Raw genomic sequence first — 72,089 nt, forward strand, 5'->3', positions numbered from 1 at the left:
TACCCTCCTCTTTTATTAGCGTGAGCTGCCTACGCCCGCCATCTTGAATTAGTCCGACAGATTACCCAACCCCCCCTCCCCTTCCCGCTTTCCCCGCGGACAGTTTTTCAAAAGCGCTGATTTTGTAAGTGTGGTCATGAACGAAGCGCGCACACACCGTAGATATTGCTCGCTTCATTTCTTCACAACACACACAAACAATTTTTTTCTGTACTTTTACTAAAGATTCCTTTCGAAACCAGTTTGCCAAATACCAATTTGTAATAAACTTACTACAATAAAGATATTGTAGCTTTTTGCTACACAACGCTATGGTTATTTTTTGCATATATGAAATAACGTTTTTCAAGATAACAGCATATACTACGAAAAGTGATCGAACCAAGCCATTCAGTGTGGAAGCGAGCGCTGAACTAACTGTGTTCTTCTGTTTAAGGTTATCTGTTTAGTTTGATCGCTGGGCTTGTCTGTGCGTCGCTGCGTTGTCCAAGGTTGTTATTTGTTTGTATTAATTGGTTCTTGTTGCAACTTTTTCCTTTTTTATTTTTTATTTTTCTGGCCCGGCTAAATAATGCAATTGGCCTCTCGTGCAGAAGGCCGCCACTTGTAAGGAAGAAACAGCTGGTGATGGCATACCTTACTGCAGTTCAAATTTTTTTACGAAAAATGTGTGCCCCTAGTTATACGTAAATTGTAGGGGCCGGAAAAATTCGCGGATTCGATGGTCTTCAGGATAGGCTGCACATTCCCCTGTACACTTGGGCAAATAACGCAAGTTCATTGGCTGCCGACTTGTGAGTCGTCTCAGATAGTTTGTCTGTGATTCGATCCTTCTTTGGTTGAGGTTTTATAATTGGTTGAGATTCGTCCTGTTGAACAGTAAGCCAATAGCAAAATCATTATAAAGGTATATGTATTTGAATTCTAGCCTATCGCCGAATGAATCCGCGAATTTTTCCGGTCCCTAGTAATTTACTAATATAGGATGTGCTTCAAACACAAAGACAGTCTGCATCGACTTCCGTCATTACGTTACATTCTTTCTGGTCGGCTTTCTTCGTCTTAATTTTAGCACTGGTTTTCCTAATTATTTTTTCCTGGTTCGTGTGCAAAACAATTTCATTCTTGCATCATATTCTTTGGCCTTTTGTTTCTGTTTGTTTACTTTTTTCCTTTCTTCTTTGGCCTTCTGTTTCTCATTCCTTTCGTTCAGAGAATTTTCCAATTCCCTTTTGTAGGACGATTCTGTCAATAGTGCAGTTTTACCTTTTTCTCCTATTTTTCCTCTTCTCGCCTTGCTTAACTGCAGGAAGTGGCATGACAGCCATAGGGGAGGCAGTTTGAAATTATGACGTAGGCCTAGTTTTATCAATCACAGAACTATCTGGCATCCAGGAACACCCAGGTTGTGCTAGGTCGTCATTTGGTTTGACTTTTTTGTTAGGCTGTTCATTTTCATTGGAAATGGATTGAGCAGTTTCAAAAACATTAATCCCAGTGTTGGGAATTAATTGTGTAATTTTAGTAGCATGCAGCTCACTGCGTTTGTTGGACACCCACTTTCGTTCAAACTGATTTCAGTGGTAGCTGCAGGAAGGTAATCTTCCTCCGAAAATACATTAGGATCAGGAGGCCAAATCCCTGTTTTTTAAATGTGTTGATTGCAGTTTTCATGGGGGCTGATTGTATAAAAGCTGCACCAAAGATCGATGGAACCTGCCGAAGGGTAACAACTTTTTCAGGATTGCAGCGAAGCCATTTTCGCAGTTCTTCCCCATAGTGAAGACTTAGTGGTTTCATAAATGCGACATCCATAGGCTGCAGTCTGTGGGACGTGTGAGGCGGTAAACAAAGCAAAATTACTCCTTTGTCCCTGGCCATGTCTATCAGCTTTAAGTTTTTGGTGTGGGTAGAATGTCCATCGAATATCAGAAGGTAAGGAGACTATTGTGATGCTTGAGAAAAGCCTACAAATCTTCCAAACCACAATATAAATAATTCTGCTGTCATCCAGCCGGTTTCATGAACTTCAGACCACACTCCTGGTGGTAAAACAAGCTTAAATCCCTGTTTATTCTTTTTCCTAGGAAATATTACCGTGGGAGGCATATATGATCCTGCAGCAAACATACACAACGCTGCAGTTACGGTTTCACCACGCTCTGATGATGTCAAAGACCCTATTTTGTCGCTTTCCCTTAAGGGCTATTATTTTAGACTGGTTTTTGGGATTAAATGAGATGCCAGTTTCATCACAATTAAAGATCTTATCACACATTAGTTTGTATTTGTCAATGTTTTGTGTAAGGAAAGTAAAAATCTGCGACACTGCTACTTGATTGAACCCCATAGCTCTTGCACCTGATGTAGCTTCCGGTTTTCGGATGCTTAATGTAGGATGTCGTGAAAGAAAGCCTCTCGCCCAATCCTCACCTGCCAAACCTGTACTGTTATTGAAGCTGTGGCTCAGGCCGTTTCGCTCAGCTAACTGAAATGCTAAGAACCGTACGTCTTTCATTGTTAAACCAAAGAGTCTACTTTCCATAGATTTTAAATAGGCAATTCAATCTCTTGTTCTAGGGTGAATACATTATGATATTTTCCCTCAAATTTGTCTATTTCATAGCTTACATTGTTTTTCTTTTTTGCAACATATCTTTCCAAAGTGGTTTTTGGCACATTGAACTGTTGTGATGCCTTCAAATATCCCATTTTCCCGGAAATAACAGCTACCACTGCAAATTCCATCGATTGTATACTCCATTTTTGCCTGCCTGTTTTTCTTCCGTAATTCCTCACCATCTGCAATCAATAAACATAATTAAATGAAGCGTAACATTTTTAAGGGGCAGAACAGGATAGTGTCCCGTTCTGCCCCATCCCATTCTGACCCAAGTGCCGTGTTTAGGTTCAGGATTTTTTTCAGGTTCAACACATGGCCAGATTAAACAAACCACTAAACTACAGCAATCCTTGAAACACGTGCTTTACGAATATATTAGGTTTAATAATTTATAAGCTTCTAAATTTGAGCTTACCTTTGATGTAAAGTCATTAAAAGTTCCAATTAATTGCTCAAAAACCTTCAGAACACAGCGCCACTAACGAACACGTTGTAAATAGCAACGTAATGGCTGCAACGGCCGCGCGCTGCTTTCTCCTTGTAGTTACATGCCGTTCCGCTAGGTTACAGCACTCTGCAGGGGACAAATCAGGGTGATCCCGTTCTGCCCCACTATCCCATTCTGCCCCGGCTTCCCCTACGTTCCTTCTCGCTTTCAGTTTGAGTTTTCGTGTCGTCAATGGGAAGACAGTCAGAGATTGAGAAAGGTCTATCTTAATTATTTCTACGGACGTATGTCATTTATGATTGACTCTTGTCGTCATAAGAAAATCTCAAGAATGGACAACAGAGAAAAGTACACGAACAAACGGAAAATAAGCCCAAATAGGCTGATATTATTTGCCTAAATGCATAGAGACCTGTAAATTTCTCGGATTCATTTCGCGATAGGATAGAGTCCAAAAACTTTTGACATTATTTTGCTTCAGTGATTGGACCACAGTTTATCTGAAACTCTGGGCCAATGAAAAATCTTTAACAGAAGAATTAGCGAATCACGATCATTCCAGTCATCAGGTGTTACGAGTCGGTAACCAATCAGCAGATGTAATTTGCACGAGTACATAGAGGATCATGGAGTCTATCCTTTTTGGGATTTGAAATCGCGAATTTTACAGGTCTCTATGCAAAGGGGATTCTCAAGAAGGAATTAACTCAGAAATAATTTACAGCATAGATGAACACATTGGAGCTGAAAAAGACGAGACATTTGCAACAAAAACTGTAAATAAAAAAATACCTCGGACAAAACAGTAGCAGACTGACGAACCCAACGATAACATTAAACTGATAATTAAGGGCAGTAATTTTAATCTTTTCGCTTACTACTCTGCAATAGGGTATTTCTGCGTCAGTAATTTCTGCTGTGGGATTGGCGGCCGTTTGCAATAGAAACTTTTCCATTTTTGTCCAGGCCACAGATCTGCTATGAATAGGGCCATGAAAATTTCGCGAAAAGATCCCGATAGTAGCTGGAAGCTAAAACATTGTAGCATCGTCTGTGTTTCGTGATTGGGTGAGTTACTTTGAGGTGCATGTCGATTGTTACAACAACCAATCACACTAATTCAGTGTGGAAGCAAACTCGTCCTTAGTGGCTCGTGTAAACAAGGCAACGACTTCTCTCGCAGACGGCCGCCAACCACAAGGAAGAAACCGCTGGTGTGGGTATACCTTGTTACAGTCTAGTAGGCGTTCAGATTTTTTTTCGCGAAAATTTCCTGCCCCTAGCTATGAATTGTACAGAAAACACGACAAACAAATTGTGAGCAAATCTTTTAGTACCCGCCAGAGATATGTAACATCTAACATCGGCGAAGAGAAAATTCGTTTGTTCTCACATCGCAAATACACTTATAAAACGAAACTTGGACGTGGAATTTAACGAAGAATTATTTCAAATAATGCCGAGCGTGATAAATAGATACGCTAATGGTGTTTTCAACAACATTTATTCACGCGAATTACCTGTAGTTTCCGCACCCGCCGCTAGAATACGTTGTCGGAGCAGCTAAGTCAACTATCGAATCATTTGATTTGCAGAGCGAAATTTCAAACTATATTTTTAACCACCCTACCCCCCCCCAGATATAAGTGAAAAAGATTTGAAAATTTTCAAAACCCCATCTTTGGACCTGAATTACAACAAGGAATTTTACTAAAATACTGCCCATCTTGTTAAAAATTCATTAAACATTTAATACTATAGTTTCTCTTTGGCAGTGTATGTTTGGATCGCACCATCCGCCACACATGGCAGCTCCGTGGTTACACATTTCCGTTCCTTGTAACTGCCGTTCCATTCACGAAATTACTCCTATAAAATACCGCATACTGAGAGATACGGCTGAGGTCAGCCAACAATGTTAAACATAAAAAAGAGAGATTTTACACTGAGAGAAAGGATTGTTTGTCTCAACAAAATATTTGTTCGTATATGGCGAAATAAACATAATTTATTAATACAAATAAATATTTTGTAGTAGGTAAGATTCCTTTGACCCAACAAAATGGTTTTTCAACTCAACTGTTTATTTGGTTAGGTGTAACAAATATTTTTTGTTACTTACCGAGTTTGGTTAAGCTAACAAAATATTTTGTTACAGCAAGTAAATATTTGTTTCGCCATATATAAACAAATATTTGTTTGATTCAAGCAAACCTTTTTCTCTGTGTATAAAAACAGCTGTATGGAAGTGAGTAAGTTCCTATAAAACAGATTGTGCGCGCAGTCTTATTTGCCTCAACGTTTTCATTGCAGCCAACCAAGGAAGTCGACAATTAGTCACTCCTGCTTTTATTTTAGATGCCGTCCATATTAAGGCCCGTCTACAACATTCCGAACCCGTGGGCTGTCCGTGTCCTTATCCCGGCGTGAATGATCTAGCATTGTCGCGCGGAAAACAGCCCCGTCTACAATTGCGATGCCCGAATACACGTATTTCTAAAGTAGTCACCATAACGCAGTAAATGTGGAGTGCCAAAGTAAGTGTTTTTCGATTGTTTTTGTTTACAATCTCATGCATTGTTCGTGCACCATTCGATTGTTGTTCATAATATGCCTAAAGCACGTATTGAAATGTGATGAATCAACAAACACTTTAATTTAATAACTACGTAAGGCGTGTCCCACTTATGTAGCTGTATTTCAAATGGTACTCTATTGTGTCTCTTCGATTCTATATTTTATACACATCTCTATGGAGTAGGCTTATATTTTTGCTTCAAGGTACGCCTGTATCCAAGGTATCTCTTTGGCGTTACAGAGTCAGTGAGTCAGTGATAAACGTAACTACATATAGGATTTGCAACATGAGACCACATGAATTTTCTCGTTACCGAGGTTGGATATTAACACATCACTGGCAAGTACTGAAATATTAGCTTACATTTTTTTTAACTAATTTCATTGTAGATCTAAAGTTTGTGAAAAATCCACGCGAAAGGAAGCAAGGGAATTTCCTGACATTCTGCACAAGTAAGTCCCACATGGGCGGAACTTTGTGTGGGAGAGAAATACCGTGGGATAAACCCACGTGAGGGTGAGTTTTCAACAAAAAAAACAGGGGGGAGTGAGGTAGGAGGGGGTTAAAAAAAATCACTCCGCAGGAAGATATTACCCGTGGGACTCGCTGCAAAGTGTGCTTCGAACCCGCGACCCTTCAAGCGCATAGATGCCACGTGACTCGCCAATGGAACCCCTAAATGCACCACTTTCGATCATACCCCCTACACTTCACCCCTCTACTTGTACAACTCTTTATTGTTATTATTTTTTTTATTGTTACGAGTGTACGAGTCCGTACAAAAGGGGCCGGGTAACAACAAAACAAAATAAAAACCGAAATCTGCACTCGCATACACTCTTTCCTGCCGTTGTCGAGAGCCGGATACTTGTTTCAACTGCTCTCGGAGTAGCACCGTCCACCCCTGCTACTACCCCCGGGGTAGCGGGCAAAAACTAATATTATATTACACGGAGAATGAGGACTCTTGTCGGGAGGGCATGATCGCGCATTGTGGACTCCCCGGGTATAATGGAGCGGCAACCTTTCCCTCGTCGACTGCCGTGTTCTTGAGATGTATATAAAAATGGCGGAGGGGTAATTGGAGGGGGGAGGGTGCGGACTTTGTTCGACGCCTCAGGGAGTCGCTAGGGTTCGTGGGGGGGGGGGGGGGACTTGCAGGCCGTCATAACAATGTTCGCGCGCCGCCGAGCGCCGTCATCGCTGTCTGAGAGCGATATTCGCTGGGAATCTGAAAACCTGCGCATGCTCCACAAAGAAAATTTCCTCTTTTGGGGTGCGGGGTTGGCTGGGGAGAGGGGGGGGGGGAGGGGTATCGAGTAAACGTTTCGGGTGTTGTTCTCGAGTATCTCTATACCTTGTTCCCTCCTTACCCGTCCTTTTGTTCCACTTCTTCGTCGTTGGTGGGCCGACGTGTCTCGGAAGGCACTTCTTAAGATTCACCGCCGATGTCCGGGTGCGGAGGTCTTCCGCCCCTTGAGATGGGTACAGACCGGAAAAATTTCGCAGATTCAATCGGCGATAAGCAAGAGTTCAAATACATATACCTCTTAGATGATTTTGCTATTGGTAGGGACCGGAAAAATTCGCGGGTTCAATTACCTCTAGGATGAACTCCATAGTTCTACAAACACTCGGTCAAATGCCACCCACTCATTGGCTGCCGTTTTGTGAGACGTTCCAGCGTAGCAGCCTGTGATTCGATAAAGCTTTGGTTGGGTGTTTCTAATTGGTCCAGAGTCACCCAGGTGAGTTGTGAGCCAATAGCAGACCAGCACTAAGGTATAACGATTTGTATTTTAGCCTATCGCGAAATGAATTCGCGAATTTTTCCTGACTCTAGCTATTGGATTACTGTTCATCTGGACGAATCTCAACCAATGAACAACTCTCGACCAAAGAAGGATCGAATCACAGACAGACCAGATGAGACGACTTACAAGTCAGCAGCCAATGAACTTGCGTTATTTGCCCGAGTGTACAGGGGAATGTGCAGTCTATCCTGAAGGCCATCGAAACCGCGAATTTTTCCGGTCCCTAGTTTTTACTTGCGCTGTTAATGATTATAAGCTGGACTCTATTCTGTTGAAAATATTCGAGACGTATGACGCCTTTCCATTAGGCGCTAGCTGCGTGAGAAGTGTTGACTGGTTGGCACGTGATTGGATACTACCTTATTGGCAGGTGTGCCATTGGCCCGGGTATCTATAGAGTGTCGCGTCAACTGTTGCTCAACTGCAGTTGTAGCGCACAAGGAGAAACATTTCAGTATTCACAAAAGTATATTTTCTTGTAACATTCGGCAATTGTACACGCCTTACGTTAATTTTCATTTACTGTTTTTTTTAAGAAAAACTCAAAAATTTTGCATTATCTGATACGTAATACCCTATCTCATGTCGATACTAAAATGTTTTGATAAAATCACTTTGTATATCAGCTGTTATCTTATCTTTAACTCATAGCTGATTCTTATGGGACAGCAAATGTAAGTAGCATTATTAAGTGATTGTGACAATTCCAGATCAATACCTAAAGTTGGACATTACTAAGAGGTAGGTTTCGTTCACTAAGCACAAATTTTACAGGCCTACGCAGAAATCTGCATAATTTACGTTATTTTCAGGCACCACAAACTTGAATAATATCAAGTTCATATAGTATCCGTTCTTGATTGGCTGCCGCCACGTTTTTACTTTTGGGAGATTGCATGCAATTGAATATACATTATATTTTTGTCCTTCAAGACGTGTCTAACTTTGAAATTCACCTAATCACGAAACAAAGACGATAAGTGTTTTAACATACAACTAGTCGCGATATCTTTTCGCAAAATTATATGCTCCTATCGAATAGTAGTGACAATTGTATTTTGCGGAATTATTTATAGAAACTGAAAAAATTCAAGTTTTCAATTACCTCCAGGATAGACTCCATGATACTCTATATGTACTCGGGGAAATTACGCCTGCTCATTGGTTACTGACTCGTAAAACCTGTTAACTGGGATTGTCGTGATTTATTTTTATTACTTCTTTTGTTGAGGGTTTTTTCATTGCCTTGGAGTCCTTCAGATAAACGGCGGTCCAATCTCTGAAGAAGCATGAAGGTAAACCTGTTTGGAGTCTAGCCTGTCGCGAAATTAACCCGAAATTTTTTTCGGTATCTAATAATTTACTCTTGGTAATATTTGACACACCGTGTTAATGTTTTGTACAATTTATTTTACTTTTGTCTGAAGTTTGGCGAATTCCTGTTAATATAATAATTATTATCCATTATTTGCCATTACTAGAGACATGCAAAATTCGCGGATTCTTTTCGCGATAGGCTAGCATCAAAACAACTATACCTATGTACCGCTTCTGCGATTGGCCCACATTTTATCCGGGGAACTGTGAGCCAATGGGAAACACTAAACCAAGAAAGTGCCGAATTACGGACAGCCTAGTTGAGACGTCTCACGCGTCAGTAGCCAATGAACAGGTGTCATTTCCGCGAGTATTTGAAGGACTGTGGAGTCTATCCTAGAGGTCAATGAATCCGCGAATTTTGCAGGTCTCTACTAATAAGTGTTCAGATCTTTTCGCGAAAAGTGCCTGCCCCTAATCATAGCGTGAAACGTTTTCGCGAAATACGAGGTGTAATAAAAAAAAGGTGGATGAATTTTTATTGAAACAACTGCTGAAGCTACATCTATTTGAAGTAATAAACCTGATAGCCTGATCCATTGAGACAGGCAGTGACAAGTTTGAACAAGTTGTGACTCGTCGGTCGGCTTCCAGAGCCGGTAGAGAGAGATAGTGTTTACCGTCCTTGTTGAATGGCACTACCTGATTCGCTTACTTCTCTCCTAGCGGGGCATGGTTGGCTCACGGTCGTAGAGGGGCGTGTCCAAGCAACTGCAGCCCATTCACGATCACAGTGCGAGAATTCGAAAATTTTTATTATAAAATTTCGACTAAACGAACGCGAGAAACTTCCGTATTACTAATCAAATCATGGATTTCGGACAACGCGTTAACATTAAGTATTTTTTTCGTAAACGGAGACCATAAAAATGGGTCTTGCTGAAAGGAAGACTTTTTGACACCACACCCGACATTGATAGAGACCGGAAAAATTCGCGGTTTCATTTCGCGATAGGCTTGAATCCAAGTTCGTGTAACTTATTGCCGCTTCAGTGATTGGAACACAGTTTGCCTGAAAGGACTGTGAGCCAATGAACGACCCTCAACGTAAGAAGTATCGAATCACAAGCATCCCAGTTAGCAGCTGTCACGAGTCAGTAGCCAATGAGCAGGTGTAATTTTCTCGCGTACATAGAGGATCGTGGGGTCTATCCTATATGTAGAGACTGGAAAAATTCGCACTTTGGATGACCTCCAGGATAGACTCCACCATCCCCTACACACTCGGGGCAAATGCCACCTGCTCATTGGCTACCGACTCGCGTCACCTGTCGACTGGGACGCTTGCGATTCGATACTTTTTTGGTTGAAGGTTTTTCATTGGCCCACAGTCCTTCAGATGAACTGTGAGCCAATCAGAGAAGCAACATAAAGGAACAGTTGTTTTTGGATTCTATCATGTCGTGAAATGAATACGCGAATTTTTCCGGTCTCTACGGATCAATGACCTGCCTCCATCTTGGATAATTTTTTTTTTTTTGTTATCGTGCCTGGTCCACGACGGCTGCCGTTGTCCGCAGAGTCATGAGGCGAGTCCTGGCGCTGCTGCTGCTGCTCGTGGTTGGGTGTCCTGCCACGGAGGACATGTCCTCTCCGCACAGCGGCGCCGCGCACCGCCCCGACTGCGAGGGCGAGTCCTGCGACCCTGACCCTGACCTCCAGTCGGGCTGGCCCGAGGACTCCGACACCGCGGGCAGCACGTGTGAGCGACACCGCCACGCTTCTTTCCCTTCTGGCTGGACACCGGGAAAGATTCGCGGTTTCGATTTGCCTTCAGGATAGACTGCACATTCCCCTGTACACTCGGGCTAATAACGCAAGTTCATTGGCTGCCGACTTGTGAGTCGTCTCATCTGTAGAGACCCCGGAAATTTCGCGGGTTAATTTCGTGTCATGCTAAAATTCGAATAATCATACCTTAGTGCTGCTTCTGTCCATTGGTTCTCTGTTAATCTGGAGGACTGAGGGCCAATTAGAGACCCCCACTCATTGAAGTGTCGAATCACAAGGCCCACCCAGTCGAGACGACTCACATGTCAGCAGCCAATGAACAGTTGGCATTTGCCCGGCTGTGTAGAGTGTAGTAGAGTCTATCCTGGAGATCATTGAACCCGCGAATTTTTCCGGGTCGCTACTCATCTGGTTAGTCTGTGATTCGATCCTTCTTTGGTCGAGAGTTTTTAATTGGTAGAGATTCGTCCAGATGAACAGTAAGCCAAAAGCAAAATCATCTAAAATGTATATGTATTTGAATTTTAACCTATCGCCGAATGAATCCGCGAATTTTCCCGGTCTATAACGATAGGTTCACAACTGTCCCTCCAACTCCCCTTTACGACTTATGGCTAGGGACTGGAAAAATTCGCGGTTTCAATGACCACTAGGATAGACTCCACGATTCTCTATGTACTCGGGCAACTATCTCCTGGTCATTGGCTACCGACTCGGGACACCTGTTTACTGCGATTCTTATGATTCGATACTTCTTTTGTTGAGTGTTTGCCATTGGCTCAAGAGTACTTCAGGTAAATTGCTGTCCAATCACTGACGCAGCATTAAGCTAAACGAGTTTGGATTCCAGCCTGTCTCGAAAGGAATCCGCAAATTTTTCCGGTCTCTACTTATGGCTAGAGACGGGAAAAATTCGTGGATTCATTTCACGATATGATATAATCCAAACAACTGTACCTTTTATATTGCTTCTCTGATTGGCTCACAGTTTATCTGAAGTACTTTGAGCCAATGAAAAAAAAACCTTCAACCAAAAATATATCGAATCGCAAGCGTCCCAGTTGACAGGTGACACGAGTCAGTAGCCAATGAGCAGGTGGCATTTATCCCGAGTGTGTAGGGGATGGTGGAGTCTATCCTGGAGGTCATCCAAAGCGCGAATTTTTCCAGTCTCTACTTCTGGGCTGATTTCTCACTCCGGGACCTCTCCTTCTTTGGAGTGGGGGGAATGTGATTTGTTCTCTCTGCTGCCAACTGGGGCCCGTATCACACCAGTACAAACCTCATAAGTAACAATTGTGAAAAATAAAAAGGCAGAACTTTCAATCGCAAGTTCTTACGACCAGGCCACTTCACTTAGATTGCTATAAAATTATCTTTAACGAGCCGTCCCGCCTAGTCCCAAACACTCACTGCTAGCTCCAACTCTTTTTTACAACACAAGGTAAACACTAGCCTGCCCAGATGGGGGCCTAACATGCATATTAAAATCAAATCACCCGATCTGTGACTCGTGATTGTGACACAAAGTTTTCTACCACAAGTAACAAGTAAGGTTAGTAACTATATTTCACATCCTTTAGTGTTTTCTTTCGTGTGTATACATTGAAACATTACGTATCGTGACCTTAAACACAGTCACAATGTGTGTGACAAGTGTAGAAGTTGGTACACTTATAACCAACTAGATTTGGTTACACAACTTATCTAGTTAATGTACTGGTAACAGTTATTATTGTTTATTTGCGGCATAATATTTTATTATTTAAATTCATCTGTGTTTTCCATTTGAATCGATAGAGGAAAATCTCTTGTACAACTATTTTGCAGGAGAATTATTAGTAGACATGCAATTTAAAACAATTTTTTGAGGTAGGTAGAAAATTAGTAGTTTACAACAAGTGTCAACTACAATTTTTTAAGTTACAACTGTCAATAACAGTTTTTAGGTAACCTACAAGTAAATTATTCGTCAACTTGTAAAAATTTACTTTTAATTACAAGTTGAAAATAATTCTTTTGTGAAACACTTGTAAATGTTAAGTATAATTTTACTTGTTAGTTACAAACTTGCACTAATTTGAAATGTACCCCAGGTAAATTTATTGGCTCACAGTCGTAAAGGGGAGTGGCAGAATAATTGTGACTCTATAATCAAAGCAATCCTTAGGTATAGATGTTTGCAAACTCACTGGTGACCAAAATAAAACGTGGAATTTCGTGAACTCTGGTTATTTTGATATCCTGGTATTACTGTCAACTAAGGGATCTTCCTGCAAATTTATTCCCACAGTTCCCTGGCATTTGTTGTTGTATCACCTGTTTTCTAAACTGTTTTCTTTACTAAAAGTTTCATGATTTAAAATATATATATATATATGTTTCTGCCCCAGAATATATATTTAAATTATTCATGGTTCTTTATTTCAAATTGTTTTAAAATATTATTGTAAAGTTTTGAGTAATTAAATAGCAGGGATTAAAATTATATTTGCGAGCGGGTAATTTTTTCTTTGTTTTGAATTTAAGTCGTATTTACTGGGAGAAAATGTATATATATTTTATATATATAAGCATTTGAGGAATGGTTACAATGAAATTTATATTATGCAAATGGTATGATTTAAAATGTAAAAAAATAGTATAGACTTAAAGGGTTAGCTTTACAAGTGTAATTTATTTTTTGTTTGTGAACATTGTGATTTTAAATGTTCAAAGGACTTACAGACTTGTGAGACAGGCTTTAAAAGTGTAGTTTATATTCTATTTGAGTGGTTTTTTTTTTTTGTTCTTTCATTTTATTCAGCTGGATATCGTGATTTAACATCATGCCTAAAAATAATTTTAAAAAGGCATTTTGGGAATGAACCGCCAAAAGAGTCGCCAATAAGTGCCAGTGAATGTATCCGAGTGTGCAGGATGCGATCATCCTTACTACTTTCAGTTATTATCTCTTGTTCGATAAAAAAAATCTAATAATTCTGTGCTTGTTGCGTAAAAGGGGTTAAGTCCAAAATCATAGCTGTGATAAAATCGCGATTGAAAATTATCAGGTTTCTTGCAGTCAGTTTTTTTTTTTTTTTTTTTTTTTTAGCTTTGTTAACTGGTTTAGAACTTTGGAAACTCATTAATTGTTTCAAAATAATGTCTCTAATCTCCCTTATAAATTTCTAAAAACTTGATAATAACACATTTTTAACAATATTTTACTTAAACCCCTTTACGCAACAAGCACAGAATTCATCTCTTGTCTGTTCCTAACTAGCGACCCGCCCCCGCTTCGCACGGGTGCAATGCAATACACCCGAAATACCTCAAACTATATATTTTACTTACAATTCGTTCGACTTAAAACAAAAGATAATCAACAATAATCAACAACATGGCCTATGTATCTCGTAGGGTTCAGCCAGCGTTTGCAATGTAAGCGCAAAAGAAAAATGTGTTTATTTACGACATCACATTAGAAACTTCTAAAATTATCAGTGTTACTCTACTATATTACGCATGTATCTTACATACAAACCTTCCTCTCGAATCACTCTATCTATTAAAAAAAATACCGCATCAAAATCCGTTGCGTAGTTTTAAAGATCTAAGCATACATAGGGACAGACAGACAGCGGGAAGCTACTTTTTTAATACTATGTTCTATGTAGTGATAAGTAGGGACACCTGTATTTCGCGATTTCATTTCATGTCAAGGTATTTCACAAAACATTGTAGCTTTTTCTAAGAGTCATGGCAAATTTTTGAGGGTGCAGCAGTACGGTGACCACATTCTCATTGGCCCCGTCAAGAGCGGGACGACACCTCTCACCGACCTCAGCCAATAACCACAGGAGAAAAGCTACAGTATTTTGTGAAATACCTTGACGCGAAATGTATTCGCGAAATGCAGGTGTCCCTGGTGATAAGCAGGGATGTTCAGCAAGGTGGTGCGTGTGTCTCGACGTGACTGGCGGGTCGTGTTGGCAGACGGCCTGGACCTCATCAGCAGGCAGGTCACGTGCGGCGGACAGAAGCTGCAGCCTCGTGATTGGTGCAACGAGTGCAGCTGCGAGTCCCACCACTGGCTGTGCACCAGGATGCTGTGCGAGTAGCCGCGCATCCTGTATGCCGTGCGGAGTATCCGCGCACCCTGTACACGGGGCGTGCGCGCGGTGGCCCACGAGAGGAGACGACAATAAAACCATTACAATTGCATTTGTCTTTTGGTTTTTTTCCTTTCCCGCGTTGTGTTCCTTTTTTTTTTTTTTTGATCGCTCGGTTCAACCTGACTCTGGGTCCCACCAAAGTTTAACATCATCAGTAGATTATGAATCAGATTGTTTATAATGTTTTGCTTATAGACTTCTGGTATAAATATAAATATTTATTACTTTTAAAAAGTTCCATTTTCACTTCATTAACTAACCAATAAAAATATTTTTTTATTTAGTAACATTTTGTTGAACAATGCGAAAGAGTTTTAGAACATCTTTAATACAAAAAATATTTTAGAGCTTTTTTTGAAATAACTAATTTGTATTATTTGAACAAAAAATAAATATCCCTCTTGCAAGAATAATTTTTTTTTTCAAAACATATAGTAGTAAAGAAATTTACTTACACGAATAGCAGCACAGAGGAAATTTTCTTGTCACCTGTGTTTAGTTTTTTCATAAAAATTGGTTTACTAGGTGTCAAGGACAATAAATAGTGATTGTTTAAATTTTTATTTTGGTTGAATTTTCCTTCAGAACTTCCAGTATTTAAAAGCACAAACATAATTTTCATTTTATGTATCCTTTTTTCAACCAGTAAATTTTTGTTGTTTGCTGCGCGCGCATCGTAATAATTAACTTTCATCATTTTTTTTCATAATGTGCCTAATGAAGTATGAGGTGTATGTAAGTATGAGGTGTTGGTGTGCAAGTCACAACTGTAATAAATAAATAAATAAATAATATATTTGGGGGGGGGAGGGGGGGTGGGCCGACAATTCCAAACGCTGAATGGGTGATAGCGCCTTGTATTAAGTCCTCCCGTAGGCCGTAGCTGCAAGCGAAGTGGCGTAGCTAAGCGGCTAGTGTTGATGAAAATAATAAAAAATTAGCAGTTACTCGGATTGTTTTATTGCAACGTATATTCTACATCTGTATATTACTTTTTCTGCCAATCGAAAGCTATTTTTGTTTCACTCACGAAAATATGTGTGCTCTATGTTGATATCTTGGGTTGTGTGTTTATTTTTATTTATCTCAAAACTTAATTACCTGAATATATTACCTGACGAATAGAGACATGCAAAATTCGCGGATTCATTTCGCGATAGGTTATCATTAAAACAACTATACCTTCGTACCGCTTCTGCGATTGGCCCACATTTTATCCGGGGAACTGTGAGCCAATGGGAAACACTAAACCAAGAAAGTGCCGAATTACGGACAGCCTAGTTGAGACGTCTCACGCGTCAGTAGCCAATGAACAGGTGTCATTTCCGCGAGTATTTAAAGGACTGTGGTGTCTATCCCAGAGGTCAATAAATCCGCGAATTTTGCAGGTCTCTACTGATGAAATATTTTGTTTAAATAATTAACTGCCTGTCATTAAAAAAAGCGCTAATGGGCTCTTTAATTCAGTTCGCAATTATTTATTTTTATCTCTTTTAACTAGATCAATAAGTAGGTACCTATTATTTAACCCTGTGATACATACGCTAAAATATTATACTTACCTATTACATAGGCCGCATTTCTGCCTGAGTATATTGGGTCCGCATTCGATATAATCACTTGCATATAATTTTTTAAAAGATTATTTGCTTTACTTTAATACTATGTTACTGAACATAACCATAAACCAACTTTATTTTTATGGTAGAAATTCACAAAAATCTAGTTTGAAAATACCGAAATTCGCACAAATCCAAGATACAACAAAATAAACACACATTCATCAATATAATATTAGTATTGTACTTCAATGAAAAAAAAAGATATCATTTGTAATTGTTGTAGTAGAAAGTTGGACATTGCAAAATATGAAAAATTATCATTCTGGGCATTCAAGAGTCATACTACGTAATAGTGAGTTAATTTTTTTTTGACATAATTAAAAACTACGTTAATTTGGTGTGCAAGTACGTGATAATTAATTACAAGGTTTGATGAGAGAACACATAAATTTACAACGAAATTAGATCATAATTGTAACTAATATAACTGCATTAAAAATCTCACGGGCCTACGAGACCCAGATTACTCATCCCAGGGTCCTGGAGTGTTTTCATGTTCTGTTTGATACATGATGCAGCAACAATGGCTGGATCCACCTCAAAATTTATATAACATTTTCATTAATACACATAACAAGTAAGAGATCATCGTATAGCATTTTCTTTTGTTCTTGATGACGATAGATCACGACGTTGTTGATATCCACTTGTCCCTTGATGAAAGGAATCTCTAATAAATTACGTGAAGGGTGTGGTAGCAACCCTTATTTCTATTACCCATTATTAATTAGGAATGCATGTCAAATTAAAAGGGTGTTAGGTCTCGTCACCTTCCAATTAAAAATATTTTTATACTGCTTGAAATAAATTTCCCGAGCTAAATGTTTTGATTTGATATGGCACAGGACTCAGCTCTGGCTACTTGTTGCAGTCAACACTCGTGGATTGGTGTGGTTAACATGACATTTCTAGTCATCCGCGTGAAATAATAACCTCGCGACGTTTACAGAAAAGAGCCTGTGGTTGCAAAAAGGTATAGAAGTTCTAAGAGATATGATCCATGTTTGGGCATGCCAAAAAAATGGGATACATAGGCGAAAACCACAGTAAAAGCAAAAAAAAAAGAGCTGAAAATACGTACACGCCAAAAAAACATCCTACGTTACAAAGGAAGATCCGTCAACTGGAATATTAAGTAAAACCAAGACGCACTATAATCGGAAAGTGTTTGATCTGATTTAGGGTCGTTAAGGCAAGGGGGAAGGAAGGAGACACGTAGAAGCGGCAACCCCTTTGAGATTGAGGTCGTTAAGTTAGGATGGAAGGGAGTAGATACTTAGAAGCGGCAACCCCTTCGAGACTAGGATCGTTAAGGTGAGGTGGAAGGAATGAGATACTTAGAAGTGGCAACCCCTTAGAGACTGGGATCGTTAAGGTGAGGTGGAAGGTAGTAGGTACTTAGAAGCGGCAACCCCTTAGAGACTAGGATCGTTAAGGTGAGGTGGAAGGAATGAGATACTTAGAAGTGGCAACCCCTTAGAGACTGGGATCGTTAAGGTGAGGTGGAAGGTAGTAGGTACTTAGAAGCGGCAACCCCTTAGAGACTAGGATCGTTAAGGTGAGGTGGAAGGAATGAGATACTTAGAAGTGGCAACCCCTTAGAGACTGGGATCGTTAAGGTGAGGTGGAAGGTAGTAGGTACTTAGAAGCGGCAACCCCTTAGAGACTAGGATCGTTAAGGTGAGGTGGAAGGGAAGAGATACTTAGAAGTGGCAACCCCTTCGAGACTGTGTGAAGTTCGCAGCGAGCCGAAGACAGAATGCCCCTCCCCGGGCGACGAGCCTCGCTCCCTCGCCGAGAGGGGAGGTGGGGGTTGGTCGAGGCAGAGGGGTTGAATTAATCTTCGCCAGTGGCTTTGCGATGTCTGCCCCCCCCCCCCTGAAGGGCCGGGAACAATGCGCCCTTGTATCACTCTTCCCCCGCCCCGCGGAGGTCTGGCAGACAAGGACGGCGGTTCGGACAGAACGGAAAGTTGTCGGGGTTCATCTGGTGTGTAGTGTCGGCCGGGGGAAGTGGTTGGTCGCTCGCGGGGAGGAGGGGGGGTGGGAGCGTCTAATGGCGGCGCAGGGGTTGCGGAGGGCGAGGTGGTGAGAAGGGGGGGGGGGATAACGGATAAGGGAAGGAGGGACCTTTTAGCAACCCGAGTGGAAACCAATTTCTTGGGCCAGTGAACCGACTGGCTGGTGCTTTTCCCTCCTCTCTAACCCCCCCCCCCCCCCCAACTGCTATATCCCCTGCGCCACCTTTCACCCTGGGCTCATTTTCTTGTTACCGGAGATCACATAGCCTTTCCGCATTGTGTCCTCTCTCCCCCCTTCCTTCCTTTTCTTTCGCCCACACTATCCCTCTGTCTCTCGCTCTATCGGCGGGGCGCGCGGAGCAGGGTGCGGTTCGTTTTACGCCAGCGCGGTTTGCTCTCGGCTAATTGGTCCCCTTTCAGCCGTCCCCTCCCCCTGACACCCGCTCCCTTGACCGCCACCTCTCGCTAGGACTGTCTGCGCGCGCTCCGAGCACCACACACACACACACACACACACACACGTCCTCTGGAGCCACTGCAGTTGGCACACACCTCCGACTAGACCCGTCTGTACACTAGGGGTCATCAGTAGAGACTGGAAAAATTCGCGCTTTGGATGACCTCCAGGATAAACTCCACCATCCCCTACACACTCGGGCAAATCCCACCTGCTCATTGGCTAACGACTCGTGACACGTGTCAACTGGGACGCTTGCGATTCGATACTTTTTTTTGGTTAAAGGATTTTCCATTGGCTCGAAGTCCTTCAGATAAACTGTGAGCCAATCAGAGAAGCAATATAAAGGTACAGTTGTTTGGATTCTATCATATCGTGAAATGAATCCGCGAATTTTTCCGGTCTCTAGTTATCAGTAGAGTCCCGGAAATTTCGCGGATTCCTCTGGCCTCAGGATATAATTCAAAGTTATAGGTGTGCTCGACCCTTGTTTACTTTCCCTTTCTTAGCGAGAACATTTTTATCCTTGTTATTTGGCACTACCTGATTCGCTTTTTTCTCTCCTAGCTGGACATCGTTGGCTCACGGTCGTAGAGGGGCGTGTCCAGATAACTGCGGTCCCATCATGAACACAGTGTGACAGTGTAGAGATTTGCATTCCAGCTTGAGACTAAATGAATGCGCGAAAATTCCGTGGTTCTAGTTATCAGGTCTTCCCTTTCCGTCTTCTTTAATTCATTTCCTTTTCACGCTTTACAGTTTTTTTGCATGTCGACGCAAATTGTCAATTCGAGTAAACCATTCATGACACTCATCACATCGAAACTTCATGCGAGAAGGATTCTTCGTACATCTACTCCTCTCATGTCTCCGTACATCATGAGAAAATGCGAACGTCATATCGCAGTAGCTGCAAGGATACCGTGGTGATGAAGACGAGCCTTTCAGACCTGAGCCAGATGTCGCTGTTACTGCAATTGTACCATTTCCAGGCATTCTCTAGTGCACATCAATAATTCGCTGTTGTATAGAAACCGTTACTTAAACTATGTACCTCGTATTAAAACACCCCAATCGTGTACGGGTTGATAGATGGGTCGTCATCATATTTATCGATCTTTTTCCTATTTATTACGTCACTTGTCCACCTTCATCTGTGTGTCCGCAGAGTATGTGTAGATATAGACTAAGCGTGACGTAGATTGGACGCGAACTATACTAAAGCAGTATAATAATACTTTCGAGTTGGACATCGACCATACATTTTTTGGTCAATTTTTCTGATGGTATGACCGGCTGGAGGCTATATAGTATCCCGTATATCGCCCGAGATGAGTCTGGAATGGTTTCTCACTGCCTTCTGCTGTGTACAGGTGAAGGGGTTATTCAACAACTTTAGGGACGGGAATGCTTCAAAAAAAGAATTAAAATTGAGAGGAAAATGAATAAGATTACAGAAAATGGAAGATAAGTGTATATAAGGCCGAAATAGATGAGGAAATAAGGACATACAAAGAATGAAGAGTACGTAAAAAAAAAATCTTAAATAACTTTGTATGGAATAAAGAAACAATATAGGAGAATGATACGCATAAAGTAAGAGTAGAATAAATTTCAGATTCAGAAGGATGAATATAATATGTACTAGTTGGAGTACAAAATACTGTCTGATGAGAATAAATGGGACATACGATGACGACACTGCTATGGACATGATCAGGAACGTTTATTTCATTTTAATCTAGACGTCATGGAAAGTAAGTATGAACGAAATTGGACGAGATTCCGATGTCAGAACTATGATCTAGTAACAATAACAAGGATGATAGCAGTGATAAGAAGAAGACCCCACAAAGAATACCAGCACAAGATAATCAAATAATTAAACACTCGAACACATAAATATATTCAAATACGGATTAGGTCTGGGTGGTGTACCGGGATGTCCCATTTATTTGGAATAAAGTATACTCAGTTTCCGGTCTTGCAACCGGGAAGGGAATTTTCCACAGGCGGCGGGAAAACATCTCTAAACTCGGCTTGTAATCGAACCCGGAACCGAAGCTCAAAGCTCTGTTGCAATGTTATCTCAGTTCGCGAGCGTGGATGGGCGTGAATGCAGCTACCGAGCTCAACACTACAGCTTCTTCCTCAGATCAACACTTACCGATGGTTAGGGACTGGAAAAATTCGTGGTTTCGTTGACCTCTATGATAGACTCCACGATCCACTATGTACGCGGGAAAATTACACCTGCTCATTGGCTACTGACTCGTGACACCTGCTAACTGGGATGTTTGTGATTCGATACTTCTTACGTTGAGGGTCATTCATTGGCTCACAGTCCTTCAGGCAAACTGTGTTCCAATCACTGAAGCGGCAGTAAGTTACACGCACTTGGATTCTAGCCTATCGCGAAATGAAACCGCGAATTTTTCCGGTCTCTGCAGATGGTTTTGGCGGAAGTCACGTTCTTGTCGCAGCCCTATTCGTGAGAACTAAGAAAACCGGAAGGAGTATAACCCAAAGACGCCATGTTGTATTCAACTGTTTTAGCGGCCTACAAATTTCGCATTTATTTCACCAATAATGACTTGATGTAAGTTTTTGGACATACGCCATTGCTATGGCGTATGTCCAAAAACTTACATCAAGTCATGCACTCCCATTGCACAAATCTTTTAAAGATAACTTCACCAATAATACCGTTTAAGTATGAAGGCCAAGATGAATATAGAAATATTGCATTATGATCCCAAAGTGAATGAGACGTCAACAATGCAATAACCGTGCCCATGGATATAATATTGGGAAAACTTGGTCCTAAATCACTTTTAAAAAATTTAAAAAAAAACTAAGACTATTTTCGAAAAAAACATCTTCGAAGTGCAAACGGGGTCCGACGTCTCACCGTCTCCGTAACTACAGGCATACAATCTCTCAATTGTATTATTGTATATTATTTAAAATTGTATAAATCAATTAACCTGAAGTGATTTGGCATCATGGTCGTGAATAACACGTGAGTCTGAGTTATGCTGATGGAATATTGTGTGTAAGCCAACAAAATAACATACGATTGCATGGTATTTCAATAAAATTATCCACCTCTTGATTCAAAATAGTTCTTGGGCTAAAAAAAAAGTTTCATTCATCTCACAAATTTTAAACTCTGTAATGGTAGCGTGAAAATTGTTTTTTAAAGTATAATAGCTAATAAGTGAAATGGTTTGAGTTTCATTCTTTTTCCTTCTGATCATGTATTTATTTTTACCTTAAACAACTTCAAAAATAAATTTCATAATTTGGTTCTGTGTAAGATGTGTGAACAAGAATTTTTTTAAAACGCTGTATTGTGTTTTTGGAACCAACATTTTTTCATTCCTTGACAACTTTCCGTATACAAACGCATCATGGTATGTATATTAAATTTTTCAAGCAAAATCAATCGCCGCAGGATGACTGCCTGTTGTCTTGTTTTGCTTTGTTTCCGGTTATAATCAAAAGCATCGCAGTTTTGAGATCCGGTATGAAATTGCTAGTGCGAGCAAGCTTTATGTATCAGAAAACCGTATAAGTTCTCCTGATCACTGCAGCACATTAAAATCGGAAGCAACCTTAGCATGGGAACGAAATTGAAATGAACGAGCTATCGTATCATTGATGAAAATATCGCCTCCTCTAATAAAGAGGAATGAAAGTTGGCCGGTGGTTTCCAGAGGATATTGCCACTGTTTTGCCCGGTCAGCGCCTGGGGATATCTTAACGGCACTGCGTAAGGTCAACTCACGTATCCGATAAATGACCGTAATGTGAAGTTACAACAGGCAGTAAAAAAATAAAAGGCGACGACGTTCGCAAAACAAAATGTATGCGAATAAAAGAATGCGAAGAATAAATTTGGGCAATGTACAACCCGCGATGGCGTACCGCGAGCACGAAATTAAAAGAGCTTCAAATTTCTACTGAAGCATGGTATCGGAACTCCAAAAAAAAAAAAAAAAAAAATCTTGCCTTTCTTTCCGCGTAGGTACGTCATTAACGCGAGCAACTTCCGAAACTGTATTCATAGAAATAATTACGCATTCATTATATTTATCAGCTGCTACAATAATCAAACGCGTAGGTCTACATTTATTTAATACTACACTAGAAAGTATTTTCTGATTCTCTTACAAAGTTTTACCAGTTTGCCAAGAAATAGATTGTAGTAATACTAGAAGTTTAGTTTTCAACACGTGACAATAGTTATTTTTTGGATGTATGAAGTATGTAAGTTTTTCAAGATAATAATGGGTGTTTCTTACGAAAATTGGCGGGTAATTTATTATTGTAATTGATGTTTCATTCAAGCATGATTTTTTTTAAAACCACAGAAAATATAATCGAATATTACACAAGAGTATATATTATTTGCACATTGGTAAAAAGCTCTGCCTATCGTTGGGCACTGAGTTTCAGAGGATTTTCCTTGTATACACACAAATTTTTTCCCCAGTGTTTAAGAGTATTATAGTAGTTATGTTATCTACTATCCACTCTCTGAAATGGTTGTTGCAGTATGTACCTTTCTATCTCTGTACATCTATCAAAATTACTTTGGACTATTAAGTAGCATAGGTATGGTGCTAATGTGAGAAATATAGTAATTTGTATATTAATAGTATGGTGTCGTGTTACATTCATTATCTTTTTAAAATCAGTATTAAACGTCCAAAGATTGGACACAACTCTATTGTTTTTACTATATTATAATTTATTTAACAACAAAACACATAAACTTAACAACAGCAAACATGCTCAATGTATTTTAATACACAATTATCTTAAAAAAATTACAAGTATTAAAAATAATATTATATATTCTTGTTATTTAGAAAAAAAATACTTTCCACGTTTATATAATCAAGAAAATATTGATTCCCTAGCTAATAAATTACGCTGGTGCTCTGTGTTTCAAAATTTCAAAAGTTGGTTTAAATTTTTCATTAATTAATTAAAATAACGTTAGGCACTAGATATTAATTATTATTAGCATTATTTCAGGCAAAAATAATTATGAAAATTTAATTCTCAGTCTATTATAGACAGATGTCTCTTAAATCACCGTTCATTGCCTCGGGAATTAGCTATTAACTATTGCAGCTTAAATTGCTGGTCAAAGTCTGCTTATTAATCGATCTAGATTCAAAAATTCAAAATTAGTTACATAATTTAAATTGGTGAACTGTTAAACTCATCCAGAGTATACCAAAATGGCTATGGCCATTAAAAAAACAACTTATTTTTATATAATTGAACATTTTTGGAGTAACACTTCAGTAGCACGGATTAAATATTAGAAACACTTTCAATCTCTTTTGGCTTTAAAATTAATTAGTATTCAACTTGGATACATGCCTAGAATATCCGTTAGGTCATAAAATGTGCCAAGCCAAATTATATTCATCATTCCTCAATAATATTAGAAGGCCCCCTTTTTTATATTTTCTTCCTGGTTCACTATCACATAATTTAAAAAAATGTCCAGCCAATAACCGGAGTTAACATACCATTTGAATAGTGCGCCAAACAAGCTGATAAGCAATCCGTTTGCTTAACTCAACTGGAAGCTAAAAATGTTTTCCATATCACAGCTAGCACAATATAATCTCTAACACACAAATTACTGCAATTTTGATAGTAAAAATAAACACATAGCTGTTAAAATATAGAGATAAAATATTGTAAAACATAACATTAAAATCAAATGCATAGATATACGGTTACAAAGAGGTAGGTATTACAAGTCTGTAGTGCAGAAATGTGTTCCTTTTCTCTATGCAGTTGAAATAAAATATTAAAAGTAAAGTTTCAGTAAGCATCTGTACCTATGTAATAGTGCAGTGTATAGCACGAAGGTAAGAGTTGGTGTGTACAATCTTTGCCACGTTAATACTTGAATCAATATGAGAACGACTCCCCACCCTCTTTATGTGCATAGCAAACAACTTTTGGTCATAATGAAGTTTAACGCTAATTTCGTGCAGATGTGTTGGTACTATGTTTGTTTACACTGTTAGAAAACACACCAAATATAATGACTCTTTAAGGAAGAAAATACTTGGAATAACACAAAGAGTTGTTCTTAATTTTATATATAACTGATTCTTCGTGAGAACTACCTCGTATTCCCTCTTCCTAGTTCAGTGCTACGCTGTAAACAATGTGAACGACAAAGTGTGGGGAAGAAAGGGTGATCTTGCTGTTGACTTGACAAGTTCTTGAATGGGTTTTTGTGGCATGTACCGAGATTATTCTGGTTTGTTTCGTGTTCCACGCGAGATAATTTACGAAGATAACAGCAAGTTAACGCAGATCCCTGGATAATTTGTGACCAGCGTTCTTCGTGAAATTAAGGTGAAAATTGTTTTAACAGTGTAGCAATATCCACTGCATGATGGCTAGAGACCGGAAAAATTCGCGGATTCATTCGGCGATAAGTTAGAATTCAAATACATATGCTTCTTAGATGATTTTGCTGTTGGCTTACTGTTCACCTGGACGCATCTCAACCAATTATAAACGCTCAACCGAATAAGGATCGAATCACAGACAAACCAGATGAGACGACTTACAAGCAGGGGCGCAACAACAGGGGGGGGGCAAGGGTATTCCCCCCCCCCTGAAACCTTGAAGTGGGGGCAAACTGGGGCAAAGAAAGTGCTGTTTAGTCAATTTTTAGATAGTAAAACTGCTTAAATAGCACCATTTTCCACCTTGAAATACAAATTTTCCCGGGGGAAGACCCCCGGACCTCCCGCTTCAATGATGATTCTCTATAAAAAGGTATATTGCCCCCCCCCCCCCCTTTGGAAATTTAGTTGTTGCGCCCCTGCTTACAAGTCGGCAGCAAATGAACTTGCTTTGTTTGCCCAAGTATACAGGGGAATGTGCAGTCTATCCTGAAAGGGCATCGAAACAGCGAATTTTTCCGGTCCCTAATGATGGAACATTTACGATGCGTCCTAGCGAGTTATTTTCAGGCTATTAAAACAAATTTATTGCATACTAGCTATTCACACGCGCTTAGCCACGGCAGTCCACAGACAGAACATTCGCATTGCTCGTTATACTTGCCCCTCCTCACGGGTGCGCCATTGTCGTTGCAAAAGCAGTTGTCATGGACGCGCCGAAGTCATCAACAACGCAATAGCCCGTTCCCACGGAGAAGAAGAAAGCTTCTACAATGCAATGGCGAAATTTCAGCCAAAAAAAAAAGTTAAATTAAATTCTGCTTGAAGAAGTGTGTGTGTGTTTTTTTTATATCTCACGCAGGCAGTGAGTGACCTCCCTCGTGTTTCAAAGTTCAAGCGCACAAAAATTTTGAGCTCGATCGGATGAACGATGCAAGAACACAGATAAGACGAATGCACACACACACACAAACATTAGTTTTTATATATTAGACTAGCTAATGCCCCGGCATGCGTTGCAATGCCTCAATAATTTATTTTTTTGTAATTTGTTTGAAGTAGGTACACATATACAAAACATATATCTTTATCTCTCTCTCTCTCTAATTCTCCATATCTATATCTGTGTATATCTATATACCTCTCTATATCTCTGTATATATATATATATATCAATCACTCTATCTTTCTCTACCTCTATATATCTCTGTATACATATATCTGTGTATCTATTCCTTCCTCTATGGACATATATTTATCTGTTTCTTCCTATATGTACATTTATTTCTATTTATCTATAAATGTCACTGTATAGCAATGGAAATATTTAAAATCTAAGTTTGGTAACGTGTTGACTTCGTCAATAACTAGAGACTGGAAAAATCCGCGGTTTCGATGGCCTTCGGGATAGACTGCAAATTTCCCTGTACACTCGGGCAAATAACGCAAGTTCATTGGCTGCTGACTTGTAACTCGTCTCAGCTGATTTGTCTGTGATTCGATCCTTCTTTGGTTGAGGGGGTTCATAACTGGTTGAGATTCGTCCAGGTTGAACAGTAATCCGATAGCTAAATCATCCAAGAGGTGTATATATGTTATTTGAATTCCAGCCTATCGTCGAATGAATCCGCGAATTTTTCCGGTCTCTAGACATGACAGACCCGCTGCGTGGACTGACACTTCCTGCGGTATGTACAGGGTGTCCGGCGCAGTGTTCGCTACGTCACACGGGCGGGGCGGGGCCGCAAACAGCGGCGAGCATCGAGGGCTACCCCCACCACTCCCACAACCCCCTACCCCCCACCCCGGGATTAATATCGCGACGAGCGACGTCGGGGCGACCGGTCCCGTCTGCGCGCCGCGGACATCAAAGGTTCCACCCCCTCCCCGTCACACTACACTGGCCAAAACCATCGACAGGGCAGGAGGAGGTGGGGAGGGGTGTGGTCCGCCCCCGCTAGCCTGCCTGCACCCCTCAACCCCTCCCACCCTCTTGAGTGACCTTAATATCGAGGGAAGCAAGGACCACCCCCCCCCCCCCCCCGTGGTCCTCCGGAGTCCTCGAGCGGTGCGGACGACTGATTATGCGCGGCCCCTCTCCCCCCCCTTCCCACCCCCTCCACACCAACCCAACAACGACACACGAGGACGGCTGGAAGCCACGCAACAGTCGCCGCTGGAATGAAAGTCTCTCCATTATGTATACTTTCTGCTTTGACAAAAAATATACATATACACATATATATATATAAAATTTTATTCCTCCTCCCCCCCCCCACCCCGGGGGAGGGGGACAGAACCGAAGCCCGAGTTACCATTGTTCTATTCTTGAAAACGCGCGAGGGGGGGAGAGAGAAAAAAAAAGATGGTAATTCCACGTTCGGTAATGCTAATACTGGCGGGCTTAACTTTCCAGAGGGCACTGGGAGGAGAGTGGGGGAAAAAAAAAAGAGGTACGTCGGAAATTCTCGTTATTTAAAAAAAACAAAAAAAAAAATTGGCTCCAGGGGAACACGAAGCGAGAGAATTTCGTTCACTTCATGTTCTGCGGCAGGGAGGATTTTTTTTTTTTTTTTCAGTCTGGTTTTGCGACGTTCGACGCGAATTAGACCGCAGCTCTTCGAGTGTCTGTGGTTAGGGGGGGGGGGAGGGGGAAACAACGTAAAAAAAAAAAAAAAATAAAGCGACCGCAGATAAACATTGCTGTTACCACTCTGGAAAACTTGTCTACTCTTTGGCAGAACGTTAGGTTTTTGACGACGGAAATAAAATTTTGTTTGAACGCAAATTTATATATAATGAAATGAATTGTATCTGCAGAGCGACCCTTGCTTTGAAATGCGTAATTTTGTTTTTTTAAATGCCCGTGAATTTGTATTCAAAATCAGCTCTAGTTTACATAATTAAAAGGTTTTTCATTTTGTTTCGTGACAAAGCGTTCTCATCCACTCAGCAATGAAATGCATGTACATTACTAAAATAAAATAAAAAAAACTCATAACCGTATTACAAAATGTTTCCTAGCAAATCAACATTTAATTTATTGCGTGCTAAAACTAAAATTAATCGATTTACTTCCGTGTAACCTACTGCAAAATTAAATTTTACAAAATGCAAGTAAATGTTCTAAAACAGTATATAATACAACGTTATAAAAGGTATAAATTCATATTTTACGGCTTACATAACTTAATTGGTAGTTGCTGTAGAACTTATTGTATGTTATAGTTTTGCATTCCTAGTAGCGTTAATTTGAAATAAGTTATCTGAAATCCAAAAACTACTTACAGATAGTGTGTTTTCTTCGACTTGATCTCAACATCCTGTTCAAACACTACACTATCAAAGAGTTATGGTTTCATTTTATTTTTTTGTTTTTCAAATAAGTTCTGGGGAACCTTTTTAATGAATGACCATGTTGAATTTTAAGGTTATCTTTTATTTTAGGTTTTCGTTGAGCGATATTTAAAAAAAAAGTAATAATTTTGTAAATTTGCACGAAAATTATTTCATCGTAAGTTACTCTAGCAATTCTTTAAACTATAAAATCTTAGTAGGATAACTTTTCCTGAGATTTTACTAGCAGGTCTAGCAGGTTTGTAATGCCTCCACTTTTATGACATTATTTTAGACGGGGAAAGATTGGGGAAGGCTAAGGTGCTTATAAAACAATATTTATATAATTTGGCAATTATTAAAAACGCCAAAAACATAAGTACATGCCTTACTCATAATTTCGACCCAGAACAACTCGCATAAAAGATGACACTTCAACCAACCACACACACCTACATATACATATATACACCTACACACCCAGATATTTATATACGTACATACGCGCTATTGTAGTTCCAGAGATAGTTTCACCTCAGCCGAACTCACACCTCACCAGCAAAGGTGAGGAACTCCGTCGCCCTCTAGCCAGAGTTACAAAAAAAAATGATCTTTCCTGAAATTACGTGAATTTTCTAGTTCTAAACAAACTCTAACCTCCGAGAAAGATAGCAAAATAAAATATATTATCACGAACAGAGTAAAAACTCACGAATATCAAATATTTTTTTCGAATACTTGCTAACTCCTTGAAAACAAGTTTTTGTGAAATTGGTTTAGACGTCTGGATAAATTTTGTGACAATTTCGTGAACTCGTAAGCTCCGGCGGAAAAAACATACTCGTCAATACGTAAACTGTAGTAGGGTTCCCCCCCTCCCATCACCCGTGGCCTTGTGAGAGCGTGTTTTTCACGGAACAGGCCCTTGAGACGGGGTGTTGTCATAACATAGAAACACAAAACTTTATAAACATACCTCAGAAACACACACTATAGAATTTCCCATGTTATGGTGTTTCTAAGTTGCCTGTTTCTCATTTATAACAGTTCTAAGTCGCGTGTTTCTAAGTTGCGATATTTTTAAGTTATGATAGTCCTAAGTTATGGCGTTTCTAAGTTGTGTTCTCTAAGTTACGACAGTTCAAAGTTTTGATAGTTCTAAGTTGCGTGTTTTTAATTTATAACAGTTCTAAGATGTGATCTTTCTAAGTTTTCCTTTCTAAATTGCGATGTTTCTAAGTTATTATCGTTCAAGCGAGCTCTACGGTATGTGGTGTTTTCAAGAAACCTAAGTTATGACTAGCGACCTGCAAAATTCGCGGATTCATTTCGTGAAATGCTACGTTTCAAATAATTATACCTTAGCGCTGCTTCTACCACTGGTTAACTGTTAATCTGGAGTAATGAGGGCCAATCAGAGAACCTCGCTCAAAGAAGTGTCGAATCACAGACACTCAGTCGAGACGACTCACAAGTCAGCAGCCAATGAACAGGTTGCATTTTGCCCCGAGTGTGTAGAGTGTAGTGGAGTCCATCCTGGAGGTCACTGAACCCGCGAATTTTTTTTCCGGTCTCTAGCTTATGGCTGTTCTAGGTTGTGACTTCCTGAGTAATGTGTGATCCCCTTTAGGACACGTGCAGAACTAGAGCGAGCATCGCTGTGACGTCACGCGGCAATCAAGCAGAAAGCTCGGCGCGGATCAGACACTGCTATTCTCTCACCCAGGCGAGGTGAGTGCCCCCCCCCCCAACTCCTTTCACAATCCACCTGACACCCCCCACCTCCTTCCCCTTGTCTGTTTCTCTGGCGCCGTCACTCCGCGAGTGATCACTCCTAGAACATGGCTGCAGTCCCCACCAAACGTTTAAGTACATTAAAAAATTGTATGTGGTAATATTTAGCTCCAAATAACTAGTATAAACTAGCTGCAATACCCGGCGTTGCCCGGGCTGAACACAGGGTGTACATACATAGTTAGTAATATTGTCTTCTTAATTTGAATGTCAAGCGTGAAAATTAATTTATGTCACTTTCAGATCCCGACAGACGTTGTTCTGCCAGTTTATTATTAATTATAAATTATTAAGACCATTAATCGAAATAAAAACTATCCTATCCCTCAAGTTGGAAAAAAATTACACATAAATGCCAATTTTCATCGAAATCGGTTGACTTGGTGAAGAGTTCACTGGAAACAAACGTCAGGACACTGGATTTATATATTATTAAGATTACTAGTACAAATACTGCATGTAATTTGAAGTGACTAGATGCACTCACATACAAGCTTGCCTTCGTGAGTGCTAAATTTCCTGGTTAATTAAGTGAATATTGTTAACAAAGTGTAAAAAAAGGAAATAAACAATTATTACTTCTTAATCGTAATTTTGAAAAAGCTACTAGTAATGGATTTTGACACCTTGTACTAATACAGTAGAACAGAGGACTGAAAACTGATTTTGCTTGCGTTTATTTTACCGTCGCCCAGCTACCAGTCTTGGAAATGTTTCATTTGTTTGCATGGTTGTAAACAGTATTTCTGAACATTCTTTTGTTGGTGGACAGTATTTACATACTAGTTAAGCTGGAATCCCAATCATCCGTTTCATCCGTCCGTCATCCGTCCGTCCGTCAATCACGTGACCTGCAGCCAATCAGATGGCCCGAAAAATTCCATCCGTCCGTCCGTCAAAACCTTGCCAAGCTTTAGCTTTAGACGGACCAACGGATGGTCCACCGCCTTGTAAGTCGATCGTCTTCAATACGACTTTCCGAAAACAGTGTTCGATTTTTTTAATTTGCAATATATAGAAGGCTGTGTCGTATTGACCGATTATTATTGTCATAATAACGGTAAATATTGCTTATGAGAATGAGCTTTTCGGAAGAAATGCTGATAAATTACTTCCGGGAAAGGGAGCATTTGTATAATATATATAGCAAAGACTATCGGGATAATCAACTGAGGGGAAAAGCCTGGATAGAAATAGCTTCTTTCTGTTTCCTTTTACGCAGTAATAAAAGAAGCATAATTTTATTTATTGCTGGCATGACTAATGTTATTTTTAATCCACTTGTCAAAGCACAGTTCCCGCCTGTCAACTTATCACATTCATAAAAACAAAAGTTAATTATCCCAAGTAAATTATTTTCACCAATTGAGAAAGTATGTGGCGGAAAGTTGTATCACTGATATTTTAGAATAGTGACGGACGGACGGATGGTGATGGTTGAGAGTCGGTAATAATTGCCGAGAGAAATAACGGACCGAAATTGACGGACGGACGGGTGACGGACGGATGAAACGGATGATTGGGAGTCCAGCTTTAGTTTTAAAGCGTCAGAAGGCACCCGTTAAAAAATTATGAAAATAAAAAACACTTTAAATTTAATATATGTACACGAAATATTTATTAAAATTTCAATGTCTTCTAATATTGTGCCAATGAAAATTATATATAAAATATAAATAATGTTTGACAAAAAAATGTTTTTTTATGAAGAACATGAAAAACTACATTGCTGTTAATTTTCTCTGGTCATTTAATAATCTTGATTTAATGCAGTTTTTTGGACATATTGCAGTTTTGCCCTGTTTGTATTGAAAAAAGCCCGAAAATCAAAACTAAAAAAAAAATATATGAAGATACAAAATTTACTGAAAACAAGACTGAAACGGCTGACGTCAGAAAAGCGGAACCAACGATGAAACTATACAAGTATTATGGACAAATCAACGACGACAGCACGGACAAAAAAAATTCTACATATAAATATCAGACAGCACAAGAATTCCGTAGAAGGAACTCAGTCATGGAAAAAAATAGTTTAACAACACAGACGAACACAGTGAGCTAACAACGACGAGACAGATTAAATGCAGGCAGACAACAAACCTGGACAGTGCAGCAAACACATAAACACAGCGATGGAGATAAACAAGTACTGTGGACAACACAAGAATGATAGCACTGACTGACACAGATCTTTGACATACCCGCAACATAGTACGGAAGAAAATATTATGTTAAATTCAAAAACTTATAATCTATATATATAAAAATGAAACCCGTTTTCCTTGGTCACGGCATCACGCGTGAACGGCTGGACCGATTTCACTAATTTTTTTTTGTTGTGTTTGCTATGGTCAGGAGAAGGTTCTTATGAAAGAAAAAATTAAGAAAATTGTGCGGAAAATTAGAAAATTTAAGAATAATGAATTCCTATTTCCCTTGGTCACGCCATCACGCGTAAATGACTGAACCGATTTCACTAATTCTTTTTTTGTTGTGTTTGTTATTGTCACGAGAAGGTTCTTATGAAAGAAAAAATTTAACGGAAAATTAGAAAATTTAAGAATACTGAACCACCATATATAAAATTATTTCCAAACTAACCCAACACTTTGTACAATATAAATATTTTTAAAGTAACCTTATGACATTCAGCTTTAAGCGTTTACAGTTTCCAGTGCGGCTTGCATTTGCAATGTCAATAAATAAATCGCAAGGGCAGTCGCTAAGTGTATGTGGCATCAACCTAGAAAATCCATGTTTTTCACATGGCCAATTATATGTCGCCTGTTCCCGTGTCAGAAAACCATCAACATTATTTATTTACGCGCCAGAACATAAAACTAAAAATATAGTTTATCAAAAAGCATTAGAGTAGAGAGAAGCAGTGAGGGGTAGAGAGACTATTAGTTGATTTATAGAGCGCGCGTGGTATTGAGCTCATTGTTTACTTAAAAATGCCAAGTTGTTCAATAGCAATTTGTAAAAACATTAGTGGAATTATTGAATCCTATGGAATAAACACTATTTTGACAATATATATTTTGTTTTTTATTTAATTAAATTAGTAAGGTCCTTTTCAGTTATAGTGATACCAGGGAATTATGGATTCATTTTTATATGGAGGATATTATAGATTCCAGTTCAAATTGAATAGGTACTCATACCTAAGATAGGTCAGCTATACAAAATAAAGTAGTGCATCATTGCTACGCTAAGGCGGTACGAAGTTCGCTGGGTCAGCTAGTTAATTATAACTGTGAAGTGAAAATGAAAAAAAAACACAATATAGCTGATTATTTAAAATAAAGTGTTGAACTATGAGCATTAGTGATTTTTTTTTATTTATTTAACCGACTCCAGTTATTATGTGGGTAGGTATGAAGTATAGAGAGGATTGAAATTTAAAAAAAAAAAATATATATATATAACGTATATTGTCTATACATGTATTCTATCTAAACTTGTATCCAGTGACTGGAATAGGTAGAGTTATAGGTAAACGCTACCTATTAAAGTTTAAAATTCTAGTATAAATAAATACATGCATAACCAATATATATATTTCTTTTATAAATTTAAAAAAAAAATACTACATCTCCCGTATCTCGGAAACGGCTCTAAACGATTTGAATAAAAAAAAAAATATTTGTATTTAGATAAAGTTTTTTTTTTTTTAGGTTTATCTAAAGTTTATCTGCTCCCGGCACACCGACCACCCCCACTACAGACCCCGCAGCGGCTATAGCGCACACCAGCGCCGCGGCCTGCGGTAGCCGTAATTACGAGTCCTGGCCGCGGTGTTTGGGAGCGAGTTGGCCGGAATTGGTCGGATGGAGAGGGGGGGGGAGGGGATAATAAAGGGATTTGCGAGCGGGCATAACGCGAGGCGCGCGGGGTGTTAACTCAGTGCGATGAGCGCTTCAACATCGCGTGCTGTTGCTCCGACTCCACCCCCCTCCACTCTCTTCAACCCCCCCCCCCCCCCGTGCCCACCGCAAACCTATTTAAGGGCGTGGAACCCTCTCGGAAATGGACTATCTGCTAATGGCCGAGGTGGGTGGGCTCTTGCCAGTTCCCCCTTCCCCCTTACCCCCCCTTATTCCTACCGGGAAAACCACCCCTCTTTCTTCACCCGAGAGTTTCCCTTATTCCGCTTCGTGCCGCTGTCCGAATTAAATTATTTTTGTTAGGCACGCACGCACCCCAACTCCCTTCACCCGGATACGCGATACTACCCATTCCTCCTCCCCCCCCCTCACTTTCCCCCTAACTCCCCCCGTTCCTGTTTCCGAAAGCCGTTTGCAAAACAGCGGCGCTTTAATCCAGGCGCGCCCTGCCTTATCGCTGGCGTTGTCGCCCCGGTCGCCGCTGGCTGCCGCGCGCTCATTGGCGGGCTGCTTCTGGGACGCACAACCGCCCAACCGCCTCTCGGTGCCTCGGCGGTGCTCACCCTGGGGACCGCGAGCCACTAGGTGTCTTAGGGGTGCTGCCACAACTTCAGAAACACACACGTTTGAATCTTCTAAGTTATGCCTGTTCTAAGTTGTGTGTTTCTAAGTTATGACAGTTCTAAGTTGTGTGTTTCTAAGTTGTGATAGTTCTAAGTTATGACTTTCTTCGTTACGACGTTTCTAAGTTGTGTGATTCTGCGTTGTGTGTTTCTAAGTTACGTGTTTCTAAGTTATGATCGTACTAACTTATGACAGTTCTCAGTTACGTGGATTTTTTTTTTTTGAGTTTTATAAGTCATGACTGTTCCAAGTTGTGTGTTTCTAAATTATGTGTGGTTGCCGGTATCTTATATGTGCAAAGTTGCAATATCTTTCTTGCAGTGTTACAAACTATTACTTGGTAACTGGTTTCCAAAGGAATCTTTTTTTAAGTACTCTCAAAAACTAGGACACTTTATAATTATGTTTTTATATTCAGAACCGTAATGAATTGTTCTATCAACTAATCACTGTTTGACGTTGAATACTGTGACATCCTGTAAGCTAAGAGGCTTAAATATAATTCTCGTTATGTGCACAATTTAAACATTGTCATCCAGTATAGCATGAATTTGTTTTTTCTACGGTTTGTAGGTTCTACATAAATATACTTATTTTGAGTGGAAAGCCTGAGTTTTTATCACTCTGTAAAGATTTTAATACGCTAGGCAATATTAAAAATATTTACTACGTATTTTGTACTATATATGAGTTATTTTACTCATATTTTAGCTGTGAAATAATCGTAGCCCTCGGTTTACGGTAATTGGAACGGAAATTTGTAACCACGGAGCTGCCATCTGTGGCGAATGACGCGAACCAAAGTTCACAAAGACAAAGGTAAACTTTATAGTTAACTGTTTAGTGAATTTAAACAAGATTGGTATATTTTAATAAAACTCATTGTCGAAAATCAGTTCCAAAACCGGGGTTTAGTATTTTTTTCAAGTGTTTTTCGCTTTTATTGGAGCATTTTCGTTAAATATTTTAACCTTTTGCTCTGTAAATCGATTGACCTGATAGTCGACGAAGCTTATCCGGCAGATAATTCTAGCGACGGGCGCGGGAACTGAGTGTAATTCGCGTCCAGAAATGTAGTTTGTAAACACAATTAATTAGAGTACATTTTTCACGCTCGACATAATTTGTGAGAATTCTACTTTAAATTTCGTTTCCGATTTTCATATTATGAGTTTAATTACAGCATGAAAACACATGAGTTTGCTAGTTACCGAGGTTAGATTATTACACATCACTGGCGAGAACTGGAAGACTATCTCTCAATAAATTTTGCTAAAATTTACAAAATTTTATTTTATTTCCCTTTATTTAAGTGCTATAAAATGGCCCACTAGGTATGTTTAAATATTTTAAATGGCTCTCTTTTGTTGTCCGCGCGTTCGTGTTTTTTTTTTGTTTTTTTTTTTTTTGCGGGACCGTACTGTAGCGCGCTCACTGCCGCGTTGTTCCCCGAGGTTCCATTAGTTCCCGTTCAGCTTAGATTTTAATTATTATGTATTAAATGCTAATTGGCGAGAGTGCTTGCTTGCTGGCGAAAGTGCGGACACAAATTTGAGAGGAATTTTATTTTTAATTGCTCACTTCGTGCGACCACGCGAATGTGAATAAAGAAAAATAACGTGAACCACCCAAAATAAAAATAAAAATTGCTAGTCGCTTACCTGGTTATTATCCAACGCAGATTTTACTGTCAAGTGCTATAACATTACCGTTATTTTATTTTTAAAATTTTCATTTGCTAAAAAAAAAATAAAACAGTACTGTGCATAACTCTATACTTTAGGCAAATGAATTATAATTTATATTCTTTAGCATATCCGTTACAGTAACTTTTACCTACAACACAAATATTTTGTATTTTCTATTCTACCACAAATATTAAAAAAATACTAAGAATGTTTTCGAAAATTAAATTCTTAACTTGCGTAATATTTATAATATTAATATGAATCTATGAATCATAAAATATTTATGTGGATTTAAAGATGGTTTGGCCACATATTACATTTAATTGACTTGTTTCAGTTTATACAAATACGGGGATAAAAACATTGATATATATTGTTTTAATGCCTTGCCTAGCATATAATGTCTTAACCAAATAAAGTGCTGGAAAATTTGTACCCAAACAAACCACGTCTTGTATAAAAGAGAGGTGGGGGAGATATATCCACCCTTCCACCCCAAATGTAATTCGATTGTTTTATGCACCTTGCACCTTCAGGGGAGAGCGCCTGAGAGCTATGCAAACCTGCACAACACTCACGTGCTGCTAGCAGTCTGTGACGCCTGCAATCAAAGAAACAAATGTCGACAAACGAATCCACTCAGTAATTTAGCCAACACTAAGGTCACATCGGACAAGAATGACGAGAATATAAAAACAATAATAGAATCAATTAGACAGAAATCTATGGGGTTGGTTTTGTTGGCTGGATATCTTCATTACGAAGATCTGTATGTACAGTTATAAACAATACTGTGTATAGTTTTAAATAATGCAAGCTGTGTTTTTCTTCTTCATAAAATAAAGGCTTGAAACAAAAAGAATATGAAATAATTTGTCTGCTAAATTATTAAAATATCTCAATAAAAACCTCTATAGTAACCAAATCTCATATCAGAAAATATTTTAATGATATTCTTTTACAATTTCATGAATGTTTAAAAAGTACAATTTGGCTTGAAATTGGCTGGCTGGTCGCTAAGGGCGACACTGACCTGCTCTTCACACGACTCTTCGCCTCTACGTGCAGCACTACCTCCATGGGACCTAAACCAGTAACTATATGATTTTACGTTCGGATATTAAAGTTGTGATCAGAGACCTGGTCACTTAGCGGATTCTTTTGGTCACCAATTAGATTGCAAACATCTATACCTTAGCATTGCTTAGACGACAGGTTCACACTTGTTCCACCACTCCCGGCACAAAGGGAAGCCTAAGATGTACATCAAGTTCTGTCCCTGCCCGAACACGCCCGAATATTCACCTTCGGCAAACCTCGGGTTTATTTATATATATATATATATTTCTCTGTTTATTTTAATGTAGCTATACTAACCTAACTAACCGTCCATAGTGTTTTAAAGTGTTTTAATGTAGCTAACCTAACCGACCACTTTTTATATTTGAATTCATTTTTCCTGCGCGAAAATAAAACAAATCCCGAGGTTGGCCGAAGGTGAATATTCGGGCGTGTTCGGGCAGGGACAGAGCTTGATGTACATCTTAGGCTTCTCCCTGCACAAATGTGGCCAGTCAACCACCAACCAGCAGCAGAGAGACCGAATCACATCCACCACACTCACAAGAAGGAGAGGCACTTGAGAAATAAATCAGCGAATAGGAAAGCAGGGGGCTGAGTATCCATGGTAGTGGGAATTCTCCGGTCTTATAGTTAGTCTCCTAGACTCAACTATCCTTTACACTACTGTGTGCCACTGGGTGAAAACACCCTTTTCAGACTACCCCACTGATTAAATACACGTTAATACCGAAACCATGATACCTACAATGAATCCTATATGATGTAAGTTATCAAACGATTTAAATAGATCTTTGAAAGGATTGCAAATGGCATGTTAACAACTGCAGTTAAAACACACTATTTGTTCAATTTTTATGTAGCTGTTCCACTATACATAAAAACTGAATTTTGCGTTTTGTAACGAATTAAAAATTTTAGCCTGACAAATAAATTGCGTTACGGTAACTCACTATAAATTCATTTTCTCCGAGTTTACAATGCTGGATGAAGCATACAAAATTGTCGGAGTTTCAATTTATAAGTGTATTTGCAACATGAGAACACATGAATCTGATCGTTCCCGAGGTTAGATGTTACACATCACAGGCGAGTACTAAAAGACTAGATTGTTTTTTTTTCCTTCAAAATATCTTGCCATTTAATTCGGCTATTGCACCGTTATTGATAGCTAGTGTTTAGTGAATGGCGGTGCTTGTGTGAATCACACCCGGTTTAAGTGACTAGAGTTCAAAGAACTTCTTTTTTTCCAAAACATGACATTAAACAATTTAGAGATTGGTCTCGGGTACTGAACTTTAGTACTGTCACACAACTTTTGATGAACGAAAAGTACAAGAGATTAATTTAAGTATATTTAAGAAAGGCTCATAGCAAACACACACACACCTTTTTTTTCTCGAGAGTTTACAGGCGGAAGCTGGTTTTAACGCGCGCTTTGTTCTTCGCCCGCCAGGCCGCGTGACGTGTCTCTTTGGGCAGTCGGAGTGATCTCTGGCCAACCCCCCCCCCCCCCCATGCCCCCCGGTCAAGCCAGAGGAGGGGACTCGGGGTGCCGACACCAAACAACAAGTTAATGTAATTACCCCGCTTGGATCGCTGGAGGCAAGTCCCCTCTCCCCCCTCTATCGCCACGGGTTCCCCTCGCCGAACAAAATGGCAAAGTTCTCCCCTCTCCACCCCCCCCCCACACTTACTCACGGACGTCCTCCTGTCTTCGCCTCTCCTTCAACTAGACATTCACACAGAGGTGTCAGCATTGTTGTCAACTTAACGGTTTCCCCGGCCTGATCGGATTGTGTTTGCAAGTAACGGCTGCTTTCTTTCAGTCGAGAGATCATTAATATATGAAACCTCAATAAAATCCCCACGTAAAAAAATTTCATGTATAATAAATTTGAAAAGAAAAAAAAACACAGTAGGTTCATCCCTGTGGACATGGCGAGCCTGAGTGACGCCATTCGTTGGATTGACGCTTTAATTCAGGCTCGTAAACTCGAACCCAAGTCTTAATGGCGAAAATATGCTGCAAAAATGTGTCTCCGTCATTGCGATATCTGTAGAAGTGGCCACCAGCCAGTGCATACCGGTGCCATTTCTGTACGTCAGTGGGTCGATGTGGAACCCAGCAGGTCATAATTTTCCTCATGCTAAGTCTTTCCTTCAGTATGTGCCACATAGTTTGATGACTGAGCCCAACTGTAGCTGATATTTCCCGGACAATCCATCGACAGTCCATGGAATGGAGACATGATGTGAGAAATGGATGGCCGACCTGTGCAATGCAAATATGCAGTCTCAGTCCCATCATGCAACCTTCCTATGCAGTAACGCATCCGCGTCGCAGGCTTCAGATCATCATTGATAACGATGCGATGCATTTTGACACGGCTGCTGATCACTTTTTTCTGTAAACATGCTTCAGAGCGGTAGAAACGACACTGTCCACATCAACGCCATACAGCAAATATTCCTTCTACTTGATCGATGTTTGTATGTACTCTACATGTCGACAACAGCACCACCTCACTGCTCCGATATTCTGTTTGTGCATGCCCGATGTTCTGCGACTTTCTGGGCTAGGTTGCTGCTATATTATTTACAAGCCTTGTATAATGGCTTAAATACACGCGCTTGGAGCGTGTATGTATGAAGTAAAATCCTGAAGGCCTAAACATAACTGAATGTTCCTTGATGAATGCTTGTAAAAACCTTGATATTATTTTGAATGTCTATCTCGGCTTGTGAGAGATAATGCTACAGCTACAACGTTTGCAAACTACGCATTTCCAATATATGTAGTCTAATAGTAGCTATTTGTTGAATGAGCATGCTAAAACTAAACTATAGTTGTTAGGAATGACAAAATGTTTTGGTTATTGTTTTCAATGGCCGATAAAGAATTTTTTTTTCAGGGTGGGAGGATATGAAAAAAAAGAACTCCAAAAATGAATAAAATTACGTGAGTATTCAAAAACTTACATCAACAAAACATTATCAATCTCGTCACTTTCTGAGTAACTTGTTTTACCAGGTCTTGCCCAGCATCACCAAAATTAACATACCACTTTCACAGAAATGTCACTAATTTTCTCATAACTTTGGGGGGAGATAAATACCCCCTAACACTTCTCCACCCCCCCCCCCCCTTTTCCGTCCACCACTGGTTGTTTTTGACAAAGGAAACAATAAAAAAAAAATACCGCTTCGTAGTAAGCCTGGGTGTCGACGAGGAGTTTTCTTCAGTTGCGACGCCCTCTTGTTTCTTCACCGATCTTTTCGTCCCCCTCCTCCATTTCCTTTCAAAAAGACGACACAACTTCCCACCGTAAAGAGACGCAGACACCGAACGACGCAAGAGTGGCAATTTATTAAATGGAAAAGTCTCATCTCGGAGCCCCTAGGCGAGTTAGCTGGACAAAGTAACTGGGGAGAGGGATGAAGAATAATGTCGCCTTGTTTCAGGGTCCGATAGGTCCTGCCCCATTCAACGTTTTTTTATCGCACAGACATCCGCTAAATGGGGCAGAGATACTTTAAGGCCTCGCGGTTCGAGATAAGATCGGACAGACATGCCCAAAAACTTCTAGCCTGCTCGTATTGACTTTCACTCGCCATGTTTGAATTTTGGAGCTGTGAGGAAACACGGAGAATGCGGCGATATCCATTATATTATTGTGCAGAGAGAGAATCCTTTTTGGAGTGAAACTTTTTTGCTGAAGGGAGCTACAATTTTCGAGCTTTACGAAAATTCAGGTCGCATGAAGAAAATAGTTAAGTACATGGTGGGGGAACCGGTAGAGTAAGAGAGTCCGTCAGCGGCGACGCCACTCCAATGCATGTGTTAGCAGTCGAATGGGAAGATGGCAAAAGGGGAGGGAATAGGTACGTAGTGGAGCATGCTATATGCTAGTTGTAATGGCCGGAAGGGATGATGGCAATGGAGAGGTAGAAATGACGCAGCAGTGATGCTACAGAATTCTTGTAAAGCTGCTTGTGTTTGACTACTCCTCAGTTTTCGTAATGGCTGATGATTGACGCTACCATATTTCTTTTATTTGATTAAAAGTAACTACAATTTATGTATTCGTAAGGAACAGAGTTATTGATATGAGCAATAACTTCATAATTATCATTCATTTTAATGTCAATAATGTGATTGAAAATGTAAAAAAAAAGGTTGGTTGGACTTAAAAAGTTAGCTTTATAAGTGTAATTTATTTTTGGTATGGGAACACTGGGATTTGAAATGTCAAAAGGATTTATAGACATTCGAGATAGACAAGTAGAACACTACTTATTCTTGTACTTAATTTTTTTCAATGTAATTACATCTTAAATAAACATGGCTACTACCACTGCACAATAACTAATCGGCTTCTATTGGTCGCACGAAGAAAAGTACTTTGCTTTGTAGTTTAATATTTATTAAGTATGTGAATACCAATGTAGTTATATTCTCATATCTCTTTTTTTAATTAATTAAAATTAAATTTATTTAATCTCATTGGCTTCCACTTGTTATGTTTCTGTGCATTGCAGAAGCTGTAGATGGATAGCGTAAAGTAAATATCTTGTGGGTCCGTGATCCGTTCGGATCATGGTCATACCAGACTGCGATTTGTTGTATCATCAAACTGACGCCGCCGTCGGTGCTCCCTCTGAGAGCACAGGCCATTATGTGTCCTCAACACCTGAATCAGTGCCAGTGCTACGAACACGCCCGCGCGTGTAGCATAGTGCAGTGCCTCGAACGGCGTGACGTCAGTCACGGCCGGCTAGGTGTACAAAGCGCCCGGCTGGGTTTGGCGATGCGCATAGGGAATCCAGTGCATATGTAATTCAAATAACAAACACAAACTAAAACTTTTAATAAGCCTAATAATTCTTGTTAATTAATTAATGATATTGTAAAATATTTCCGTTCACAAAACTGGCCGGCATCAACTTCCCACGCTCCGTCGTTTTCCTGCGGGTTTTCCTCCCCTCCCTGGCCCGGTTGCCAGGGAGAGTCGTCAGTAGCCTTCCAGCACTCGACAGGGCCGGCAGCCCCGAGCACGGGGATCATCAACTTTCGCGCCAGATTCCACATGTAACATCCATAGGTAATATTTCTGAATTTTCTTTCTTCAGCTCCACGGTCGGCCCTAACCGGCCGTACGATATATCGTACGGTCCTTAATTAAAATGTGCGACTCGACTACGAGTCTTTCACGTGTGCTACGTAATTAATAATGTTTTTAGGCAGCCCGCCGAGGTGCCTGCGCTTCACGCCATGATAACTCCCCACGGAGAACTTGTACATTGCCCACGCGGGGCGGCATTGTGCCTAACGCGAAACTGAACTTCAGAACGCATCATCCCCTGGGACGTGCAACGGTCGCGGACGAGATACCACATCGGGTTCCGCCGCGCCCGTTCCCAGTTTAACGTGGCCCACACCACCACGAGGACGAGCCTCGATTTACGTAATTCCCCTGAACTGAGGGACTGAAACCACCCCGAGCCCGGGACTTGCTCGTAGTGACTTTATTGTTAGATTTCAGTGTTAGTGTTAGTGTTCGCCTTCATCCTTACTTACGTGTCCAATTCAGTGTTATGTGTAATTTCCCATTCAGTCATTAGTGTATCTTCCGTGTTCCGCACCGTACGGACTACCACGTGCTAAGCACTAAACTTGCCGCTCTCTCGAATCATCGTCACCGTAGCTCTCAGGGTAGCCTGCACCCCTCGATGTGCTAGCCTCCGGTATACCGTTAGACAGTAACCAGTACCACCAATCGAGGGTCGTGTGGGTGGAGTGGAGGTCAACGATGATACGGCCAGTCACGTGAAAGTGCCTTATGCGAAGTGAAGGATTGTAACGTGTGCTTCAGTAATAAATCAGTTAAGTTCACGTGTGTTATTTTCATAGTACGGCGTCCTGGGTAGCCATAACAGCCCGGGGGGCCCTTTGTAGACGCGTCCCTGCCTGCAGCCACGAGGCAAAGAACCCCGACCTCGAGACCAAATTTCCTTTCACGTAATTTAATTAGCATAATTTCAGGACAGGCAGCGGGGACGGCGTCAAAACATCAATACATATTCAACTGAAAGAGGTACCTAGGCCTATACCTACCAGGAAAAAAATATGAGCAACTCGGCCACAACATTTAATGCAGAATTCTTTGAAATAATGCCGAGCGGGGAAAATAAACACAAACTGTGTTTTCAACTACCTACATTTCTGGACGTGTATCACACATCGTTTCTGCAACTGCTGCTAGAATTCGCTGCCGAAGCAGCTACATCGACTATCGAATCATTTGATTAGCAGACCGAAATTTTAACTATATATTGAAACGTCTCCGATAGAAGCATAAAAGACTTGAAATAATATTAAACTCCATCTTTGGACCTGATTTTCGACAAAGAATTTTATTAAAATATTGCCAATCTTGTTAAAATTCAAACACAATTAAAACTATATAGTTTCCCTTTGTTTTTATGAACTTTGATTCACGCCATCCGCCACAGATGGCAGCAATGTGGTTGTTACACATTTTCGTTTTTTGACTTCCATCGCATTCACGAAATTACTCCCACCAAATGCTGTAAACCGAGAGCTAGATGTTACATTATCAAAAATTATAAATGAGCATTACTGTTTCCAAAAGCCTATTATACCGTGCTGCACTCAACAAACGCCCGAATCCACCTGAAAAAAATCCTAATGCGAACAGTTGACAGAATGTGTTGAACCGACGAATACTACATTCGGCATGTTCCACAATGATGCGGAATCGGATCTCGGATACTTAAGAAATTTAAGTTTCTCTATTCATCCATAACTTCCACAATAAACGGTGTAGATATTGCATATACAGAGCTTGCCTATTAATTTGTTATATTTTTTAATTTATAAGTCAATCCAGTTAGTTTTCTTTTTATTGTATCGGTAATTCTACCTAGTTTTTCTTTGGACTAATGTGCAAAGTTATTGTAGTTGGTAATACGTTGAATTTAAAATTATCTACTTGGAAAATTTAAATTTATTGGTTACATTTTACATTCTGTGATATTTATTTTATGTGGAGTTCTGGGTTCGAGTCCTGGGTAAGGCATGGGTGTTAATTTACAGTAAGAGATATGATTGCTACGAAATGATAAATATTGGAATGATTTAGTTCTGGTTGTGGGCGAAAGCCGTTAACCAAAAATATTTAAAAAAAAAAAAAAAAAAAAAAAATTATGTGGACGTTAAGTATGTTGTATGAAATGTTATTTAATTTTCTGTGTATTTATATGCTACTGCATAGTAATGATGTAGAGTCAGAACTTGGTTAGTTTATTTTTCTACAGATGAACTCCTATTATCCAGAATTCTCTGCAACACACATCCAACCTAAGCATAGGGTCTGTCTGAAATTTATTTATTGTAGCACCATGCTTGTGTAGCCGTGTAAAGTAAGTAAAGAAGTACCAGCCAACAGTAAGTGTTACTCTAGGTGGCCAACTTGGCTCCAGCGTGGTTAAAACAAGGTTTTAGTCTGGGTATCACTCCAAAGAGTAGGTATTAAGGCACGTGGCACGCCTACTGCACACAGGCATGCATAGCTTCAGAAGAAACCACACTGTTTGAAAACTGCTCAAGATATCAGTGCTGTCTGTTTACGAAAGCATTTTAAAAAATGCCGGGGGGTGGATGAGTAGTTCTGTTTCCGTATTTTGTTTTTAAACTGTAATTTTAGGAGAGTGTAAATAGCTAATGTGTTTTTATAATAATTTTTAGACATGAAATCCCCGGTAAAGATTCTTGAAATCACCCAAGGGCCTTGCAACACCTTTATCTTCATTTCTCATATATAACATGTATTGTTACGATCACTGCTTATATTTCATAGTTGCCCCAGTGTACGATGAGAAGACTGCGTGCCAGTTCAGAGCCTTGCGCTTAGAAGCACCAGCGAGCATTGCACCATCCCGCCTCACTAACACAGATACACCTCGGCCTAGGCGGACCCCTTGAGGTAAGCAAGGAGCAACGGAGGTGAAGCAATAATAGGCAACGCATTGGAGATTCTTCAAGACCTGGACGAACTGTAAGCAAACTCTTCAGTTGGCGCCCGTGGCAATGTTCCACCAACTGTCTCGACGATCCACACAATTGTAGGCACCAGGTGTAGTGTTGTCACCCAGCCAGGCAGTCTTATTACTGTTCATATGGGCTGTAAGTCAGCAACTAAAAACAGTTTGTAAAAATTAAAATGCACACAAACCCTTTTTTTCTAGAATTATTTCTACTGGATTAAAATTTAAAAACCACCCATGAAAAAAGCAATAAAACATTAATAACTACATTCTTCTTATGTATGGGTTCATCTTCAACTCATTAAACATTGTCACTGATAATGCAAAACCCTTTTATGTCAAAACTTTTAGATTTACCAGTGGTACAAAAAACTGTCTGTAATACAAATACATGGATAGGAAATTTTATATTTTGCTTTAATTCATAGTCATAAAACAAAAGGTTATTATAATTAATAGTTTACTGCAGTGGTTGAGGAAAGTCTTGCTGGTTTTTGTAGGCTAAAAGTGGGAAAAATGTCAAATCTTACACGCTAGGTTTTGCATCTACAATTTATTCATTTGAATTTGTGACATGTCTACCAGCAATTGAGTACTCAAAAGAAAGGTACAAACCAACCACAAAATTAACCAAGGACACAAGGACATGATTAATGTAAAATACAATAACAGCAAATAATACCCACACTAGACATCATAACATGTTTACAACTTACTAACTCATGTATTTATATTTAATTAACAGAAAGTTAAACTTTTGATATGTAACATCTTAGCTCTTGGTACACGGCATAAGTAATTTTTTTAATGGAAGGGAAATGTAACCACGGTGCTGCCATCTGTGGCAGATGGTGCGAACCAAAATGTTCACAAAGCCAAAGGGAAAAATTAGAGTATTAACTTTTTAAGGAATTTAACAAGATGGGCAGTATTTTAATAAAATTCCTTGTCGAAAATCAGGTGCAAAGTCAGGTTTTAGTATTTTTTCAAATATTTTTTAAGTTTTATTGAAGCCATTTCATTATGTATAGTTTTAAAATTTCTAGCGGTGGGTGCGGAAACCACAGTTTACACAGACAAAGGTAAACATTATAGTATTAACTGTTAAGTGAATTTTAACTAGATAGGAAGTATTTTAATAAAATTCCTTTTGTTAAAATTCAGGTCCAAAACAGAGGTTTAGTATTTTTAAAAGGTTTTTTTTTTTTTCACTTTTATCGAGCCATTTAGTCATAATATGTAGTTTAACATTTTGGTCTGCTAATCAAACGTTTTGATAGTCAACCTAGCTGCTCTGGCAATGATATATAGCAGCAGGTGTGACAACTACGTGTGATTCACGCCAGGAAACGTAGTTGAAAACATAATTTGCGTATTACACGTAAAACTCGTCTATCCGGACTAACTGGGACCAAAAAGCAATCTGGCATAATGAAAATCAAGATAATCAGGTTGTATGAGTAATAAGATAATAAAAATCCTTTAAATAAGCAGACTTACTGTTTATTACGATAAAAATCTTAGTTTCGTAACAAAAACACCTCGTATACATGTCATATATTGTTTACAAGACATTAAAAAAATATGAAAATAACTTTTCACATCATTTCTTAATAGAAAATTGGTCTACTCTCTTCTGTTCGAAACTTGTGTGGTAGCAGTGAAGCAAAGTGACACAAATTCTTTATCAGTAGTTCAGCTATGCTGTTTGTCATGTAGTGCACTTTCTTAAACTCAATAAGAAGCTTTTTATTACCATAACTCTACCATGCATGCAGGAACTGTACATTGAATCAAACTAAAATAGTGAATATTTGGCTAACTTCTCGCTAACGTAAAAAAATTGTATGTGAACATTGGATAAAATGTCTACAAACCTCATCCAGATTGTCTAGAGATCAGAATCAACGAGAGCCGGATAAACTAGGTTTAACTGTACTTACCGCACTCAGCATTATTTTAATAATTTTGTGTATGTGTTTCGTATTATAAGTGTATTTGCAACATGAGAACACATGAATTTGTTGCTCCTTACCGAGATTAGATGTTACACATCTGTGGCGAGTACTGAAAGATTCATTCACAAAATTCTTACCTTTTTATCTAGTGAGGAAAAATAATTATTAAATTAATTTAAATGTGTAATGAGGCCATGTAAAATATTTATATTATAGTTTAAAAATTTTTAATAATTGTTTCTGATGACTGTTGACAGGTGGAACTCTAATGCCAATGGTTTCATTTAAATACTTACAATCAGGTTATATTTGATATGAATTTTTTTAGGGTCAATTGTGTTTTTTAACTTAGATAATAAGTTAAGTTGATTGTGAATGTTATAATAATTAAATGATTTTGTTAAATATTCAATGTTGGACTCTGTAATATAGATGCACCAGAATGGCACACTTTTAAAGTGACAACAGCGGGATTGGCAGCCCTTACCAAGGGACTCCTGCTGGGCCGTGCCTCGAGGTAAGAAGTGTCAAGCCACGTCAGAGCTAACGGTCCCAGCCAGGGTGACTGGCCCGTCTCTTTTTCTTTCCTTCTGGCCAATGGGTAAGCTACATTTCAATGATGTGTAAATAATAGATTTAAAACTATCTTCTAAGAAACTATTATTATCTGAATTATGAGTAGAGAAAATTATGTATCAATGAATAGTCAAGATTTTATGGTGTTATTTTCCGGCCAGTTTCATTTTTGAAACAGGTGATTTCGGTGCTGTTTTTATTTTTTTATGAAATCCTTTTATTAAAAAAGACAGCATATTAGTGAACAAATATGATACTTAAATAATCCATGGTACCAGTCTCTTCAAAGAGTGTCATTTTGACTGATACATGATGCACTTTTTGAATATAATGATTTGTAATAAGATGTCTAACTTTCTGGAACAAATAAATTTAATCTTTTAATTATTTATGTGTTTGAAAAATGTTCTAAGGTTGTAATGTAAAAATAAGCAACTAATAACTCATGAGCGATTAAAAAATTAAACTTTCCCCAATATATTTTTTTATCGTGGTACTAACATCCTGCTAAAATTACTTTCATATAAATTTAATATATAAAATATTAAGTACCGTATTTGAAAATGAAGAGTTCAGTTTTGATTGAAAATACTGATAGGTTTCATGATCTTTGTTGCATTTTGGTGTTTTGTGGTGTATTAGTTTGTGTTTAGGTCTTATATGGTGAATTGACATGCTTTCCAGTGTTATTTTGGTTTTGTCATAATTTATCATATAACCTTGTCCCTATCAATGTACAAATGTCACATAAATAAAAAATCAACCATGTGGCAATAGAACTCGGTCCTCCAAATATAAACATGCTTTCCGGTGTTATTTTGGTTTTGTCGTAATTTATCATGTAACCTTGTCCCTATAAGTGTACAAATGTCACAGAAATGAAAAATCAAACAAATGGCAATAGAACTCGGCCGCCCAATTATAAAATTTTGTTGCAGGGCTGGAGCTTAGGCTTGTTGGAGCGAGGGAGCTCCAGACCACTGAGCGGGACTCCTCGTGGGACATGTGAAAGAAAGACAGGAGTCTGATTCCTGCCACAAGGACACATGGATGTGGACGAAAGAAATAAGTTTCCGAACTTCGAAGGGTCTGCACCCATTAGTGTTTTATTTGGTCCTGGGGGAATGGAAACATCAACACCAACCCCAGACTATTGTATCGGTCTTTGGTGCGCACAAGTGTTAAAATACTGAATCAAAGTCCGTTCGTTATTTTCATTTCAGTTACCAATTGCTTATTAGTAATTGATATGCTCCATTCTTCGTAAGTTTAACCACGTGCAGTGAAATTTAACAAGAGGCTATATTTTAATTTAATTGTTTTATTTATTGCTGATCTTGCAAAAGTTGTCTTGTGTTGTTTATCTCGAGTCTAGCCAAAGAAGTAACATAAAATTAGTTTAAAACACGGCACATAAACTTCAGCAAGAAGAACAGGTTCCACTGTTACAAACGAAAAATTGAATTTAATATTTCTCTTCTTGTTGGCAAAAGACCTCTGAAGAGAGTGTAAATCTACACCATTATTGTTATACTTATTCTGGCCTATAATTTGGGTTAGTTCTAGTTTCAATTTTAGTAATGTTGTCATCATTTATCAGTTCCATTAATTATGTTCCAGATAATATAGCCATATTCAAGTTTAGATCCAACCAAAGCTATACAGAGAGAAAGTATGTAATCTATATTGTAGTAAAACCTCATTAATAAAAACCCTGTTAACACCAAACTCTCATTAATACAAACTGATTTCAGAGTCCCTAGAAAATACTTAGGAGTTATAGTGTTAAGTAATTTGTTTTATACAAAAGTATGGTTATTATGTAATGCAAAGTTGTTTTTGTCTGAAAGGTAAACAATTACATGTACCTAGTAAAAGATGGTTAATACATATATATATATATATATATATATATATATATATATATATATATATATATATATATATATATATATATATTCAAGAATAATGTATAGACACAATCTGAAGTTTCAGTTAAAATAACACTTATGCCATTGCTTTTGTTTATTGTAGGTTGGGAGAAAAAACTTGGAAATTATGTATTTTTGTAGGTAATAATCTAGACCTTTACTTTACTGTTTTGTCTTAAATCTTTTTAAGTGAGATACTGGAGAAAAAAATAAATTATTTTTAACCACAGGTGGAAGCTACCGTAATTTTGTATTTTAGAATCCTTTAAAAAAAGTACATTTGGTGCAGTGTAAAGCTGTGTAATAGTTTTAACTTTATTTGAATTTGATTTGGAAATTATGTAAAACTTGTTATTAAATATTGTAATAGTTTGGTTAGTACAAACATTTTTTTTATTGCAAAGTGACAAAATTATGGTTCCTTCAGGTTTATGTTTTCGAGGTTTGACTGTATATGTATTATGATGATTGGTACAAGGAATAAAACCCTTCAGAAATGATAGGGTGTCCAGGTGTGTAGTCACAGCGATGAGCGCAGCCAACCACGGCAGGCACCGCGGAGATGCCGGCAAACGTACACGACCAGCGCTCTGCACGGGGGTATCCGAGGACGTTCCTGCCACCAACTCATCAGGAAAACTGCCACTTTCAAGCACAAAATATGTACCAGCGAGTCACCAGATATTCACAAAATATTACTAATCATTTGCCAACACAAACAAAATAAAGTGATTTTTTCCTACGTCACTTTATCATGATTTGATACATTTGAAAAAAAAAAAGTTTGTCTGTAAATTCTGTTTAGGGACGATAATATTACGTGATAACGTCATAAGAAAACATTGATGAAAAATTGCATACTTTTTAATTTTCAAATATTATTTACAGTTTTTGCAAATTTAATTTAAATAATTCGTTTGAATATAATCACGAACAATTAGTTAAAAAGCCCGTCTTAACCTGTTTGATATTATGGAAGATTTTCTTGCACGGTTGTTGGCCGGTTCTTGCACGCTCGGCTCAGGCGGAACCTGACAATTTTTCGTGCGTGCAGCCCGCGTTCATCAATTTATAAGACGTTATCACGTCAAAAAGACACTAGTCCAGGAGATCAAGTAGTCCTATGTTCACACACACACTCCCTTAAGTGGCGACAGTGAACAGCACGTCTACGTCCACATGAATCTGAAATAAAATTTCCCGACTTTTCCCTCCTCACGGTCAGCTCGACTTCCGATACTTTAAATAAACAGACCAGAGGTTTTCTTTCTGCAACATCCCGAGCTAACAGACAAAATATAAATTTATTGTTTTATTTTCCGATCAATTACATTTCAAAAATGAATACTAGTAGTGATGGTTCTAATCCTAATTTTCTTGAATTCGAATCGCAGAAAATACCTTGAATCAGAATCTACGTGACAAGGGTCAAAAATAAAATAATGTACAATAAATGAAAAATATTAACTGTGGTGTTTGAAACATTCTACCTTTTAAATGGTTGTTTCACAAACTAAGATACCAGAATCAATACATACTGTAATTTTATTCATATAATGTTAAAAGTACAATATCTAGGGAAATGGTAACTAGATATGAATGACAAAAAAATTGTACTAATTAATTTCATAGGTAAACAGTTTTGAATTTTTTGATTTACTATATTTCCTTGTCAAAATGTTTTCTTCAACTATTGAATCCTTCGAATATTACTAAGGATTTGATGGTATTTGAGGATTTGATAGGTGCATATATAAATACAAGTGATTACTACTTTTTTTAATGCTTAACATAAAGATTGATTATAATAAATTAAATACAAACCTATCTATACTTGAAAAGTTTAATTCTGGGACAAATAGCTGCTTAAATTAAATTAAGGTTACATTGATTACAGTTTTACTTGGGCTGCAGTTCACTTTCTGACACTGGCACAGTTATGGAACGATCTGACTTGGTTTTATTTACATCACCAAAATTATATTAAAATTATAAGTTTAGTATTGAAATTAATATAGTCGAATGTTAATATGAGTATTATTAAAAATCAGTAGACATTTTAACCACGATTGCAAATATGTAGGTAGGTGTTACATGAGAAAAAAAACCCATACCGATAAAAACCTGTAATGAATATAAATTTGATTTCATTATACGTATAATTTTTGTTTCTCTCGTAAACCAAGTAGGTGATATGGCCTTGATTAATAACAAACACAGATAAAAATGGTCACTATAAAAAGTCAGTTTGGGTTTTATTACTTACCTATTCTGGCTGTTCAACAAACCACAGGGTCTATCTGTACTGAAGTCAACACTTGTTCCCTTTCTAACTATGTATTGTGTGGTCATCTGTCGCTTTATTAAACTTGCACACGTGTTTGTACATGTACTCAAGTGTTTAAAATATTTGGGTATTCAACAAATTTCCTATTCCAGTAGTAACTACACACCCATACTTTTAATAACAAATTTTTTTCTGTTAAAATTTGATAAGTTTTAAGACAACTTTTGGAAACTGAGACCTTGTTTTGTGAGACATGTGGTGTTATTGGCGTTGTCTGGTCGACTAGTCCCTGAAATGTTACGATTTTGCCGGCTACTCAGGGTTCGGTAGAGGGGGGTTCAGGAAGTGTGGCCGAGGGATCTACTCTCCAGAATTAAAAATTAAAACAAATCGAATAAAGTTTCCAGGTCCTTTATGCACAGTAGGAGGAATACTTTACATGGGGCTGCTGCGCATCCGCCTGTGACTATCTCTATTGGGCAAAGCCCGGTTCGGCGCACTTTTATAACACTGAAATACGGGACGTCCCGCCCGTGACGAAAATAACCCAAGCTGCAAAGACTCAAATTCGCTATGACTCTCATGCAATGAGATAGCTGTCTGACTGAACAACACATTGACCGGGAGGACACGTAAAAGCACAGTACTGGCGACGGAGAACGTCCAGTTTACAAAAATAATCAGCGATACACAAAACCTGTGATGAGAACACGCATGAGAAAATGACAAGATGAAAAACCACGACTGAAAGCTGCGATACTCCTGCGCAGCACAGCCCGAAGCTACCTACTGCTGATACCGCGCTCGTTCGAATGCACTCACCGTCCCGGAGCGACGTCGCTCATGTGTCCGTTGCTTCTCGTGCCGGGTCCACGATAGACTCCCACTCTCTTGGCGCGCCCGAGTATCCATGTCTTTCCCTTCTCCGCGAGCCCGCGGAACATGCTGATTGGTCACAGGCGGAAGCCATGGCCTTGGCGCCCGGTGAACAAATAAAAACTTACAGAATACATAAATCTACAATAAAAAATTAATTACAATAAAATATAAACAAAATTAATACAAAAAAGTAAAACAATAATATATATTTATAATAAAATAAAATGTCAAATCCTGTAAAGAAATACCTCGTCGCACCTCACCACACTTGTGTCGCACTAAACACGCAAGAGATGGCGCTGGCGAGGCATAACGGCCTGAAGGAGCCAGGGAGACACTTGTGTCAACGTCACATGTTGGGTGGGCCTATAACTACACCAATCCCTCACTTAGCACGCCTTTATAATGCCGTCGTCCGGGGTCTCGGGCTCGAGTCCCGGTGCGGCTCCTAGTGGGAATGGCTGTTGTCGATGTAGTGTTTCCGGGTGGGCGCCAGACTAGCTCTATTTCTAGTCGTGGGGTCGGTGGCCCACTAGGACCGTAGGCGATGTTGCGTGGGATATGAGGGATTCCCTACTTGGTGGTGGTTGGGAGTTGTATGGTTAATTGATTAGGGGCTGAATTAATGCGGCAAATGACGTGCGTCGTTTATTCACGCGACTGTGGGCTTGGTGTAATACCGTGGATTACACACCACGTCGTACAGAGGGTGACGTCACACAATACATAAGTTACACAAAGTTATTCTGAAAGTTACGTAATGAAGGCGTGGCACAAGTTTACAAAATGTTACGTGGTGGCGCGTTGCACAAGTTAACTCAAGAATGTTCCAGGTTCAAGGCATCGCACAAAATTACTAAAATGTTACGTATTAGCGTGGCACTAGGCGGTTCTAAGCATGGTTACACAAAAGGGGGGTGAGGACGATTGGAGGCGGCCAATCCCGTATATCTATGTCTCAAGGCGGTGTTCGCGTCCACTGTAGTGGAGCGCGGACCGCAGCTAAATTCGTCCAAGTTCCCTTACGGGATGTTGTCAGCGCCGGGGCGACTGGCTTTAATTCAAGTTCTGTGATTCGGTAGGCGGCCCGTGCCGTCTACTGAAAACCACCCCGCGGACCAAGTGTGGTGCAGGGGGTTTTAAAATTTACACGGCCGGATTAAGTCCTGGACCGAAAATTTGGACCGGGTACGCACGGAGAGATTAATAAAAAGAGGTTTCGAGGAAGTGACCATAATTACCAGAAGTGAGTTCAATGCAGACAATGGATGATCTCTCTCCGTGGGACATGCGTCCGCCCCGGTCCGCGAGTCGCGCTGTACTGGCGTGATGTCGTGACGTCCGGCCGAGGCTCAGTGTCCCTCGCGCCAGGGTTGACCTCATTACGTTATTTTCCAATTTAACAAGTTAACAAGAGATTTTAAGGGCGCTAAATTCCTACATTAATTATTAAGGCTAAATTAACATTACTCACCCCTTCTACAATTTAGAGTTAGAATGTTTACGAATTATGTTTTTTAAACTATACGTCACACCAGAGACTGTTCGTCTTTTGCCGGACTGCTCCGGTGGGGGGTAATAACGAAACACAGGGGGGTAATAATTATGTCACATGAAATACTTAACTAATCTAGGTAGAAGGCCGCCAGGGTAACTCACACGTATCGACACATTTTCACACGTGAGTGCCCGGGCACTCCTACGTCGCACTTTCATTAAGCGAACGTTTAACTTATACGTAATGTTGTTTATATTCTGTGTGTTTTTTATCAGAGGGATTGACTGTAGTGTCTGTCTGGTTATTATGGGGCCGGATTCTACCTTGTCTGCCAGTGGCTCGCCTGTCTCGGGTGTGCCATGGCTAGGGGCGCGTTCCGTTAGTGGGGTTGAATACTGGTGGTTGCAGGTCGGGCTTTAGGGTGGCCTTTGGTCGGACGATGTCAATATTGCGTGAATTCATTTAGCATGATGTTAATTTTACTGCCCCAATCTCGAATAGCATGGCTGAAATATACACTCAACGCGCCGCGGTGCCGCCTCCCGGCCCTGCTGCTCCTGCAGCGTCCGAGGCGGTGTCTGTCACCGCCAAGCCTCCATGCGCCGCCTCCCGGCCCAGCTGCCGCCAGCGCCAACACTTCACACACCGCAGCGCCGCCTCCCGGCCATCTGCCCCGCAGCGTCCGAGGCTGCGTCCGCCAGCGCCAACACTTCACGCGCCGCGATGCCACCTCCCGGCCTAGCTGCCCCGCAGTGTCCGAGGCTGCGTCCGCCAGCGCCATCACTTCACACGCCGCGGTGCCGCCTCCTGGCCCAGCTGCCCCGCAGCGTCCGAGGCGTAGTCTGCCATAGCCAAAACTCCATGCGCCGCGGCGCCACCTCCCAGCCCAGCTGCCTCCACAGCGTCCGTGGCGTCCTCCTCCAGCCAGTGGTGTAGCAGGCGGGTGGCTGTGATAGCCCCCGCCAGGGGTGCCGCAGCAGGGGGCGGTGCTGCCGCGATGGTTTCGTGGTTACTGAATGCTCCCCCCCCGTTTTAATCCAATATGGGGTGCCATTTTAAAGTCTGGCCAAGGGCGCCAGTCACCTTAGGTACGCCACTGCCGCCAGCGCCAACGCTTCACGTGCCACGGCGCCGCCTCCCGGCCCAGCTGCCTCGGCAGCGTCCGCCAGCGCCAACGCTTCACATGCTACAGCGGCGCCTCTCGGCCCAGCTGCCTCCACAGCGGCTGAGGCGGCGTTCGCCGCGGGATCACACCACGAAGGGTGCCAGCTGTGCTAGGGGGTTATCTAGCCGCGGGATCGGGTACACGCGACGGAGGGGCGTTTGTCGTCGTCCCGACCATGGCCTCTAAGCCCGTGCTCCGCACTGCTATACCAGATCCTGTTTTCGGAGCGCACCCCTAGCCCAGCGGGAATGAGTCAGGCAAGCGCCTCGGGCGTGACCCCCAATAGACTCAAAGAAACTTCAGGGCAAGAAACCTCGGGGGCTCGACCCCATAAAACAATTAACGAACAAACATTAGGACACAATTATTAATTCACAGGCATTAAACAAGTGCGTCGTAGGTACCCATGCGAGCACCGCACGCACATATGAGTAGACAACGAACCTCATTACCAGTCACTGCGGCCACTGACCTTAATTAAAGTGCCCATGACAATGATCAAGTTGGATTAGGAGAAATCCCACTAATGCAGTTCACATGGATACAATATGTTAATAAATTTAAAGTCGCCAACTTGATGCCACAATTCAAATAATTAAATACTCTAAAACAGTTGTTAAGCCTTAAGCACCCAATTACCAGGTGCTACCTTTTAATTGGGCACCTGGAGCGTGTTTTTAGCCTATAATAGAGCAAATTAAGTTAATGTAAGTTTTTGGCGCCGGCTCAGAAAGGAGGTGAAAGTTTCCCTCCATTGCAAAGCGGCCATGTTCGGCAGTGTCCAACCACTCCGCGCCGGGTCAAGACGCACTCCTGCCTGCAGCCACGAGGTGAACCCTAAACTTAATCAGGCAGCAGGAGTGGCGTCAGTTTGTTACACAGGCTATAAAATTATCCAAATAAAAATTTTGCCATTACAAATTGGTTGTTCATTTTGCAATTTTAATCTGAGCTCTTATATCGGAATTATGTTGCTAGCATCCGTGGTAATTTTAGAGAAAAGCACAGGTTATGGAATAAGTGAATAATGTAAAGTGAGTATTTTAAGTTAGAATAACAATTATAAAAAAATCACTAAATAATTGATGTAGGTACCTATTTATTATTGTGGCTAGCTTAACAAACTTACACTAAAGATTTTTACCATACTTTTTCTTCGGTTAATATTATAGTTTACAGATGTGTAATCATATTCGTTAATACACAAATACTAAGTTATTAGGCATCACAAATTAAGTTTTTAATTTGCAATATGCATTGAAAAGCTACTACATTAAGTAACGGAAATGTTTTTATTTATTTGAACAGCAGCTAATGCTTATTCTGAAGTTCAGTCAAAAGCATGTTGATAATCTTGTCGTACAGAAGCATGATATTTAAGATTTACAGGGCCATTAAATGCTCCTCAACTATAGTTCAAAAATAATTGCTGTCTTATTAATTTATATTCTAAAAGACTTAATTTTCATAGATCAATTTGATTACTACTACAAATTGACATTACTTGACACTATTTAATCTAGTAAGGAAGAAAAAATTAATATTTATTTCGAAGGCAATAAAAAACGTTAACAAATTAGCATTAAATTATTAAAGTGTTGTTTATATCGCAAGAACCAAGAACAGAAGGGTACACATGCATCATGATGTCTATCAACATTGCACAAGTTTAGATTTTAAAATAACATTTTGAATATTAAGTTAAGATTTAATAACTGAAGATTTAATGAAGCTTAAATATATTACTTACGAAAACTCCCGGTATATACTTTACATCAATTTATATCATTACAAAAATTTGAGTAAGTGCCCTTTAGTCATGTGTATAATAATAAATCCCGCGGTAACGTGGTCCAGCTTGCGCGTCACTCGCAACTGACCAATGACACCAAAAAAGCGGGATGAGATGACCTGGTGTCTATAGAAATTGGGCGTCCGTGTCCTAATCGTAATGTGAATGACGTAACAATTTCGCAAGGAAAACTACACTGTCTACAACTTTAGGACGTAACGAGTCACAGCTGTTAATTCAAAACTGTTTATTATACGTTTTTAATTATTTTCTGTTTGCAGATATTTTCATTTATGTTATGAATTGGGAAATAGCATTGCTCTATGAACTGCTTTACTCTATGGCACTTAGCCAGTATTCTCTAGGCAGAATTTATTTTATTTTAACACAAATATTTGTTTAGATGGTTTATTATTTCTAAGTATTTTTATTTTGAAATTTGGAGTTATTACATATTAGTATTATTGTGTTAATTCACGTCCAAATAGAAGTTTTCTGTATTTTGCGTCGGTTGGCTTGGGTCCACAGACGACCAATCAGGATGCTGTATTTGAATCTGGCAGATTATTTGAATGATTCGGAATTGAAGTTGAGTGACGCCATAGTACAAACCCAAAAAAGTGACCCGAGTGTGAAATCGTGTGTAATCCAGTTTATATATTAGCAAAAATGTACTTGCATTTGCCAATTTTGACATTTTATATATCTATTACAATAAATAGTGCTAGGATAACCCTAAAAAAGGGTTATGAATTAGGAGTGGTCAACACACAAGAAACGCAGTGAGTTTGATCAACTTTCCGGCACCATATTTTGCATGATACTGTGATTCTAAAGGTTACTTCACTATCCTAAGGTGAAATTATAAACATATTTCACGTTCTTACGATTGATACTTCACTATCCTAAGGTGAAATTATAAACATATTTTACGTTCTTATGATTGATTCTTCACTAAAGTGCCTCTTACTATCTATTCTCCATCAGCCAGACTTTGTTTCTAACATATTTTATACGGCCTATAAGGCGTAACTACACAGGAGTCCAGTAATACTGAGATTTTGAGCCTACCTCGAGTATTCTAGCCTGGCAAATACAAAGTAAAGTTAAATACTTGTAAAAATCCTGACATTGATAAAACAGTGTTATACTCAGAATACATTTATTTTATGAAAACTGTATAAAATGTTGTCAATGAGAATTGTGCAAACTATATACCGAAATTTTGTTAGTTTCTATGTACATGACGTTACTTTCCGGTTGATTATCAAGTTTGTGCCTGTACAGTCTTACTAAGCTCTATCTAATTTAATAACATATTTATTTTACTGTAAGATTTTTAACTCGGTCGGTGTGTACAAGAATAATGTGTGTTAAATTAATCTATGAATAATGTCACACTATTCCATAGACATAAATTTTATTATTTAAATTTCTGGTATTAGTTTACATATTTTTTTAAATTATTAATCTGACCACCCACTACTTTTTTTTTTTTTTTCCCCACACATATTACCTTCATTACAGTCAGGGGCGCAACAACTAAATTTTCAAAGGGGAGGAAATATACCTTTTTATAAAGAATCATCAATCCCCCCTATTGAAGCGGGGGGTCCGGGGGTCCTCCCCCGTGAAATTTTGTATTTCAAGGTGGAAAATGGTGCTATTTAAGCAGTTTTATTATCTAAAAATTGATTACATAGCACTTTCTTTGCCCCCGTTTGCCCCCACTTCAAGGTTTCAGAGGGGGGCAAAATACCCCCCCCCCCCTGTTGTTGCGCCCCTGATTAAAGTGTATTGTATTTAATGTCCCAAGCACCCAGCCCTCGCATGGTAGACTCTTTCTACTCTGTCAAAATTTTCTTAAAACAATTCTCTGGCCTTAGATCAATATAACCTAAATATATTTGTCATTCCTGAGCATCACTACAAATTAAACTGTGGTAAAAAGGTACGATAGGTATCTGGCACCTAACAACATATTATTAAATTATTTTCTTACCACATAATTTGACATCCTAAAGTATTGTGAAGCCTATGCTATATACATAATTATATAGATAGCCGGCAGAGCTTCAACTTCAATCATATATACTTATGGATAGCTCATTGGCTATAGATGCTTTGTTGTTTGTTGACACAAGAATATCAAACAGCTGATAGAAGACTAGTGATTTGATTTGATTTGATTTTTTATTTCATTCAATAGACCATACATAATGGTATAGAATATGTCAAAAAAATTACAAATAAACATAAATACAAACACACAAACAGGTACAAGAACAGTACGTATTAAAAGCATTACAAAATTAAAATAATATAATATAACAGCTGCTCTTCCATGAATAAGCACCTATTATATGTTATATATAAAAGAAATTATATATAAAAGAAAAGTCATACATAAAAAAAAATTACGAAGCTACATCCTGTTCATAATCATCTATATTATAAAAAGCCTTATCTGATAAAGAAATAATTCCTTTTTAAATAAATTATATTGGTCCATATTTTTTAGAACTGATGGTAATTTATTGAATAATCTAATACCAACATTTCTAACTGACTGTAAAGTTTTTTTCTTATGAACCCTTTGCAGATGAAAATCTGCATTAATTCGCATGAAATGCTCATGAATATTAGTATTTTTTAAATAAATTAATTTGTTTTTATGAATAAACAATAATACATTTATAAATATCACGACAACTGTCCAAACGTTTCATGTGGAGTATAATTCTGATTAATTTTTTTTTGTGTAATAAAAACTGATTGTAGATGATGTTTATTACTACCCCAATACATAATTCCATAGCTGATTAAAGAATAAACATAGCCAAAGTAGGCAGACCATAGGCATTGTTTGGTAGTTATATGAGAAAGTACTTTAAACATATAACACATACTGTTTAATTTATTTAGCAAACCAAACGTATGTTTGTCCCATGATAAAAATTCATCAATCTCAAGTCCAAGGAATCGTGACTGTGCCACAAAATTTAAGTTAGTATTTTTTAACTGAGTATTTGGTTTATTTGATTTTAATTTAGAGGAAAAAAAAATTTGTTTTACCATAATTCAGTAGCAGTTTATTATTTGTAAACCAAAAGTTTAATGTATGTAGTGTATTCATAACCAAAGCATCAAGTTTAGAAGCTGGATTGGCTTTAACCAGTACATTAGTATCATCTGCAAAAGAAATGATAGGAATATCGGTAAAATGATAACTTAGATCATTTACATAGACCAGAAAAAGAAGTGGCCCTAAAACGCTACCTTGAGGAACTCCTACATTCATAAGTTTAGGTAGGGAATTATAAGACTAATATGTTCTTACTATTGACTCTAGTAACTTGAACTATCTGCATTCTGTTTGTGAGATAAGACTGGGATTTGCTATATGAATCAATGAGGCAGTCGGCTATCATGCTTGATATTATTATTTTTTCTGTATTGATGGAAGGATGAGGCTCTTAGTTACATTAATAAATGTGTCAACATAGGAAATTTAATAAAATATATTAATAAAGTATCTGAAATATATGTCTACATTTTCGAATGTACTGTTTATGTTGTACAGCCATACTTAACTAAAAAATATTTTAATTATTGTTTTTCGAATAAAGTTTTAAGCACAGAATTATTAATTACAAACATTTTGCAATTACCGTAGATATGTTTAGTCAACCAAATATAAGGCAATATTTATCTTAGCAGTGATTATATTTCTAACTAGGTATATATATCTAATGTTATTACCCAGATAGTTATTTTATATTAACAATGAATTTTATGCCATTTTATGTTTTAATTACTTTATATGACATTAGAACTGCATTTTTAATTTAACATTCAAACAGCAGTTCTAATGTCATATAAAGTAATTGAAACATAAAATGGCATAAAATTCATTTTTAATATAAAATACCTATCTGGGTAATAAAATACACACACAAGAGGGTTCAATTTGGGTAAATAGTGAAATGACTAGCTTTTTACAAATATCATTGGAATTTTGTTGTCATTTAGAATTAGTGTGTGAAGAAATAAAATAGCTTACCTATACAGTAGATCTTGATTTTGTTGAATCTTTATTATATTATCTCCAATGACTATTAACAAAATATTTTGGCCTACTAAGTAATTTCTATAAACTACAGTACTGATGATATATATGTATTGAGTAGCTGAGTTTTATAAGATCATTGCTTTGAGGTAGGTGGGATGAATATTGAGCAAAAAAAAAAAAAATTGTAGGGCTATGTTTTAATTTTTAAAAACATTTTAATTTCCGTGCATATTAAGATATTACTTACCCATATTTTATTTTGCCCAGATGTGTACATTTATAAGAGGAATTACCTCTAAATCACATATAAAAAAAAATACACTTTAAAGCAGGTGATGTTGTTGACATGAATGTTAACTGTAAGTATTTTAAGTTAAACTTAAGTGCATTACAAATGTGTATAAAATATCATAAATTTAACCACATAATACACCATCCTAATGTTTTAAAATGAGCTACAAAATTTTTTAAGGTTATTTTGGATTTTGTGATGTGGAAAGCATGACCTACTCTACAATAGTATGGGTGTTAGCTCCAGGTTCTACCATATTCCTCCTGCCAGTCATCATTTTGCTAACTCTCTATCCCTTCCTCAATTAATTTTACATTGCTGGCCGAAAACAAAGAGACTTATAGAGTCTGGCATAACTAAGCATCATCAAGCACCCAAAATTGTGATCAAAAATACTTTTTCATCTGTTACATATCATATCATCCTGGCTGGGATTAAAATCCAATAGTAACAGTTCAAAACAACACTAACAAAATTAGCACTGTTGATAGTAAGCAAACGTGCCTGTTTTTTCAGATTAGGTTCCATTCAAAGGAAATATTTATGAAAATAACATGAAAACTTTATTATTGTTGAAACACTAATACATTAAATTTAACAAATTCTATTTCGAACTGGTGGGCGATGGTTGCTCTGCCCGCCTAGTTAAAGGCAAATCGCTGAAGTTCCACTTGATACATGTTACTGGTTGTTCCCTCCCTAGAATGCAACAGCTGATCAGTATTAGGTGGAAGAGTTATCTGAAAATTACATTATGTTACTAAAAATCTCTAGGGGTTCAAAAACATAAAACCCAAATGATTCTTCTGTTGCATGGATGCAAACAGAACACTTGGCACAACACTGTTTAAATGAGAAACAAAACCTTTTTAACAGGCAGTTACAGATTCTAACAAATAACTTATCCTTAATCTTCACCCAATGTTTCCAGTTTTCTTCCAGAACATAATTCTGCAACACATTAAGAGTTCAGAAAAGGGAAGCTAGCTGGGTAAAGGAGAAATGGAGGAGAATAGGATAAAAAAAGATAGTGTATGGTCTGCCACAACTATGAAGAAAATGGGTTCAGAGAGTGTCAATCAAAAGGTAGATAGGTTCGTTAGAATGTATCAGATGCTGAGTAGGGTGGGAGGGTGGGAAAAGCTGGGACATAAGGCAGTGAGAGGGAAATCTAGACGCAGGAAAGTTTTCCGAGAGCAGAAGAATTGAAAGTGGTAAATAATGATACTGTGTTAGCAAGGAGGATGGTAAGACGAACATAAAGTTGACTTATGCTACCATGCTTATGCCAAAGAGCAGCATGATTAATTAACAATCAAATGATAAATGAAAAATGTTTAAACCAAATACATAATAATTTATTTAAGTTTTCATGCTTATCTGTAACATTCAGTTGAGATGCTAACATACAAGACTTATTTGTTTTCACTTTACATAAATATTAAGTTAAGTGGTTACCATAGTTTCATCCATGACGGCCAAAGGAATTTAAATGTCAGTTTTTAGTAAAAGTCCCTTCTGCTAAATGTGTGAAAAAGAAAATTTTAAAGTTATTTTTGTTTGTTTATCTAAGCTGCTATTCTAGACAACCAATTTCTTACCTCAAGTGTTTGTGCGGCATATTCAGTGATCAACAATTCATGCTGAAAAATAATTCACCAGCTAGTTGTGCTTTGTAGTTGTCAGATGTACCTGCTCTCCACATAATTGTTGTCTCAAAATCACAGTTTACTACGAAAGTGATATAGGTTTTTTTTTTTTTTTTTGCAGTTTCTGAGAAGATGAATATATATTCATATATATATATATATGTATATATATATATATATATATATATATATATATATATATATTCCTAAGAAATTATTCCATCCATTTCTTAATTTAAATCCCCCACTTAGTAAACTAGTATGATCTTTTTGCAGGTGGCTCTACACTAGGCGTGTTTAGCTATAAAAAAAAGGTTAACAAATTGTAAACTATGATGGAAAACAGAGTATACATACAAAATAGTATAAGTAAAGAGTATAAGCATTTGTAAAAACTGGTATAATAACTAAGCTAACATGTTGGTTAGATAAAGTCAGCTAAATTAATGAAACTATGTACTAATTTATTTATGTTTTCAATATGCTTTAATAATGAGCAAACTTAACCTAACCAACTTTTCACTTACATTACTTTATTTTTTCATCTCCCAGAAACTATTATTTTGCAGAATTATGATAGCTATGTTTTAAAAAAAAATCCAAAATTGTGTCTATGTTTAGGTTATACCAGCTACATAAAAACATATTGTACAATCATTACAATACGTATTTGGTGAGAAATTACCAATTTTATAAATGTAGGTAACTTAACCAACCTAACTGTCCTTACTATTTTAGAGCATTTTAATGTAGCTAACCTAACCTAGCCTAACTAACTATTTTCACAATCTAATTTTTTTATATACTTCACAAAACCACTTGTTAAAACTGTAAACTATATGAATTATCACAAATCTCGTTACAAGAATTATGCAAAACCATATCAAAGAGAAAAAAAAATTGTATACATATTAATTAATGATCTATTTTCCTTCATAAAAGAGGCTCATATTCAGGATTACCTTAAATACATTTCTCAAAAAACTACAATCTTATCAGCATTTGCAAGTGTGACAGTAAAAATTAAAGTTTCTCATCATCTATAAAAATAATGGTTAATAATAATACAAGTTAACTAACTCACAATGTCCAAAATAAGATTTTTTTCCCCACCATTAATATATTTAAAAAAATACACAAATATATATTTGGGCTAATTCTAATACGTATCAATTTGCTGAATTTACAAAGTGTTAAATATCACCAAGTGGTTGTCAGTTCATTACACTTAACTTCATCTCAAGTCACTTAAAACTAATATTGGATAACAACCTTACCTGTAGAGTTAAAACAAGGTTAATGATGCTGGAATTAACTGCAAAACGATGAGCTAACACAACCAGGTCTTAAAACAAGCACTTTCTCTCATAGGAAAAGGTTGCCGTCGCCCGGGGTCTCGTGCTCGAGACCGGGCGTGTGTCCTAGTAGATATGTGGCTTTTAGGTGTTTTTCCGGGTGGGCGCCAGGCTAGCTGCTCTAACCATGATGTGGGTGTGGGTGTTTCGCCTCTTGCGTCGGCAGTACTTACTACAAATAATGTACACAGGTATTCTGAGACGTCTTTTAATTGCGTAGTGCGCACTGATTGGGCATAGCCTGCACTGTACGAATGTTTGCAATTACATACGAAGTTACACGATACCTTACAAAGGAAGTTACACGACACATTACACCGTAAAACTACGTGGGTTGAAAAGCACTGCTTCCTATGTGATACCCTAACGCCAGTCTCGGTTGGGGCGGCGATTGGAGGCGGCAAATCCTGTAAATTACAAGCCAAGCGGAGGCCGGGCTCACCTGTGTGAGCCGCAGTCCGAATTAAATTTAGCGAACAAGTCTGGGTAAATATGTAGTTGGGCGGTATTTGCGAAAAAAAAAAAAAATTTTAAAAATCCGAAAATACCTTTATTTTATGCTCTTCAACATCCTCTTTTCATTAAAAGTGGCGGAGGTAAGAAATTCCAAATACTTTAGGAGATATTGAATTTTTAAATTTCATCATATGTAGTTGAGCGGTATTTGCGAAAAAAAATGTTAAAAATCCGAAAATACCTTTATTATATGCTCTTCAACTTCCTCTTTTCATTAAAAGCGGAGGAGATAAGAAATTCCAAATACTTTAGGAGATATCGAATTTTTAAATTTCATCACAATACCAGTGCCGTGATGTGGCGGTTAACATTGTTTCTTGTTTACGTACGAGGTACGAGTATCTACTTTTTTTATTGGATAATGATGTCGCGTGATTGTTCGTGATAGGCCAGAATTCAAACGAACCAATACGTGATTATTTAGTTCATTTATTGTTTAAAACGGTGTTTAATTACCGCCTCCAATTTAGGTGAGTTTTTAACGTTTCTAATTTTAAAGTCTTATTTGTGTTTTTGATATTGTTGCGCAAGTAATAAGTAACAAAAAAAAATTTACGTGAGTTGTTACTGTGCATCCTTTGTTACGGGTTTGTTAGGTAAGGTCAGTTACATTATAAATAATTTAAAACTAAAGAATAATTCAAATTAATTCACATTATTTTTAATGTCGGCTTAGTTTGAAAGTATTAATAATGTAACTGACCTGACCTAATCAACCATTTTATTAATTACGCATTGACGATTCACGTATTCACGAACACACGGCAAAATAACAAAAATGGCATCGCTCGAATGGTTTCACAGGTCTTGTATTGCAAAATTAAAAAAATCGATATCTCCTAAAGTATATCGAATTTTTTATCTCCGCCGCTTTTAATGAAAAGAGGAAGTTGAAGAGCATATAATAAAGGTATTTTCGGATTTTTAACATTTTTTTTTCGCAAATACCGCTCAACTACATATGATGAAATTTAAAAATTCGATATCTCCTAAAGTATTTGGAATTTCTTACCTCCGCCACTTTTAATGAAAAGAGGATGTTGAAGAGCATAAAATAAAGGTATTTTCGGATTTTTAACATTTTTTTTTGCAAATACCGCCCAACTACATATTTACCCAAGTCTGTTACGCGGTTGATATCGGCACTCGTGTACCTGACACATTAAATAAAGTTCAGAGTCCTCGGGAGTCAGTCTGTGCCGTGAAGTGACTACACTGTGGGTCTAAGTCATACGTAAGCGAGACATTAAGCGGCCGGGTTAAGCCCTGCACCGTAAAAGGACTCAGGGGGTAGTTAAGAAAAAGGGTTAGGACGATGAGTTAATAGTTACCGGAATGAACAGTTCAGTGAAGACAAAAATGTAGCTCCCCGTAGAACACTAGGTCCACCCCGGTTCGCGAGTCGCGTGGTACTGGCATCTGGCCCTGGCGCGAGGGAGGGTGTGAGCGCTCTCTCGCGCCATGGTTCCTAAAGTGCCGTTATTCATAAAATATGAAACATGAGTAAGTTATGATTGTACACAAATTCTATTAATAATTAGTTATAGGCAAATTAGGCGACAGAAGGCCTATAATAATTATGCTAATGAAATTTACGTAAAATTATGTTTGAAAATCCAAAGTCACGCTAGAGACTGTTCGTCACTTGTTGACTACTCTAGTGGCTTACACATAAAAACGTGGAGGCCTAATTTGGTAGACAAAACAATACACTTGATTAAGGCAGAAGGCCGCAAGGGGGACACTCACGCTCATAGATTAACACGTTCCCGCGGGCTTGCCTGACTCAGGTTGGTTTGGCTAGGGGTGCGTTCCGTCAGCGGGGTCAGATGCTGGCGGTTGCAGGTCGGGCATAAGGCAGCCTTCGGCCAGACGACGTCAAGGTCATAACTGAGCAACAAGTAATGAGCGGAGCACTTTTTTTTTAAATACAGGGAGAGGGTAGGGGGGATATTACTGCCATGAGAGGTTGTAAGTAAATGGGATTATGATCACTTCCCCAAGTTATCATCCAAAACAGTCCAAGTCAACTCCCCAGCTATATCAGATGATAGAGTTAAATAGATGGCTGTAGACCGCTGTGCATTAAGTACCTAAACAGGTATGACGTTTATCATTTGATATCACATATTGCGAGATATTAATAAAATCCAATAGTTGTTTTCCAGCAGCATCACTATAGTAATTCCCCCAACTAATGCGATGGCAGTTAAAATCCCCAAAAATGATTAGCCGGGTCCGAAAGTCGTCAAAAAAGGCGTCGTAAGTATCGGCATGTAGATTGGTATTGGGATGGACATACAGTTAAACCATGGTCTACACACAATGTAAATTATGTATCAATATAGCAACGGCATCAATATTATCAGCTTCCGGCGGATAGTGTACATCAGTCGTCTTGACACTGTACTTCTCATGAATGTAAATAGCCCTACCCTGGTCCACACTATCAGATTTGTACAGGACATAACCCAGAAACCTAATTGTATAATTTAGAGGAAGTCGTGTTTCACAAAACATGATTATATCTACAGTATGTTGTCGTAGTATAGTTCAAGGGGAAATCAATTATACACCAGAGATCTGGCATTCCATTGAATTATTGATACACAGGAAGGAAGCGGTATCGGCGGAACGGAATTTAATTTTGAGAAGACCCTCCAGCAGTGTTTCTTTATAGACTAAAAATGTGTGACCAGACTTCGCCGTACTAACCAATCCTTGTATCATGTCAACATATTGTTTAGTTGAGCCTGCTTGTCAGTGTTGTCAGATTTAGAGGAGACCAGGTCCGGTGGTAAGTCATTCGTTGGTGCCGTACAATGAAAAGTAACGGGTTGCGCGATGTCTGGCACATCAGGGCGAAATAGTGCATAATACTCATGTACCATTGGTGTTAGCATAAAGTGGGATAACAGGAGGTATAGCTTTGTAACATACTATATATCTGTCCGATCGAATGTGCGAGGGGGCATGTGATACTGGGTGGTGTATGACCTGTGCATGTCGGTGTGTATTTGGGGGTTAGGGTATGTTCACACGGTCGGTGCTATGCCTTGAGGGGTGTTCGTCACCTGCAGGTCCTGGCCAGTATGCACGGCCGTCACTGTCAGCTTTGCTTCCGCATAGGCTAAGGTATGGTGTGTCATAACTCTCTTAATTTCCCTCTCCTGCTCCCAAACAGGACACAACTTCCTGTCTAAGACAAAAGTGATTGCCTTTACAATTTACACCTTGCAGGGCATTAGCGGTAGGACATGGCTGTCATGGGCGTTCAAACATGTAGCACATCATCGATAGCTGGTCCTACAAGTTTTGGCAGCGTGCTCAAATCAATAGCATGAATAACAGATAGTAATACTTTGTACTTTAGGGTTAACATTAAAAATTTCTTTAGATATTAGTATTTCTATTGGCAAGGATTGATCTTCAAAAGTGAGAGTGACCAGTTTAATGGGCACCCTCTCATCCTGATCCTCCCTCTGAATGTGTTTGGTCATACGTTCGGCAGCTATAAGTTTGTGCGTAGCACATTCATAACCCTCCATAACTTCTTCCATACTGACATCCAAAGGGATGCCATATATAATACCCTGCTTTTGTACACGAGTCCCTGGTTAAACCTGTATGATGGTTCACACGCTATATTTATTTTTTATCAATAGTACAGACATGAATGAAGGACGCTAATTACCTGCTATATTGGAGAAAGGTCTCAATGTAGGTTAAAAATAATAACCTACTGTAAATATTTACTTGGGCGGTATTTCCGAAAAAAAATGTTAAAAATCCGAAAATACCTTTATTTTATGCTCTTCAACTTCCTCTTTTCATTAAAAGTGGCGGAGGTAAGAAATTCCAAATACGTTAGGAGATATCGAATTTTTAAATTTCATCATTAGAGTTGAGCGGTATTTGCAAAAAAAAAATGTTAAAAATCCGAAAATACCTTTATGATATGCTCTTCAACTTCCTCTTTTCATTAAAAGCGGCGGAGATAAGAAATTCCAAATACTTTAGGAGATATCGAATTTTTTAATTTTGCAATACAAGACCTGTGGAACCATTCGAGCGGCGCCATTTTTGTTATTTTGCAGTGTGTTCGTGAGACGTGAATACGTGAATCGTGAATGCGTAATTAATAAAATGGTTGATTAGGTCAGGTCAGTTACATTATTAATACTTTCAAACTAAGCCGACATTAAAAATTATTTTGTGAATTAATTTTAATGGCTGTTTAGTTTTAAAATATTTATAATGTAACTGACCTGACCAAACAAACCCGGACAAAGGGTGAACAGTAAACTAAAATGGTCGATTAGGTCAGGTCAGTTACATTATAAATACTTTCAAACTAAGGTGATATTAAAAATAATGTGAATTAATTTTAATTATTCCTTAGTTTTAAATTATTTATAATGTAACTGACCTTACCTAACAAACCCGTAACAAAGGATGTACAGTAACAACTGAGGTAAATTTTTTTGTTACTTATTACTTGCGCAACAATATCAAAATAACAAATAAGACTTTAAAATTAGAAACGTTAAAAACTCACCTAAGTTGGAGGTGGTAATTAAACACCGTTTTAAACAATAATTGAACTAAATAATCACGTATTAGTTAATTTGAATTCTGGCCTATCACGAACAATCACGTGACATCATTATCCAATAAAAAAAAATACTCGTACGTAAACAAGAAACAATGGTCCACGCACGCCACAGGAATGCGCTGGTTTTGTGCTGAAATTTAAAAATTCGATATCTCCTAAAGTATTTGGAATTTCTAATCTCCGCCGCTTTTAATGAAAAGAGGAAGTTGAAGAGCATATAATAAAGGTATTTTCGGATTTTTAACATTTTTTTTCGCAAATACCGCTCAACTACATATGAAGAAATTTAAAAATTCGATATCTCCTAAAGTATTTGGAATTTCTAATCTCCGCCGCTTTTAATGAAAAGAGGAAGTTGAAGAGCATTATATAAAGGTATTTTCGGATTTTTAACATTTTTTTTCGGAAATACCGCCCAAGTAAATATTTACCTAACCTACGTGACAGACACCATAAAAATCAAATAAAAATCATAAAAAACATAAAAATCACCAGGATGCTAGTGTTGAGGTGTAGTAGACGTGATGCATCCGAGTCGAGGAAATTGTTAGCTGCTTAAGCAGTACTAAAATGAATCTTCAGTCGTTTAGGTCCCGCTTGTTGTATGTGGGTGAAGTGTCGGTATGATGTAATCTCTTGCCAATCGCAATAGGATACAGGTTCCCTATGTTCTCATCAGTTCATACTATTTACCACGTTGACTCAATCCATGATGATCTGCCCCATTCATCGTTTAGTTCAAGGCATGTACTCACTCCATCTTCACGTCATATTGACTTATTCATTCGCGTATCCAATTCTCTAACACCTGAATTGGTCATCAGCTTATTGTCCGTTGGGTAACCTAAGATTCACTGACATGGGACGACATTCTGTTCGGGTGGAGTCGTGCATCTTCAATTTTTTTTTTTAAGTTTACCACGAATAGATAATAAACAACAGACAACAGTTGGGTAAGCAGAAAATTTGTATTCTGTCCATTGTTGTAGAATATTCATAAATTGTGGGATTTTACTGCCAATTTAAGGTCTGAGATTTAAGTTCCTCCTTAATGCAAGTTAAACATTTTAATATTGCCCTGTATCGTCAGATATACCTACAATATTAATGCCAATGTTTTGCACTACTCTTGATTAAAGTAAATAAAGTTTATGACTACTCTATAACGCGATACCGGACAATTTGTAATGTACCTACTTAACCTAATCAATCACCCCTGCTACAGTAGTTTTTTTTTAATGTAGCTGATCTAACCTAACCAACCATTCACTTTGTTTTCAATATCTGAACGAGTGCAATCCTAACTTAGGAAATAAACCTGAACTACAAATGTATGGTATTGCATCAAGGGCGCCCATTTGAAAGTTTGTTGGGGGGGGGGGGAGGGTGGCAGACTATATATGATAGTTCGTAAGGGGAGGGGACAGACCTTCAAAAATATCCAAAAAGTGTCAAAAATTACTCAAATTTGGCAAAAATCCTCAAAAACATCTCATTTTATTCCTTTTCCTGAAAGATTTGGGGGGGGGGGGAACACGGCCCTTGTATCGCATTCTAGAGATGAGCCCCATAAAAATCTAAAGATAAATTTTTTTTCCAGCTCATACTACACAAAGTACATCATAATATAACCTATAATCAAATCACACATTTCAAACATAAATATTTATTACCTGCTATGACATGCACGGTACTGTCTCTTATAGAAAAGGAATATCCTTCATTCTTCAACCAATCCAA

At 38.6% G+C, this 72,089-nt stretch overlaps 1 protein-coding gene and 2 long non-coding RNA genes across 5 annotated transcripts in view; 2 read left to right on the top strand and 1 right to left on the bottom strand.

Moving 5' to 3' along the window:
* The first annotated feature begins 8,120 nt into the window (after positions 1-8,120).
* Positions 8,121-14,777, top strand: LOC134536519 (uncharacterized). The gene is made up of 3 exons (XM_063376243.1): positions 8,121-8,204; positions 10,361-10,542; positions 14,550-14,777. The coding sequence occupies exons 2-3, from the start codon at positions 10,365-10,367 to the stop codon at positions 14,672-14,674; spliced, it is 303 nt and encodes a 100-aa protein (XP_063232313.1). The 5' UTR covers positions 8,121-8,204; positions 10,361-10,364; the 3' UTR covers positions 14,675-14,777.
* Positions 14,778-44,686: 29,909 nt separating this feature from the next.
* LOC134536994 (uncharacterized) lies at positions 44,687-50,026 on the top strand. Of its 3 annotated transcripts, none has more exons than XR_010075905.1 (3): positions 44,687-45,140; positions 45,578-48,323; positions 49,237-50,026. It is a non-coding gene; the product is annotated as an uncharacterized LOC134536994 (long non-coding RNA). The 3 variants fall into 3 exon arrangements; XR_010075906.1 differs by having other exon boundaries at positions 44,687-44,789; XR_010075904.1 differs by having other exon boundaries at positions 44,687-48,323.
* A 12,728-nt stretch (positions 50,027-62,754) lies between these two features.
* LOC134536995 (uncharacterized) overlaps positions 62,755-72,089 on the bottom strand; it is a 9,417-nt gene continuing 82 nt past the window's right edge. The window contains exons 1-2 of the long non-coding RNA XR_010075907.1: positions 72,023-72,089; positions 62,755-62,913 (exon numbers count right to left, since the gene is read on the bottom strand). The exon at positions 72,023-72,089 is cut by the window's right edge and continues 82 nt beyond it. This is a non-coding gene — a long non-coding RNA (uncharacterized LOC134536995). The remainder of the gene's footprint in view (positions 62,914-72,022) is intronic.

Source organism: Bacillus rossius, chromosome 11 (assembly GCF_032445375.1).
Source record: "Bacillus rossius redtenbacheri isolate Brsri chromosome 11, Brsri_v3, whole genome shotgun sequence".
Taxonomy (NCBI): Eukaryota; Metazoa; Arthropoda; class Insecta; order Phasmatodea; family Bacillidae; genus Bacillus; species Bacillus rossius.

Excerpts from the sequence above, each read along its gene's own strand:
- LOC134536519 (XM_063376243.1), top strand. The coding sequence starts at position 10,365 with ATGAGGCGAGTCCTGGCGCTGCTGCTGCTGCTCGTGGTTGGGTGTCCT. Across the intron at positions 10,543-14,549 it reads CGACACCGCGGGCAGCACGT|ACGGCCTGGACCTCATCAGC; the intron begins GTGAGCGACACC and ends TCGTGTTGGCAG.